Raw genomic sequence first — 58381 nt, 5'->3', positions numbered from 1 at the left:
GGATCACTTGAAGTTGTGTTGTCATTCGCTGAAAAAGATGCCGGTGAGTGTTTTATTGGAGAGAGTGTGCTAATTCTTTTAGGAGTGATGGTTTTTGGCGGCGTTCACGAGTGCTTTTTAGATAAACCTGGTGATGAACTATGATGCATTTTGGCTGGTGGGACTTCGGGCATATCTTATATTGAGGACTATTTTGTGATTTTCCACCATGTTTTGGTTTATTGAGCCATAGCCTTGCCTTTTTTTTACCATGATAGTGACTGAAAAGGAAAAAATCGTTTACCAGCTTGGAAACTAAATATTTTGAGCCATTTTTTACTATGAATGAGATCAAAAGCACATGTTTTATAAGACCAAAAACAGGCAAAATGAAAAACCCTTATTTTGTCATGGTAAAGTAGATGTGAATGAAATCAAAAGCATATCTTTTATAAGACCAAAAACAGGCAAAATGAAAAATCCTTGTTTTGTCATGGTAAAGTAGATGTGTTTGAAATAAAATGTATCATATGAAGGCTAATTTACATGCAAATATGTATTTTTTTATGACAAGCTTCTAACCCTTGCGACGCAAAATCTGACACCCCGAGCGACACTTTATATTTTGATGAATAACAGTTTTATAACCAATTGATTTTAACTAAGAAACTGGTATTTGGTATAAGTCAATGAGAGGAATACAATTCTATATAAATGATACGGAGGGTAGCTGTGTAAAGTAGTTTTTTATACCGAAATTGGCATATAAAGCCTCAAAATCTGCAACACGGAAAACTAGGGCGAGGTGTTTGAGAAAACTGAGCACTGAAAACGACTTCTTCTGCTTTCAGGAAATAGATTATGTTGCAGTTCCTTCCGTGCAATACATTATATGGTACTGAGAGTTCTAAAAATAAGAAATTTTGATGCTTGAACTTACCTTGTTACTTTTTCGTCGCTTCAAAATTGCCACCCCATGTCAAACATAGCCGACACCCCGCATGTGGCGTTCTACACGGTGTAAGTGATAAGCAAAGAGGTCGTTAACTTTGACTGTGCATGTTTTAACAAACGTTTGAATGGAACAATTCATATTGGCGTATCACCAAGTGGAATTATTCATGGAAATCGCCTTTCGCGACAAAACAAAAGATTGAATAATGAAATCTTTCGAATTGATCGCTTAAAGTTTCCACTTCTAGCATTAGGCAGTATTCTAGACGATTCCTTCCAGGATGCCGATTGAATTTCGAATGTACACTGGAATGCAATATTTGATTTTATATTTAATGCACGAGACGAAATCAACAGTATTCAGGTGTTTCTTGGATTTAACACAAACGATGTTTATGATTTTGGTGACTGTAAAACTGAGACTACATTATTGAGATAAACATCTGATAATTTAACAGATTCTGCGATCCCAAACTGGATTTATTGTAACGGGTTAAAAAAAGCAGACTCAAGTGTTTGGAGATTTGACCATGGCGACAAAACTCGAAAAGATAAGAGCAGAGTTATTATTACACTCTTTAATAGCCAAAACGAAGTTCTGACAGAGGGTGCAGCAGAAATATTTTTTAATATGTTAAATTTTGAAATCAATGTTTAGTCATTTGTCCCGGGATGGGCAGGATTACTGACAATTGTAATCGATTAATAATCGATTACATGAAGGTATTTTGTGCAATTGATTTATAATCGATTACTCAGATTTTATCAAAAGTAATTACATTACTTTACGATTGCCAATTACATGCTTCAAAATTTAAAACCAGATGCTCCGCAGGGTGCAGCTTTATACGACCGCAGAGGTTGAACCCTGAACGGTTGGGGCAAGTATGGACACAACATTCAAGCTGGATTCAGCTCTAGATTTGGATTGTGATTAAATAGTTGACACAGCATAGGTTTCTGACACAGAATGAATGTGGTCTAATGAACTTAAAATATTTTTTTTGCCTTTGAGCAATTCACTATGCTGTTGAATATTAATCCTCTCAAAAAAATGTTTGAAGAAAATTTCTATCTATTTATGAAATCTGAAATGAGAAAAAGTTAACCCCCACCCCCATTTTTTTTCACATCCCCCTTTCCCTTTTTCCAAAACTGATCTCAATTCAAATTTCTAATGGAGTTTGCAACAATAACTACTCATTTAAATACATCATAAAATATTAAAATGTAAAATAAAGTGCTTGTTATTACTGAATGGTATTGATTGTTTTAATTTATCAGTTGGTAGTAAAAGTGAATATACATTGTATATTGTATAAAACAATGATTCAACTACTATTCTAGACAAAGAAAGATAACTCCAATTGAAAATTTCTTGCTATTGTACAATATTGTGCAATTAGATATTTCTTGCTTTTACGCAATACTGTGCAATTGAAAATATTTGCTATTGCACAATACTGTGCAATTGAAAATATTTGCTATTGCACATGAAGATTTCTTGCTATTGCGCAATACTGTGCAATTGAAAATTTCTTGCTATTGCACAATACTGTGCTATTGAAGATTTCTTGCTATTGCTGAATACTGTACAATTGAAAATTTCTTGCTATTGCACAATACTTAAAATAATAATTTTGGATCCTGATTTGAACCAACTTGAAAACTGGGCCCATAATCAAAAAATCTAAGTACATATTTAGATTCAGCATATCAAAAAAGCCTAAGAATTCAATTTTTGTTAAAATCAAACTTAGTTTAATTTTGGACCCTTTGGACTTTAATGTAGACCAATTTCAAAACGGGACCATAAATAAAGAATCTACATACACAGTTAGATTTGGCATATCAAAGAACCCCAATTATTCAATTTTTGATGAAATCAAACAAAGTTTAATTTTGGACCAACTTGAAAACTGGGCCAATAATCAAAAATCTAAGTACATTTTTAGATTCAGCATATCAAAGAACCCCAAGGATTCAATTTTTGTTAAAATCAAACTAAGTTTAATTTTGGACCCTTTGGACCTTAATGAAGACTAATTTGAAAACGGGACCAACAATTAAGAATCTACATACACAGTTAGATTCGGCATATCAATAAACCCCAATTATTCAATTTTTGATGAAATCCAACAAAGTTTAATTTTGGACCCTTTGGGCCCCTTATTCCTAAACTGTTTGGGACCAAAACTCCCAAAATCAATCCCAACCTTCCTTTTATGGTCATAAACCTTGTGTTTAAATTTCATAGATTTCTATTTACTTATACTAAAGTTATGGTGCGAAAACCAAGAATAATGCTTATTTGGGCCCCTTTTTGGCCCCTAATTCCTTAATTGTTGGGACCTCAACTCCCAAAATCAATCCCAACCTTCCTTTTGTGGTCATAACCCTTGTGTCAAAATTTCATAGATTTCTATTTACTGAAACTAAAGTTATAGTGCGAAAACCATGAAAATGCTTATTTGGGCCCTTTTTGGCCCCTAATTCCTAAAATGTTGGAACAAAAACTCCCAAAATCAATCCCAAGCTTCCTTTTTGTGGTCATAAACCTTGTGTTAGAATTTCAAAAATTTCTATTTACTTTTACTAAAGTTAGAGTGCGAAAACTAAAAGTATTCGGACAACGACGACGACGACGACGCAGACAACGACGCCAACGTGATACCAATATACGACCAAAACATTTTCAATTTTTGCGGTCGTATTAAAAAATATGTTGATCATGATCAACGTTTGTATAGTGCAAATTTAAAACTTTTCCAAAATACAGTATTTAAAGCATTGCTTTCAAATTATAAGTTGACAGTTGTTATCTAGATGGAATTTCTTACTGTGGATCAGAATTATTTTAACAAATCTTGAAATTTTGACTTTCAACATGAATGAGAGATGACATTGCATTTTATCAATCACTTATATATATATGTTTGAGTTTGTTTTCAAAATTTGGCTTTGGTACTAACTTCAGTTAGCTTTTTTGTTTTTATTCATTAAATGCAGATATATTTTAGCATAGTTATTTACAATATTGGAAGATTTCTATTCACTTTTACTAAAGTTAGAGTGCGAAAACTAAAAGTATTCGGACAACGACGACGACGACGACGCAGACAACGACGCCAACGTGATACCAATATACGACCAAAACATTTTCAATTTTTGCGGTCGTATTAAAAAATATGTTGATCATGATCAACGTTTGTATAGTGCAAATTTAAAACTTTTCCAAAATACAGCATTTAAAGCATTGCTTTCAAATTATAAGTTGACAGTTGTTATCTAGATGGAATTTCTTACTGTGGATCAGAACTATTTTAACAAATCTTGAAATTTTGACTTTCAACATGAATGAGAGATGACATCGCATTTTATCAATCACTTATATATATATTTTTGAGTTTTTTTTCAAAATTTGGCTTTGGTACTAACTTAAGTTAGCTTTTTTGTTTTTTTTCATTAAATGCAGATATATTTTAGCATAGTTATTTACAATATTGGAAGTTTTCTCTGAAGAAAATATAAAAAAGTAGAACTATCTTTTATTTCAGCTAATTCTTAAGATCAAAATTTATAATAATAATGACAGGCATGATTTAATCCTTTTGTTTGGATAACCACCCTAATCATAGGTTATAAAACAGCCAATGGGGTACAATTTATTACCTGGTAATTGAATTAAAAACAAAGTCTGTGTCTTATATAGTGTTTAGAAGACTTTGATCATCTGATTAGTAAAGACAGGAAGTTTGTTAATTTTTTTCTAATAAAATTATAAACAGTATATATTTATAGTGTCAAAGAGGGATACATGAATCTTTTTCTGAAAAGGATTTCAATGCATAGCCTTTGGTTCATTGTTAAAAGGATTTTGTGTACTTTCTTATTTTGCATATACATGAATATCATAACAGTATAAGAAACCAACTGTTTATCTGTTCTAATCTTAAATATTATTGAAAATTCTGCTTTTATGACTTTTTAAAATACAAATAATCTCACTACTTTAAGGAAGTACAGAACTTGAATTTAAAAGAAACATTTTTTATTTCCTTGTTTCAAATCTATTTTCTTATCTTAATATAAAAGGTGTTGAATTATTGACAAGCACATAAATCCATTTGTTTTAAAAGCTAGATATAAAGTAAATTATGGTAGGGGATCTGATTGATCATAAGGCAGTTTGAGACAATAGATAAAAAATATAAGTTATATCAGTATTACAAAGTGATGAATACATACATGTTTTCATTTAAAAAAGGTTATATGTCATCAAAATATTTTACTAAAGTAATCGAAATGTAATCGAAAGTATTCGATGATTACCAGAGATGGGTCTGATTACTTTCAATGTAATTGATTAAATTACAATTACTTTGTCATTTGTCCGATTAAATTAAATTAACGATTACATCATTTCTGAAAGTATCTGATTAAATTAATGATTACATTCGCAAAGTAATCATGATTACATCTGATCACAATGAAAAAGAAAATAACATTTTGAATGATGTGCATGAATAAACGTTTAATATAGCTAGTATAACATTTTTGAAAAAGGATTTTTTTTTTAAATTATTATAAATTGATAACTTCAAACTTCATCCATTTAATAAACCACAAATGTTCAATGTATATATACATGGACATTGTGTCACTGGTTATGACCTATCACACTTTATCGTCATTGATCTCTGAATTGTTTTGACTTTAATGAATAAAGGTTTATGAAAAATCTGCTGTAACTTGTCTTCTGATCTCTTCCAGACTTCATATGTATTGCAATTTATTGAAGTTAAAATATGAATGAAATAAAGTTAACAGTTAAAAACTACTTGAAGTTTCAATAGAATTGTTAAATCAAATTGTGAACAAAATATAAGTAGTAAAATCATTTCATTTTACATGTCCAGTCCCAATCCATACCAAAATTTGTTTATTTTCAACAACATTTTTGTCCAACTTTTATTAAGTTTGTGCTAATTAGATATTTTTTTTTATCTTTTATCAAATGCATTGCCATACAGCTATGCTCAATTGGTAATTGCAATAAAAACAAACCTTTATTGGTCTCCTACCTGTCAATTCAAAGGTGACAAAAATCACAATGTTAACAAAAAAATATGATTCAGGGTTTATAAAGAAAAGTATTACTTGAATGTAACAGTTATTATCAAATATACATATATATACATGATATATGTACATCTGTTAATTGTGAATATATGTACAATATCTTTTTTCAAAGGCCATAGACATATAATTGTAGTAAAGTTCTCTACATTGGCTAATGATGAATTTTCAGTACTGTAACAGTTTATTGTTTTGCTGAAGTATGCAAATCAATTAGCATGCTTAAAGTAAACAAAAATAATTTAACATGTAAAATATTTATTAAATATGAATAACAAAAAGGTTCATTAATTCACATAAACACAGTTTTAGATTTTTTTCATTGTAATCAGAATGTAATCAAAAAGTAATCAGGATTACAGGCTATTTTAAAAAGTAATTGATTAAATTAAATTACATATAATCAGATTTGAGGCTGATTAATGATTACACTGATTACTTGAAAAATTGTAATAAATTACAGCTGATTAACGATTACAATTACAATTACCCCAACTCTGATGATTACATCATGATTTTTGCTGTAATAGATTAAATTACGATTACATGTAATCGAAAATGTCTTCGATTACAGATTACTGTCAATTACTAGAAAAAATGTAATTAATTACAAGCAATTACGATTGAAAATAAGAAACACATTTCCACCAAATTGCAGTATTGATAATATGTTTTTAGTTGGTTTACCGTGATCTCAAATCAACGAATGCATAAAAAGGATTACAGACAATAATAAAAAAGTTCAAGGAGGTGAACTGCCACGATCAAATGGTGTACCATGCACACGTCATCAAAAATTAAAAAAATAATTGTCTGGCTAGAAATTTTACATTGTTATAGGATGTAATGAGTGTTCCGAATATCAATATTTGGCGGAGAAAAAATGGAAAGAAAACGAAAGACAAGTTGCTGAAGATTGCTATTGTGGAGAAATGGTTTCATGGTTGAACTTCCATTTTTCAAACAAGCGCTTGAAAGAGACATCATCCGGAATTAAGACCTCTAGTTATGGCAGCATTGGATGGTATCATAGGTGACAATGTGGATCCCATTAAACGTGTCACAATTTACCACCAATCAGGGTCCGGTGGAAGTTCTACAGCACGTCAAATCCTCTGGAACAACAGAATGATGTATAGAAGAGGGACAAAAGATACCAGAGGGACAGTCAAACTCATAAATCGAAAATAAACTGACAACGCCATGACTAAAAAGGAAAAAGACAAACAGACAAACAATAGAACACATGACACAACATAGAAAACTAAAGAAAAACCAACACGAACCCCATGTGGTGTGATATAAAAAATATAACCAAACAAACCAGTGAGCAGATATGCTGCTTGCGTTATTATGAAGAAAATCATGAAGAAGCAAAACCAGTGCTTACGCCTTTAATATAATGAAAGTTAATTTTGACTAAAAGGCTATCGAGAACTCGGTCTTAGAGTTTGTACGGGATGAGTCTACTAATTTTGCTCAGAAAGCAATGCTTAAATGGTTAGCATTCGTAAATGCCTATGACCTAAGTTTTGAACCAGTTCAAATTGTATGTTTTGATCCTACTATGAAACCAAAAGGGTAAATAGATTATCACATGAAATGAAAATACTTATAAGTAGTGAACAAAGACACGGAATCGGTGGTACCTTTCCAGCTGTCCGAATTTCAAATTATCTTTAAGCGAAACCAGTTTTTGCGGCTGTTCTTGAATACGAAAGAGGTGCAAGTTCTGGGCATGAATATATCATAGGCGAAGTAGCAGCATCATTCCTGAAGTCTAAATGCTTTTCTAAGACTCACAGTGAATCTGTTCCATACAAAATGAAAACAACACGTTTAATAATTTCAATGCGTCCGAAGCGCTTTTCTGGATTTACCATCATCAGGAACGCTCAAAGCCAAAACAATTGAAATCCGAGGATATATAAGTACCGAAACCGTTAGAGAACTATATGACAAAAATACCTAAAATTCATAGCCAGATTCATCTAAAGTAAACTTTGCCTGAGGTAATTGAAACCTTAAGGTTCTTAAAATTTCAAAATTTATAAACGGACAATTTTAGAAAAGTTTGTTAAAACATGTCAGTACCGAAGTACTGACTACTTAGCTGATGATACCCTCGGGAACTGATAGTCCACCAGCAGAGGTCTCGACCCAGTGATGTAAAAAATAAAAAACCACACGTTTAATAAGTTCAATGCGCCCGAAGCGCTTCTCTGGATTTACCTTCATCAGGAACGCTCAAAGCCAAAACATTTGAAATCCGAGGATGTATAAGTAAAAAGAGGGATTCCTATGCAGGAAAACAAAAAAACATTTTCTCCTCTTATCATGGAGTTATATGAACAAAAAGATTTAGATTTCTTCATTGAATTGTTTCATCGCGCAAATGACATTACAAATGATATTGGAGTTACACAGCCATTAGCTAGATTTTATGGCGAACATGGTCACTGGAAAGAAGCCCATTCGGCCATTGATGAAGCTATAATTATCAACGAAAAAGCTCTGATAATTCATACTTCCTTCACACAAAAGGTATTATATCAATAACAGACTTTGGAAACAAGGGAGAGGGCTTAAACTATTTCCAAGTACCTATGAATTTTGATACCTTTTCTGAAATTTTCCAGACATGAAATTTTATCTATCTCAAACAGAATTTGTTGTATCTCTGATCTCTAGGGATCTTAAGATGTCTATCCTTTGCTATGAAAAGAGTGTGTTCGCTAATTCTGAATTTGTTAATAGTTTTCTGGTTATAATTTATGTAAAATTCTCGTTTGAAGGTAATCTTAATATTTTTGTATAGGAAAATTTTATTACTTTCATTTAAGTCCTTTATCTTTTTTTCCAATAGATTAATGAAAAAGATATTGCAATTAGATTTAATTTGCTTTTTTTATGTTATTTAATGCTGTACCTGTATTTTGTACAATTGTAATTCTGGATTAATATCTAATTCTGTTAAAAATATCAGTAAGGTAAGTATACCATAAAATTGAGAATGAAAATGGGGAATGTGCCAAAGAGACAACAACCCGACCATAGAAAAAAATAACAGCAGAAGGTCACCAACAGGTGTTCAATGTAGCGAGAAATTCCCGCACCCGGAGGCGTCCTTCAACTGTCCCCTAAACAAATATATACTAGTTCAGTGATAATGAACGCCATACTAATTTCCAAATTGTACACAAGAAACTAAAATTAAAATAATACAAGACTAACAAAGGCCAGAGGCTCCTGACTTGGGACAGGCGCAAAAATGCGGCGGGGTTAAACATGTTTGTGAGATCTCAACCCTCCCCCTATACCTCTAGCCAATGTAGAAAAGTAAACGCATAACAATACGCACATTAAAATTCAGTTCAAGAGAAGTCCGAGTCTGATGTCAGAAGATGTAACCAAAGAAAATAAACAAATGACAATAATACATAAATAACAACAGACTACTAGCAGTTATAACTGTATATTCCTTCTGAGGGAAAAGCATAGATTTTGATTATAAAAATTATATATATATATTATAATAATGCATAGAAACTCAAACTTTGTGCGATTAAAAGATAACGGGCCAATAGAATTTAAAGATAAAGTACGCTCTAGTAATTTGCCGATTTCATTTTAAAAAGATCTAGACTAATTGCTTCCTGCTATTTTCGTCCAAGATGGCGGAAGCCACACGATTTGACTTATTTTGTTGATGCAAAAATATAGCATTGACTTTTCAGTGTTGGTATATATTTATGATGAATTGATTTTTACAATGAAGATCCACATCCGCGTGTCTCTCAAATACCTATATTTATACAAGGTATGAAAGTTACCACTCACCCTTTCCACAGACTAACTAGATGTTAAACAGGCTTTGATCTAGCGCTGGAGCTTTTCCACAGTCAGTTTCTGTAACTGTAGCTAAAATATAGTATTTAAAACCATCTTCATCTATCCTGTCTTTGCCACAATTAGGACAACGGCGTCATTTCGGCAAATTTTATTCCAGAATGATCTAGAAAATCTTTTGTTATTCCCGGTTTCTGAAAATGAAATATTTTTATATTTTCGAAAAACCACTGCTAAATTTAGATATTATGTTTCCATATCTAAAAATAGGACAGTAATGAAATTAAACATGTTAGGATATATATATGTTAGGAATGTAGTTTAAAAATATAGGTGAAATAAATAAAAAGCTAGAATTTTGAGGAACAAAATAAGCTATATATAAAATTATTGAAAGGGTTATTTTCAACCCCTCAAATTCGTCCAACTTGTTCAGAGACGAGAAGTTATTGTTTACATTAACCGTGCATGCGTAAGACTCATGACGTCACGTTCCTGCTTAGTTGCATTCTATATATAGTTAAGAACAACATGGAAAAGCGAAACCAAAACATGAGGTTGAAACTCGACTGAAACAATATTGCATGTGGTTGTTAAATTCACGGTGTAGAATGATAACGGACTTATCGGATTTTTGTCGGCGTTTCCTCACTAATCGGGTTCGGCAACGGACTTTTCGCGTTTTGTTTTCAGACAGTGTGACACAAAATGAGCCAAAATAGACGAAAAGAAGTCGTTAGTATTTATGTTTATATGATCACGGAAGGCACCGATGATCTAACTTTGCAAAATTTTTCATTTTGCTTCGGTACCACTCTTGGCTTTTTCAAAAAGCTCCACACTAAACAGGACAACCGGCCAAACACAGCTACTAATGGTGTGGTTTTCGTTCAAATACACAGTATATTAGAATGTGGACTTTTTGTGCTCCTTTATCATGTTTATTTCATACAAAATACATAGTAGAACCACTTGTGTGCATTCAAAAACTTCAAATATCGTATATAAAAGCTTTATCAACATTGCTTGGCAACGGACTAATCGGGTTTCCCTAAAATGACGTGTTTTTTTGGCACCGAACTGTTGAGGTTTATTCAGCACAGGACTTATTGTGTTTTAATTGTTTTACCAGGGTAAAAAATTATGTTTTCGTATTTTTTGTTTGTTTGGGAAATGAAAAATAAAAGATTTTAATAACCCCATGTATTTGACATCGTGTGCTAGAATATACAAGTCCGGAACTTCTCACGGGCAAGCGTTTTTCTGCAATCTTGATTTTTTTTCTTTGAGTAAAAGCACATCGGTATGGGGCAATATCACTTGCAATGCCAAACAAAACACAAATGGTCTATTTCTGCTCTATCCCAGATTAACATATGTGAAGGTCTTTTGACGGATGTTTCGAAAAGACACGTTCATTCCGGCGTAACAGAAATATTCATAATGATGCATGTATGAGTGAAGCTTTATGTGTCAGTCCTGAAAAACGATTGTTAATGGAGCCAGTGAATAACTATATGACAATATGCGGTATGGGCCTTGCTCATTGTTGAAGGCCGTACGGTGACCTATAATTGATAATTACTGTGTCATTTTGGTCTCTTGTGGAGAGGTGTCTTATTGGCAATCATACCACATCTTCTTTTTTATACCCACTAGTTCAAATAACTATCACGTGTTGAAAGGCTTTCTTTGACGCCTTACATCGTCGCAGAAGGGCATCAAAGCAAGCATTTAGAATAGCCTTCCCAGACGTCATAATTATTTGGACTAGAACCCTCCCTGATATGAGGCCGAGATACTGATAGAATCCCACACATTTGCTTGTGGATTAATAAAGTATATCATTGTGTGATGTGTGATTAATGTTTAAAGTAAGAAGTGTTGAACAACCATGCAGGCGGTGTAAACACATACAATACAATACAATACAATATTTTTATTTTCCAAATTAAAGGGCCCATTAAGAGCATAACATTAATTACAACATGACATAAACATTACAGAGTGATTAAAGAAACATAAAATAATAATTCAAATGCATGAGGAAAAATCAGTGGTCAAGGGGAGATAATTTTGATATCTTTTAGAGTATTTAAGTTAACTAATTTTCTGATTTTCTAAGTTGCAGGCCTTTATCGAGGTATGCACATAAAATAGATAAAAATCTGCTATCTTCATTAATCATGATCTATGAAAAAAGATCTTTTCTGTTTGAAATATCTAAACTGGGGTATTTTTTGATATAATCAGTCACATCTCTTCTGAGGTTATTGTAAAGAGGGCATTCCAGAAGAAAGTGGATTTCATTTTCAATACAATTTAAATTACAATATAAACATATCCTCTCATGTCGAGGTTATATTTCATATTTACCACATGCACTGGTAATTCGTTCATGTCTGCCAGTTTCTATTCTTAAACAGTGATTGCTGAGTCTGTATTTTGTTAACAAATGTTTTTGTGGGTGCTTTATATCTAAATAATTTTCGTAGTCAAATGACCTTTTGAATGAAAAATAAGTGTCCAATTTGCCTTGATTCTGTAAATAATTACATTAGATGTATGTTTCATAATAATACTTTATTCTGATTGGCTAATTGCGCATCACATGTTATTCCTTCAGCAATTGCATCACTCAATAAAACTTATCATCCATAATAACACTGGTCACACAATCAAGTGCACAGGTGAATTAAGTTAAAAAAATATATACAATTCGTGTTTCCGTGATCATGCTAAAAAATGTAATTATAAGTATTGAATGCTTCTTTTTGTAACTTCATAGGGTTGTAAAAGCGTTGACCGGGCGCACATTTTTAGAATGAAGCGCTTCCGCGCTTCATACAAAATGTACTTCGGTCAACGCTTTTACACCCCAATGAAGTTACAAAAAGAAGCATTCAATTCTTAAATAAAAATCTCGCATTTTCTCCCAATCATTTTGAAAATTTAATTGCGCTGTTTTTTTCAGTAAATTTTTTAATTTATTTTTGCCTAAATTTTTATATATATTTAAGTCAATACTCAATTTTTCACTGTAGAAAATGATATTAGAGAGCCATGAATTATTGGAGCTAGTTTGAGCTTTACTCTCAATCATTTTTAACTCAGCATAAGCACTTTTCAATAAATCAGATGGAGAATTCTCTAGTCTATGCCAATACATAAACATATGTGTTAGCAAATTTATATAAAGAGGATATCTACCCAATTCAGACAGGACTGCTACATTTGTGCACATCTTTGTAACACCAATAATATACTTACAAAAATTTTTAATTTAGCTTCTAAAACTCCCAATCTTTAAATATGTCACAAAGGGATAAATTTTTCCTTTTAGGAATAATGTTAATAACACCCCAATTTTCACAACCATAAGTTACAATTGGCTGTATACAGTGATCAAATAAATGCAAAAGAGTTTTAATAGGAGGATTTGATGATTTCAAATCTTTATAAAGTTTAAAACTGGCCTTTTGACCTTTTTGGAATAACTGTTTCCTGGCTTCATTAAAGTTTCCAGTATTTTGGATGACTATGCCAAGATATTTGTATTGTTTAACACATTCAATAGAATTAAACACATAGACTGACTGAGAAGATATGAGTTTCCATATTCATTTGCGCATAAAAAGTCCGGTGCCAAAAACACAAAGAGTCCGGTGCCACAAATTTTCCTAATTAACCATCATTCAAGACCTTAAGAGTGCATGAAACAGTTCCGAAAATGAATAATAACCAAATATTTACTTGGAGAAGAAAACAACAAGCTTAAAACACGCTTCAATTGGACATCTTTCAATGAAAAATGATTGTTTTCAAGTTGGGGTACCACATTGGTGGAAACAATTTAAAATAAATCGTAGTTCCCCATGAATATATGACTAGATATCCAGCAAAATAAATAATTTCCCCATTCCGTGACATCAAGCTTATTTGGAAATATCAATTCTGCTTTAATACAAATTGAAAGAAGTAACCACTTACGCCAAGTTGTGTCACCTGAAAACACGATAAGTCTGTTGCTAAACCCGATTAGTGCGGGAACGCCGAAAAAAACCGATAAGTCCGTTACCATTGTGACAGTGTGACACGGTGATGATGGCTGTATCTCTATTTTGACAATTTAACTAATTGTGTCTGTTTTGTTCGCGTTATAAATATAATGGAATTTGATGCGACTCACTGTCATACAAGTGAGAGGTTTAGCGCTATAAAACCAGGTTCAATCCACTTTTCTACACTTGAGAGTTCCTGTTCCAATTCAGGAACAGGGACAGTTGTTGTCCATTCGTTTGATGTGTTTTATCATTTGATTTTGCCATTTGATTAGGGACTTTCCGTTTTGAATTTTCCTTAGAGTTCAGAATATTTTTTATTTTACTTTTTTTTTTAAAGTAGAAAAATCTTTGTCAAAATTGCAGTTTTTACTAAGTCTTTTCTACCTATCTTTAAATCGACTTTATAATGGTAAAACACGGGGAAACTCCCTTCCAATCCCAGTTGCCGGTTTAATTACACTCCAGTGATTACGACCCGTGACCTATAAACGTATGTCAGGCCAGGCAAACATCACAACAGCACAAAATAATAGCCGCTTTGTTAATTACTGACCTGTCTTTTCACCTGAAGAGGAGGCATGGGTTGTGGAACATGTAAAGTCAACGGCTTCATGATATGGACATGGGTATACACTGGACAAGAAGTTACAGATCTGGCTATGATTTTGGCAACACAATCAACATTTATTTAAACCAAGAAATGAAGACCTTACCTTGTGATGGTTTAAAGATTTCATAAAATGATGTTTAGAACTTAAAGAGGTTAAATCTAGTAGAAGTTTGGAGATTCAACGTGCAAAATGTGATTATGTTGCTAATGTTAACAAGTACTTTGCAAGCAAAGAGGACGTTGAACACTAATGTTATCATGATTAATACTATTTCTTAATTGCAGAAGGGTCGGTGGATATTGAAAGAGTCATAAGTGATAAGCAAAGAGGTCATTAACTTTGACTGTGCATGTTTTAACAAACGTATGAATGGAACAATTCATATTGGCGTATCACCAAGTGGAATTATTCATGGAATTCGCCTTTCGCGACAAAACAAAAGATTGAATAATGAAATCCTTCGAATTGATCGCTCAAAATTTCCACTTCTAGCATTAGGCAGTATTCTAGACAATTCCTTCCAGGATGCCGATTGAATTTCGGATGTTCACTGGAATGCAATATTTGATTTTATATTTAATGCACGAGACGAAATCAACAGTGTTCAGGTGTTTCTTGGATTTAACACAAACGATGTTTATGATTTTGGTGACTGTAAAACTGAGAGTACATTATTGAGATAAACATCTGAAAATTAAAGAGATTCTGCGATTCCAAACTGGATTTATTGTAACGGGTTGAAAATAGCAGACTCAAGTGTTTGGAGATTTGGCCAAGGCGACAAAACTCAAAAAGATAAGAGCAGAGTTATTATTACACTCTTTAATGGCCAAAACTAAGATCTGACAGAGGGTGCAGCAGAAATATTTTTTAAATTTCGAAATCAATGTTTAGTCATTTGTGATTTGTCCAAATGAATCTATTGCAGATTTGTTCAGATCTCTTCAAATAAAAAACACATTTCCATCAAATTGCAATATTGATAATATGTTTTTAGTTGGTTTACCGTGATCTCAAATCAACGAATGCATAAAAAAGATTACAGACAATAATAAAAAAGTTCAAGGAGGTGAAGTGCCACGATCAAATGGTGTACCATGCACACTTCATCAAAAATAAAAAAATTAATTGTCTGAGCTAGGAAGTATACATTGTTATAGGATGTAATGAGTGTTCCGAAATTCAATATTTGGCGGAGAATAAACGGAAAGAAAACGAAAGACAAGTTGCTGAAGATTGCTATTGTGGAGAAATGGTTTCATGGTTGAGCTTCCATTTTTCAAAACAAGTGCTTGAAAGAGACATCATCCGGAATTAAGTCCTCTAGTTATGGCAGCATTGGATGGTCTCATAGGTGACAATGTGGATCCCATTAAACGTGTCACAATTTACCACCAATCAGGGTCCGGTGAAAGTACTACAGCACGTCAAATCCTCTGGAACAACAGAATGATGTATAGAAGAGGGACGAAAAATACCAGAGGGACAGTCAAACTCATAAATCGAAAATAAACTGACAACGCCATGGCTAAAAAAGAAAAAGACAAACAGACAAACAATAGAACACATGACACAACATAGAAAACTAAGGTGGTGTGTTATAAAAAATAAAACCAAACAAACCAGTTAGCAGATATGCCTCTTGCGTTATTATGAAGAAAATCATTAAGAAGCAAAACCAGTGCTTACGCCTTCAATATAATGAAAGTTAATTTTGACAAAAAGGCTATCGAGAACTCGGTCTTAGAGTTTGTACAGGATGAGTCTACTAATTTTGCTCAGAGAACAAAGCTTAAATTTTTAGCATCCGTAATGACTTTAACCTAAGTTTTGAACCAGTTCCAATTGTATGTTTTGATCCTATTATGAAACCATAAGGGCAATGGGTAAATAGATTATCACATGAAATGAAAATACTTATAAGTAGTGAACAAAGACACGGAATCGGGGGTACCTTTCCAGCTGTCCGAATTTCAAATTATCTTTAGCGAAACCAGTTTTGACGGCTGTTCTTGAATACGAAAGGGATGCAAGTTGTGGGCATGAATATATCAAAGGCGAAGTAGCAGCATCATTCCTGAAGTCTAATTAGTTATCAAAAGTACCAGGATTATGATTTTATACGCCAGACGCGCGTTTCGTCTACATAAGACTTATCAGTGACGCTCAGATCAAAATAGTGAAAAAGCCAAACAAATACAAAGTTGAAGAGCATTGAGGACCCAAAATTCTAAAAAGTTGTGCCAAATACGGCTAAGGCAATCTACTCCTGGGGTAAGAAAATCCTTAGTTTTTCGAAAAATTCAATGCTTTTCTAAGACTCACAGTGAATCTGTTCCATACACAAATGAAAACAACACGTTTGATAATTTCGATGCGTCCGAAGCGCTTTTCTGGATTTACCTTCATCAGGAACGCTCAAAACCAAAACAATTGAAATCCGATGATGTATAAGTACCGAAACCGTTGAAGAGCTATATGACAAAAATACCTAAAATTGATAGCCATATTCATCTAAAGTCAACTTAGCCTGAGGGAGTTGAAACCTTAAGGTTCTTAAAATTTCTAAATTTATAAACGGACAATTTTAGAAAAGTTTGTTAAATCATATCAGTACCGAAGTACTGACTACTTAGCTGATGATATCCTCGGGGACTGATAGTCCACCAGCAAAGGTATCGACCCAGTGATGTAAACAATTGAAAACAACACGTTTAATAATTTCAATGCGTCCGAGCGCTTTTCTGGATTTACCTTCATCAGGAACGCATAACATTTGAAATCAGAGGATGTATATTAAGTAAAATGAGGGATTGCTATGCAGGAAAGCAAAAAAACATTTTCTCCTCTTATCATGGAGTTATATGAACAAAAAGATTTAGATTTCTTCATTGAATTGTTTCATCGCGCATATGACATTACAAATGATATTGGAGTTACACAGCCATTAGCTAGATTTTATGGCGAACATGGTCACTGGAAAGAAGCCCATTCGGCTATTGATGAAGCTATAATTATCAACGAAAAAGCTCTGATAATTCATACTTCCTTCACACAAAAGAGTATTATATAAATAGGAATTTAAGGCTCTTATTGCAAGCAAAAGATATCCGGATTTATCGTTTGAGGCGATAAATGATGCTGTCAACCTAGTGCAAAAGGCACTTAGTTTCTTCCATAATGTACAAACAATATCTAGAACAGAAACTGTTGTACCATTGTCATCAGCAGGATATGATAGCGAAATTCGAATAATAATGGACCTTTTTAAAGTGTTAAAAGAAGTTTTAGGCATCGGATCAATATTTAACTTACTTTTTGAACCACCGTCTGAGCTGCATGTCCCAATAAAACTTGAAAGCCTAGAATATTTACAAGAACTACCTGATTGTTTTAATGCTGCTGTTCAATTAATGGAAAAAGAAGTACTATATGCAATGAATAAGCACCCTTTAAATTATTCAAAAGGTTACCTTATGCGGAAAGAACAACTAGAAAAATGTAAACGACAATTCAAATCGTTCTTGTCTGATTCCAGTTTGCAATCGACACCTATAAGACGATCTCTTAATATTTTTTCATTACCTGGAGCACTATCATCAAATAGCAAAATAAGTAATGAGGAAATTAAACAACTAGAACTAAAAAGAACTGACTTTAACCAACGACATCGAAGGCAATTCTTAATTGCATGTTTGAAGCTACTTACATCATCTAAACAATGCTTAATAAGACCGGAAGTTTTACTAGATGAAAGTAGACATTTGTTTGAAAAACAATCACGTGATGTGCCAGCAATTATTTCCACTCTCGATGAACATTTAATGTTTGTGGCTGTTTACTGGCCTCTTAAATTAAAGGAATCTTTAAAAGATGCCCTTCCTCGGTTCTTTATAAAAGTCTACAGTCATGGGAAGAGGTTGTTAAGGAACTCCCAGATACTGCTCGTTGGGTGGACAAAATTTTGCTCTATGTTAGCAAAGCAGGTATATAACTTTCCTGTTTAATTAATACATAACGGAAAATATAGACAAAAATAATTGCCATTTGTTTAAAGGAAAGATCTTATCAAATGGTTTAAAGTAGAGGCCAGTCTACAAGGTTTCAATATAGACGTTGGTGCAAAGGGTGAGAAGATCATTGTATTTTGTTCTCTTGAACACACACGCATGAACATTGTAAGCACGTACCATTGTATCAACTATGAGAGAGTTAGGGGTGCCCTGACCACTCTTGGGATTTTCTGTTAAGTTATCTGTAACAAAAGAATGCTGATACATTTAAAATTTGCTATGATTAATCCAATAATAATTAGTAATACATTGATTATCGACGTTCGAGATACCCAGTCGTTAAGATTAAAAAACTAAGAGAGCTTTCCGAAAGGATTAAAAGGTTAGGGTTACGAGTGCCACATGAGTTTTAAGGGCTGTCAATCATTCTAAGATTACTTCAAGATACCCTCTTAGCAGATAAGATGATCTTAAGCACCAAGATTGCTTCATGATTATGTATAAAATAAATGTATGAATAGTAGATTTTTTGCGGTGGTAAAATGTGTTCCCTTGACTTTGTTTCCTCGGTAAGCCAGTCCATGTTATCAATCAAAAAAGGAAAATAAGTTTCAGTATAACTTCCCAGTCTGCCGAACCACGAACCCTTCATATCATTTCAAATTTGCGCAATTGTTTTTTTTCTTCTTCCAAACACCGCCCACATTTAACATGATGGATATTCTGGCAATAATAGTTGATTCGGAATTATGGTATTCTGTTCTTTATATGTTCATATGATTAAAAAAAATATCTATCATACAAGAACAAGCAAATATAATTTTGTTTTAATAAACCATCTAACAGACGGCTATATTATCTCATGACATTCGAAGACTTATTATGTGTACTTTCTGTTTTGTCCAGTCGTCAGTCAATTACTTTTCTTAAATCAAGGGCAAAGAAAGGTCCAAAAAGAATAATCATTTCTAAATTTGGCAAACTCAATCAAGTTGCCTTTAGAATCTGGAGCTGGCATGTCAGTTAACTGCTAGTAGTCTGTTGTTATTTATGTATTATTGTCATTTTGTTTATTTTCTTTGGTTACATCTTCTGACATCAGACTCGGCTTTTCTTGAACTGAATTTTAATGTGCGTATTGTTATGCGTTTACTTTTCTACATTGGCTAGAGGTATAGGAGAAGGGTTGAGATCTCACAAACATGTTTAACCCCGCCTCATTTTTGCGCCTGTCCCAAGTCAGGAGCCTCTGGCCTTTGTTAGTCTTGTATTATTTTAATTTTAGTTTCTTGTGTACAATTTGGAAATTAGTATGGCGTTCATTATCACTGAACTAGTATGTGTTTGTTTAGGGGCCAGCTGAAGGACGCCTCCGGGTGCGGGAATTTCTAGCTACATTGAAGACCTGTTGGTGACCTTCTGCTGGTTTTTTTTCTATGGTCTGGTTGTTGTCTCCTTGGCACATTCCCCATTTCCATTCTCAATTTTACCTTGATTATAACATAAAAATTGCGATTTATGAATGAGTATATATTAGACAATGACATCCAAATTCTTTTTTCTGGAAAGAGAATGGTGAGGGGGGGGGGGGGGCAGTTTTTTTTAAAACACATTATTGGTTTCCTTTGAAAATAGGAATGAAAAGAAAATACGACATTTAGAGTTTAGAAAAGTTTTGTTTGAAAAAAAGTTTGTTGTTCAATAATGTAACAAAAAAGACAGAAAAGAATAACAAACATGGTAATGTGAGAATTTTGTTACGAAGACTGCATATCCCATACATTTATAATAACATTTTTGGCACTAACCATTTATTTGTAAATATTTGTTTAAAACACAGATTTTGGTAAGTAATTTCTTTCATGATCAGAATATTTAACCTGTTAATCGATCTTAAACTATGATATTGTATGATTAAAAACCAATAAAATGATCGTACTTTTTAATCAACCATGATGCGTGTACCAGTATGCTTGTTATAGCTTACATCAAATCTTTTAAAAAGAGACATTACGCACACACACGTCAGGTGTCAATATTTACACACCCACCGATAAGTTGTCATAAATCACACATGTTGAGGCTGGGGTTAATTAACGGCCAGTTAAGAAGTCAAATCAAGTTGTGATTAATTTCCGCTCTAGATAAGCAGATTCAGTAGAAATAAAATTATGTTAGAATAAGTATTCTTCTTGTCGCCTCTTGTCGCGAATTAGTGAGACCGTGTAATGGTGCTCCTTTTGTGGAGGAATTTGACAGACGAGAAAAGGCCCTTTGCTCTGCTCGTTCCGTCCCCTAACATAAAAATAACTGTGATCGTGGGCAGAATGTTTCAACGATCTTTTTTGGCAGTTTCATCATCAGGACTTAGTGGAGTCCGAAAACACATTCAGAGGAAATTTATCAAACCGAAGAAACAAATTAGATACAAATCTACATCTTTCTTTGTTAGATCGATCAAGTGCAAACCTGATTTGAAGAGATCACACTCGACAGTAAATAATTCAATCTCTAAAGGCGATATTAAAGGTCATTATTATAAAATTGTATTAATACTGAATATCATGTTTTCCTCAGTCTCAAATCTTAATGCCTGTACAACTTGTGTCATTTTCATACCACCCATGCCCCCTATAACTTTCTAAGTTTCTAAGTCTCCCATATCATGCATATCATTATCCCTATATAGGGGAAATTCGCCTAATTGCAGACAGTTTCTGTATTCCCCAGAACCGAGAGTTCCATTACGCTAATTGCGGACATGTAGATGGTACAAGTGCATCTATAGTCTAGAGGGGTTGCAAATGGATGATTTCCCGCTATTTAAAGCTTGTTTAATTTCATTGGTTGGTATATAATTGTGAGGAAACGCAAACATGTGGAGTAGTGTTGATGCGGACAGTAGGTGTATAAATGCGGACAGCATGTCTGTCAAATGCGGACATCTGTTATAAACACTGAAATATGACTAATTCTTTCGTTTAATGCAAATTGTGACTTGCAATAATTGTTACTTACTGTACCACATGTCACATTTCAGCAATTCATCATGATTCAATCATGGCGATTGCAGTTTAGATAAAATAATAAATTAAAGATCTCATTATTTTTGTATTTTTTGTATTTTTTGGGGACTGCCCTAACGCAATTTTGATATGAGAAAATGTATAAAAACGGTTTCCAAGGACAAAATTGTAATATCAACATATTCAAAAGTACTGATAAACACGTTCCTCGAACACGAGGTGCAGTGGAGGATCTAGTGAAGGAGTCGTTTGGTTGCAACCCCCTTATTATTTTTTTTTTACCGTTAATACTTTTGAATAGGGAAGTTTGATCTATTGTAGGAATACAAATGGCTAAAAAATCGTCCTTGTGGTATTGCGTTTTGGTTAGATACGACGGTCAATTAAGAATCATCTCATGTGTGATATCAATTACCTAATCACTTTATATAACTTATCCGAATGTATATATTCCCGTTTGAATGGTTTTACACTTGTATTTTATGGGTCCTTTATAGTTTATTGTTCGGTGTGAGAAAAGGCTCTCTGTTGAAGGCCGTACCTTGACCTATAATTGTTTACTTTTATAAAGGGTTACTTGGAAAGTACCACTCATACCACATCTTCATATACACATAGAACAGCACGACGGATGTCACCTGTGGAGCAGAATAAATGTTACATATCGAAGCCCATCGTTTCTGTTCAGTTTCTTGGGTTTTTTTAAGCTGTTCTGAAGAGTTCTAACTTGCTTGTCCTAGTTTGTTTTTCGGTATTTTTTTTTGTAATGGCATTGTTTTTTTTTCGACTTATAGTTTGGCCTTAATTCCCTTTACCGGTAGTATATTATTCCGTGTCTCTTTCGAATTATGATGTTGGACAGTTTTTACACCCAAAAAAATATTTTGACCTTGAAAAGAGTCATATCTTTAAGAATAGAATTTTAACTGAAAATTGTCAGTTTGTCTGGACAAATATCGGTATCCAATTTGTTTTTCTAATTTATTCCACTGTATTAGCGCACTAACTGTCGGTATTTCTGCATGAACTAAAAGGTTATCATGATATATTGATCCAAAAACGAAAACAGGAATAAAATATGTAATATTACAGATCATACTATAAAGCTCCTCCTATGATGACTTATTTTGGTATATGCAGGCTACTATCTTGTCTAACTAAATACACAAAAGCCGTTAATTTGAAATCATCAAAACCTTACTTGTACAAGTATAACTTTAAATCTTTACATGGATGAAATAATTCATCACTGTACCTGTAAAGGTACTAGCCAAATGAAATTTACACCTATGAAACCAGTAATTTTACAACAAAAACAAGACGATCAGAAACAGCCAAATTTTGAAGAAAATAAAACAACATTGACTTTGAATAACAATATTCATTTTCAGAATATTGTATAGGATTAAAATTCATTTATTAACTTTTTTGTCCAATGTTTGTTGATCAGGTAAGTTGCAAATATTAATTATTCCAACTTGGGTTTTTTGCATTTACTAATTTTACATTGATTGCTCTTTTTTAATACTTGTTCTACTTTCTTCATTTCTCTTTCAGCTTTTTTTAGTTTGTTTTCAAGTTTTTTGTTTTCTTTTTCTTCTTTTTTTTTGGCAAGCAACAGTTTTTCTTGTACAACCTCCTCACTTGTCAGCAAACGATGAGATTGGTGTGACGCAGTCTTTGTCTTTTTGACTTCAGTTGGTTTTTTATTCTCACTTACATTGCTGAACGGTAGAAATAAAGAGGTCACCTCTGCATTCCACATATCAGAGACTGCTGCAACTCCCTCCTCATTTGCAGTAGCCACTACCTCAATTTTGTTTTGTAATATTAACTCTAGTAGATGTTGCGGGTCATCTATTTCAGGCTGTTGTAGACTATCAGTAATATCGGCAATTAGTGGTAATATCTGGCTATGGTTGACATTTGAAACCGGTCCATCACCAGATGGAACCATTGTCTCTATAGCTTCAATTTCCGTTGACGTCCCCAAGGCAGAGGCAGAGGTGCTCGGCAATTCAGCTTCAGTCGATTTCATGACCGAGTTGCTTTGTTCAGTATATTGTGAAGGCTCACTTGGTAGGTAAGCACACTCTGGGATTGCTAGCGGATTGAAGGGGTAAATTCCGCAAGCTCGGAATCCGCTTTTGATGTTTTCATTTGTTAATGCAGAATTCCATGCTGTATGGAACAAAGTTGGGAAAGTCCACTTATCCACTTTGTGCAGTATATTTTGTTGTAGAAATTCCGAGCACGCTCTGTCATACTGTTTGCTAAAAGGACCAAATACAGTTCTGTCGAGTGGTTGTAAATAGTGTGTAGTGTGCGGCGGCAGTGACAAAACAACTACATCTTCTTTGATTCCCTCTTGTATTAGTGCCAATGATTCATGTGAGGAGTGCCCATCCAAAATTAGAATCTGTGGCCGATCATTACCACATTGTTTCAAAAATATTTCCTTAAACCACCTTTCTCCTATCCTATCATCCATCCACCCACTTTCCTGGTAATCCCACATGGTCCCAGATGGAGCCTCTTGTGTATTGAAACCAAATATTGATCTTTCTGTTTTACCTTTTACAACCAACAAAGGACTCATCTTGTCCCCCATAGCATTGACACAAGCAACTATCGTCACATGTGTGCTGATAGCGCTTGTGCGTCCTGGTACATTTTTTGCACCCTTTTCTGCCACTACTTTCACAGGGTTGTGTTCAAAAGATTTTCCGCATTCGTCCATATTCCATATCATTTTTGGTTTCTCTAACAGATTTTTCTGTGTTAGGATTAATCCTAAGTCTTGGAAGTAGGCCTCAACTTTTTGCCGGTTCATCATTCGGCACCGTAGGGCACCTGTTTTTTCTGGTTTCCTAATTGTTAAATCTGGGTGTCTTTCTTTAAGGCTTTGCCACCAGTCTTTACCGGGCGTTGAGTTCTTGAACGGTGTTTTTATTTTAAATTTTTTTACCAGTGCTCCAGTTCTTGTAAGAAGTTGTTTACGTGAAAGTCCAACGCCCAACTGGGAAGCTCTCTTAACTGACTGGACAATTGACTTCTCTAACTCTAGAGGCAGTGCTGGTTTCCGTCCCCTGCCGACTTCCAAATCCCTCTTCCCAGTTACTCGATCCCCGACTGTAGATTTAGGAACATTAAAATGCTGTGCCGCTTTTCTTACAGACATTTCCCCCGATTTTACACTCCTAATAGCATTTTCTAAAGCTGTTATATCATATTTCAATTCTTTTGACTTAGTTTTTTTCACCCTTAACATTCTGAAAAAAAAGAACAAAAACAAAAGATAATAGAAAGCCACTTTATTTTCTTGCATATAAATTAAGTGAAGCATTTAGTAAGTGTAATTCTAAAATAAATCTTTCAAAAGAGTCTCTACATAACATTGCAACTCGTCTGTTTCTGCTTGCGAGATTAAACATGTGCCTCTTCGTACCAGTGTTCTTGCCACAAATACAATACTTCCGATATCATTGGTTTTATCTTCTATTATATCAATTAAAAGCTTTGCGATGTATTTATTTCTCGATAAATCGAACAGTTTAAAGCATAGTAAGAATGTCTGGTCAGTGTCAAACAAACATTCATTTTTAACACATTCTTTCAATTTGTTACGGGCTATTAATGTTGACAAATTGGATTTTATCCCTATTTCTGTTTGAACAATTCTGAGCATGTAGACATTCTGGAAAGAAAAAAATCAACAATGTACATTTAAAAAAAATGTATTTCAATCTTATTCAACCACCACGGTTCGAATTGTGTATATGGATAGTGTGACATCATCACCATCATTCTTATTTGTACGGATTTGTATTACTTTTTTGATAGCCTGTTCCGTATTTGACTTGAAAATTTTATTTCATTTGTGCAGTGTTAGTATCAACAGTGCAAGGTTTGTATCTATTTTCACGATATATACATTTTTGAATGAGTAAAGAATGTGATAAAGTTGACATCTATACATATCATATGAAACTACTTCCATACTTTTCTAGTGTCCGCATTTAAACTACCCCCCAAAAAAGGGTGGTGCAAATGCGGACATCCAATAAATGACGTTTTTACAGAAAATATGTGAAGAAAAATATAAATCAGTAATTATTTTAAATCTAAATATACTTGAGTACACCATTATTCATTTCATCTTAAATAAGTAGCCATACTTACGTGGAAAAGTGTAATAACTGTGTAGACTGTCAACTATGTAGATTTCAAAAATTCCCGGGTTTATAACTTTAAACTTAGACTTCCGGGTATCTGTCAGTTTTAAATCACATGATACGCAATTAAATGTATTCATTTTGTTATTTTAAACAGCATAAGTCAACAACCATATAATTAAAAAAGAAAATACATTCACTACAATTTTATTTTATTTATTTATGAATTAATAAAATCAAATACAAGACGGGGACTTCCTATTCCGTCCGCAATTAGACACCGTCCGTATTTAGACGAATTTCCCCTATAGCTATTAGTTCAGATAATTATGACGTCTTGAAAGGCTATTCAAAATTTTTACTTTGACGCTTCTGCCAATGTAAGGCTTCAAAGAAGAAAACTATAATCATGATAAAATTATAGCCTTTCAAGACATCTGACATAACTATTCATTCTATTTGGACTATATCGCTATCAGCACAACTTCCACAAGGCAATGACTCTTACATGTAGTGTTCCTGTGGGTCACACCCAATAATTTCACTCCATACCAAGGATTTTTTTTTATAAATAACCAGTGAAATCAGTAAAATGGTAAAAGGCCATTTTTTAGATTCTTCAGGTTTTAGTATTCTGTACTCTCTAGGTGTCACTGTTGACACCGGATTGTCTCCCTTGTAAATATTAAGGTCTCACATGTACAATTTTCACTCTGTAAACCACTCACTTTAGTTGTACTTTAATTATACTTAGGCCAAAAAAAATATATGTCTGTTTACGGTTACCCGACCGACACTATTTTGAGCACAGACCCTAAGCAATTTTATTTCCGTTGTAAAGTGAAAAAATAAACTGAAATCGTGTCAAAAGTGAAGATAGTGTTGCCTGATACATCCCAATGTTCATAATCGTGAATATGATAGCTGTTTTAAGGAAATTCGCAACTCGTGTGATGAAATAAACATTTTGCCGCCATTTTTTTTTACCAATAACAAAGGGAAATAATCCAGTGTAATAGGTGGCAACTGTACTGAACATATTTAGACAAAAATTAAAAAAATAAACATTTATCATTTATAGTTCATGAAGTTAAATGAAATCCTTCACTGAGCGCAGCCTAATACAACCGCAGATGTTGAACGCTGAGCAGTTGGGGCAAATATGGAAACAATATTCAAGCTTGATACTGTCTGAATTTGGATTGTGATAAAATTTTTGACAAATATAGGTTTCAGACACTAAATAAAATTAAAAAAGATCTTCCAAAGTTATTGCGAAATACTGTCTGTGCAATTGAAGATTTCTTCTTGAAAAAAAATATGAATCCCTTAAAAAATTGTAAACAACCCCCCCCCCCCCCCAACTTAATGAAACCCCCTTATAGCAATAACCCCAAAACTCTATCCCAGCCTTTCCTTTGAAGTATGGAACCATGTAGTATAATTTCAGAGAGATCCATACTCTTAAGCACAAGTTATTGTCTGGAAACTAGAAAAATGCTTCTTTTTACATGTTTTAGCCCCTAATTCTCCCATGTTTGGGGAAAATTAACCCCAAACTCCATACACTTAGCTTACACACAAGTTATTTTCTGGAAACTAATAAAATGCTTGTTTCTGGTCCTCAATTCCTAAACTGTTTGCCCCATGATCATGATGATCCATAAAATAAATCCCAACCTTCTACTTGTGGTATTAAACATTGTGGTACAATTTCAGAGCAATATAAATACTTAAATACACAAGTGATTGTCACATGATTGTTCTGAAATTAGATAAATGCTTGTTTTGGGCGCCTAATTCCTAAACAGTTGGGACAATCATCCCCAAAATCAATTCCAACCTTCTTAAAAAATTTCATAGAGATCCATTCACTTAAACTGAAGTTATTTCGTATGACGACGCAGACAAAGACATCATATCATTATACGATCCCAAAAAATTTTTGCGGCCGTATACAAATAAATAAAAAAATTAAATCCTTTGCACAAATGTTAATAGACAAATTTTGTTTAACAGTGTTTAAGTGATTTTCCTCTGAAATACAGTGCAAATTCATAATTCTTCCTTGTAAGGAAGCTGAAACATGTAGCTGTGTTAACATCAAATTAAGTGGCCCAATATTACCTGTTTGTAATGAACTTGTTCAATCTGATTCTAATTTATTTTGTTAACTTTTGAATTATGGTATTATCAAGGATTTGTATATTGAGTTAAAAAGTTCCAATATTTATGTTGTATTACATTTGTAGCTATAGCATGTATGGATACCAGTGAAATTTTTATCGCGAACAGTAGAATCTTATTACATAATCTGAAAGATGAAACCTTGAACTTCACAGGAAAAATACTCCCACTGCTGGGAAAAATCTGTTAAAAAAGTATCAGTTCATTATGTAAAGCCATTATTATAGCATTTTTATGCCCCGTCTACGATAGTAGTAGGGGCATTATGTTTTCTGGTCTGTGCGTCCGTTCGTTCGTTCGTCCGTCCGTCTGTTCGTTCGTTCGTTCGTCTGTTCGTTCGTCCGTCTGTCCCATATCAGGTTAAAGTTTTTGGTCGAGGTAGTTTATGATGAAGTTGAAGTCCAATCAACTTGAAACTTAGTATACATGTGCCCTATGATATGATCTTTCTAATTTAAATGCCAAATTAGAGTTTTGACCCCAATTTTACGGTTCACTGAACATAGAAAATGATAGTGCAAATTTCAGGTTAAAGTTTTTGGCTTCAGGTTAAAGTTTTTGGTCAAGGTAGTTTTTGATGAAGTTGAAGTCCAATCAACTTGAAACTTAGTATACATGTGCCCCATGATATGATCTTTCTAATTTAAATGCCAAATTAGAGTTTTGACCCCAATTTTACGGTTCACTGAACATAGAAAATGATAGTGCAAATTTCAGGTTAAAGTTTTTGGCTTCAGGTTAAAGTTTTTGGTCAAGGTAGTTTTTGATGAAGTTGAAGTCCAATCAACTTGAAACTTAGTATACATGTGCCCTATGATATGATCTTTCTAATTTAAATGCCAAATTAGAGTTTTGACCCCAATTTTACGGTTCACTGAACATAGAAAATGATAGTGCAAATTTCAGGTTAAAGTTTTTGGCTTCAGGTTAAAGTTTTTGGTCAAGGTAGTTTTTGATGAAGTTGAAGTCCAATCAACTTGAAACTTAGTATACATGTGCCCCATGATATGATCTTTCTAATTTAAATGCCAAATTAGAGTTTTGACCCCAATTTTACGGTTCACTGAACATAGAAAATGATAGTGCAAATTTCAGGTTAAAGTTTTTGGTCAAGGTAGTTTTTGATGAAGTTGAAGTCCAATCAACTTGAAACTTAGTATACATGTGCCCTATGATATGATCTTTCTAATTTAAATGCCAAATTAGAGTTTTGACCCCAATTTTACGGTTCACTGAACATAGAAAATGATAGTGCAAATTTCAGGTTAAAGTTTTTGGTCAAGGTAGTTTTTGATAAAGTAGAAATCCAATCAACTTGAAACTTAGTATACATGTTCCCTTTCATAAGATCATTCTAATTTTAATGCCAAATTAGAGAATTTATTCCAATTTCACAGTCCTTTAAACATAGAAAATGATAGTGCGAGTGGGGCATCCGTGTACTGTGGACACATTCTTGTTTCAACTAAAATATAATTTGCAGCTAAATGAAAGCATTAAAGGCATAAACCTTGCTTAGTACTTAAAAGAAGCAAAAAGGTTATTTTTTTCAATTTTACTAATGAAAAGATATTATTTAAACCTATATATGTGTTTAAAATTTTGGTAAAACTACAAAATCACAATTTGTGACAAAACTTTGAATTTGGTACTTTAATATAAGTTATTTAAAAATCACTTATTTAAGTAAGTCCCCTGACTGATTATAACGTACATGTACATATTTTGCCTTACATTATATCTTCTCTGTATCCATGGTATCTGAAGTAAGATAAAATCTAAAAAATATCAGATTCCAGCTCGGTAGCCGAGTGGTCTTATTATTTACCACTGTAATCACTAGCCAGTCTACACTGAGGTTGTGAGTTTGACTCCCGCTCCTGGGGGTGCACTTAACTCCAACTTTAATTGACTAGACTAGGATTGTCAGTTTTCCTATCAAAGGTTGGAGGATTTCTCCAGGCACTCCTGCTCCTCCACCAATAAAAACTGGCCGCTAAAAATAGCCTAAAAGCAGTGTTTAAAAGTAGCCTTAAAAACACAAAAAATCAAATCAAATAAAAAGATATCAGGAATATATTGGATCTTTGAGGAAGATAAGAAAAGGAAACAAGATTAAACTGTGCAACAGGTTTGGTCTTAGAACTTATGAAATTAAGATCAGTGAAAAAATTAACCAGTTTACAGGATTTGTTACTCATTCTTTCGCATGATGAGTATGATCACTGATGATCAATAAAACCAATGATTATGAACAAAGATTAATTGATGAATAAATTGATTGATTTTTGGTATTTAACATCATTTACAATGCACTTGGCTAAATTGAGGTGGCCTGATTTTCTTAGGTGGAAGCCTCAATATCCTTAATGAACCACCAACCACTGGCAGGAAAAATAGCGATCCTACTTATTGAAGATTGAAGTCAAGTATCTTTTGCCTAAGTGGGGTTCAAACTCACAATCTGTGGGTTCACAAACTAGTGCATGATCACAGTAGATGAACTACTCAGACCACTCTGCTGTCACTGGGGTTGATTATCACTAATATATAGATAAATAATCATACATAAATCTGGTAACTTAAACTCATCTTTTTATGCCCCACCTACGAAAGTAGAGGGGCATTATGCTTTCTGGTCTGTGCCTCCATTCGTTTGTTCGTTCGTTCTTCTGTGTGTCCGTTCGTCCCTCTTCAGGTTAAAGTTTTTGGTCAAGGTAGTTTTTGATGAATTTGAAGTCGAATCAACTTTAAACTTAGTACACTTGTTCCCCATGATATGATCTTTTTAATTTTAATGCCAAATTAAAGTTTTGACCCCAATTTCACGGTCCACTGAACAAAAAAAATATAGTGCGAAACTCAGGTTAAAGTTTTGGTTAAAGGTTTTGGTCCAGGTAGTTTTTGATGAAGTTGAAGTCCAATCAACTTGAAACTTAGTACACATGTTCCCTATGATATGATCTTTCTAATTTTAATGCCAAATTAAAGTATTGGCCCCAATTTTACAGTCCACTGAACAAAGAAAATGATGGTGCGAAGCTCAGGTTAAAGTTTTGGTTAAAGTTTTGGTCAAGGTAGTTTTTGATGAAGTTGAAGTCCAATCAACTTGAAACTTAGTACACATGTTCCCTATGATATGATCTAATTTTAATGCTAAATTAAAGTATTGACCCCAATTTTACGGTCCACTGAACATGTAAAATGATAGTGCGAGTGGGGCATCTATGTACTATGGACACATTCTTGTTTTAGTTTTACTTTAACACCAACTTGATTAGATTTCTTTCCAATTTACAATTAGTTTGAATTTCTGTTAACAATTGTAATTGTTCTAGATTCTATCCTTTGAATTGAAAAATGGGGTGATTTAAGACAGCTGACTTGTCAGTTTTGAAATAACAAAAAGTGACCAGTAATCATTGACATCAAGATACATGATGTAAATGCTTTCATACCTTCATCATGCATTCATTTTATTTGCTCAAAATTTGTTACAGAGGTTAATCCAGTTAGTATAGCAGTAAGTTACACCAGAAGAAGCCATCTCTGTGGAGAGTTGACTAAAGAGAATATAGGCCAGGAAGTCACATTATGTGGTTGGATTCAGTATCATCGATTCCATGGACTGTTCTTGATTTTAAGAGATTGGTCTGGAATTGTACAGGTTGTCTTGTCTGAAAAGGTAATTTTGTGTTGAAAAAAGAGCCTTAGAATAGAAACAAAGATATATATATACATTTGTAGGTTAGAAAATTTTTTTAAAAAATAACCAATCTTTATGTATGATTGGTATCCATTATGTAAATGGACAGAAGATGTGTTGAGTGTCCTTCAACTGTTTTTTAAATTTATAGATTTATGATTAATTGATATTTTTGAAAGCAGATACTGTGTTGGTTATTATAAAATTAACACTACAACCTAATTGCTTTGAAATGAAACATGGCTTGGCTATATATTAATTTCAGTACCAAAAAGTGTTCAGATAAGCCTGATTAGCCCTGATGAATTTTGATTTGTAATAAATACTTCAGAGAGGATATATCGATTCCATGTGAGTATTATATTAACAATGATTAATTTGTAAATTAATATTTCATTTTTGACTTTTTCTCTAATTTCAGACAGCATCAGAGCTTGATAAAGATAATCTTTCCCTAGAAAGTGTAATGGAAGTGAAAGGCATTGTCATACCTAGACCAGAAGGACAGGAAAATATGGTACATATTTAAGTCTCATGGTTTTTGAGTTTTCTTTGTTATATCATTTATTTTAGGTTTATATTATCTTTAATACTCTGGTGTTGTGATACAAGCAATGTTTTTTGTATTTAACAAAATATTTTTAAAAGATAACAGGATGAAAAAAAACATTAATTTGCATTTTATTACTTTGATTGAACACACCATGAATAATTCATATTTTTAGCTCACCTGGCCAAAAGGGCCAAGTGAGCTTTTCTCATCACTTGGCGTCCATCGTCAGTCGTCCGTCATCGTCGTCCGTCATCGTTAACTTATACAAAAATCTTCTCCTCTAAAACTACTGGGCCAAATTTTACCAAAATTAGCCTTAATCATCTTTGGGTTATCTAGTTTAAAAAATGTGTCTGTGACCCAGCCAACCAACCAAGATGGCCACCATGACCAAAAATAGAACATAGGGGTAAAATGTAGATTTTGGCTTATATCTCTGAAACCAAAGCATTTTCGAGCAGGTCAAGTTCTATCTGCCTCTGAAATTTTCAGACCAATCAGGCAACCTGTTGTTGGGTTGCTGCCCCTGAATTGGTTATTTTAAAGAAATTTTGCTGTTTTTGGTTATTATCTTGAATATTATTATAGATAGAGATAAACTGTAAAGAGCAATAATGTTCAGCAAAGTAAGATCTACAAATAAGTCAACATGACCAAAATGGTCAATTGAACCCTTAGGAGTTATTGCCCTTTATAGTCAATTTTTAACAATTTTTTTGTAAGTTTTTGTAATCTTTTATAAAAACCCTTCTGAAACTGCTGAGACAAATTTAACCAAACTTGTTCACAACCACAATTAGGGTAAAAAATGTTTCCGATGACCCCATCCACAAACCAAGATGGCTGACATGACTAAAAATAGTACATAGGATAAAATGCAGTTTTTGGCTCATATCTCTGAAACCAAAGTATTAAGAGCAAATCTGACAGGATAAAATTGTTCAGTAGGTCAATATTTATCTGTCTTGAAAATTTCAGACCAGTCCGGCAACCTGTTGTTGGGTTGCTGCCCCTGAATTGTTAGTTTTAAGAAAATTTAGCAGCTTTTGGTTATTATCTTGAATATTATTATAGATAGAGATAAATGTGTTTTGGAGACTCAATCCACTCAGGATATATTTTTTATGCCCCACCTACAATAGTAGTGGGGCATTATGTTTTCTGGTCTGTGCCTCCCTTCGTCTGTGCGTCTGTTCGCTTCAGGTTAAAGTTTTTGGTTAAGGTAGTATTTGAAGAAGTTGAAGTCCAATCAACTTGAAACTTAGTACACATGTTCCCAATGATATGATCTTTCTAATTGTAATGCCAAATTATAGTTTTGACCCCAATTTCATGGTCCACTGAACATAGAAAATGATAGTGCGAAGTTCAGGTTTAAGTTTTTGGTCAAGGTAGTTTTTGATGAAGTTAAAGTTACATCAACTTGAAACTTAGTACACATGTTCCCTATGATATGATCTTTCTAATTATAATTCCAAATTAAAGTTTTGACCCCAATTTGACAGTCCAATGAACATAGAAAATGATAGTGCGAGTGGGGCATCCGTGTACTATGGACACATTCTTGTTTTGTAATATTTCACTTAAATAGCTAGAAATTTTAACACATTAGAATACTCACACAAGGTCATATTATGGGAAGCTGTACATGCACCTTTGACCTTGTAAGTACGATCATGTGTTAAAATTTCTAACTATTTAAGTGAAATATTACAAAAGAATAAATATCCTGAGTGGATTGAGTCTCTAAACACATTTTATGAGAAAATTTCCTTCAAATAGGAATATACCATGAATATTCAGTTGATAAAACAAGCCATACTTAGTGTTTTGGGGAGCTTTTTCTCCTTATTTCTTATATTCTGCTATGATAGAACATTTTCCTAGGAAAAACTTTAATAAATATATAGCTATAAGTAAATGAAATTAGTTTTAATGCTGTAACAACAAATTATTCACTAAAGAAGAAGCCTTTTATGTCCCTCTCTGGAACGCGGCGTAAATTAATTTTTTACGAAACGACTTATCGAAACCTCCTTGGAGACAGTAAACCTGTATATGGATTGTTCATTCTGCTTGAATACTTCAAATACTTATTTTTATAACATTTCTGTGATAAATGAGTTAAAGTTACCCCATTATTTTTATTTATTGGCCTGAAAAGTTGAAATTTTGAGGAAATGAGAGGTATAAATTGACCTAAAGAGACCTTCTAAAGAAGACATAGAAGTCAATTAGTGGTTATTATCTTCCTAAAATCATCTTGCGTATTATTTTCAGCTGTTTGTATGCAGATGAGATAAATATTTGATCATTTATTGGTCCATACTATAGTATCTTCATGCGACTTGATTTGGATTTGCTCGAATCGCTGTAGATGTCGTCTTTCATTATACTAGATTTTTCTCAAACTATTGAACTGATTATGACAAAACTTGACAGGAATGCTTGAAATAGCCAGTATTACAAAGGAAAATGTCATATTCAGTTTATTTAACAATAATGTTTTCTTTAGGTGTAATACCACTAAATCATGGTACGTCACATCCGGTTGTATACGAAAATAGGTTGAAAAAAAATATTCCCTTATTGCAGTAAAAAATTTCTGTTTCATAAACGTATGTCTTGGTTATTTCAAATCACTATTATTTTTTTATTTGGGGTTTCTATAGAATATTTTGTAAACTTGAGGTTACATTGTACATGGTTCCTAAACCTTGTACACAGATTAAATAAGGGGAGAAATTTGATTGGTTAACTTCCAGTGATGGTTATTTTATTGCATACAATGAAATGTTATGTGTAAAAAAAGAATCAAAGTGCTCGAAAGCACTGAACGGTAAGATTGATTCAATATCAGTGGGAAGTAAAATTAAATATTGCATTGGTTGTTGTTGATTTAACAGCTATTCTGGACAAAGAAAGATAACTCCAATTTTTAAAGAGGAGGTTAACAATGACAGAATTTATATTTTTAGAACAGATATTAGATTCCAGCACCTTGCAAAAGTTATGTAATTTTCTTGACATGAAGTTGCATTTCATTTTTAAATAAAGGATAATTTTAGAATAATTTGAGATTGCTGTTAGCCAATCAAAATAATGTATTTTAATGAAACATACATGTAATGTGATTATTACAGAATATGAAAACAGGAGAGATAGAAATTGAAGCAAGAGAGGTTGAGTTATTGAACCAATGTAAGGACAGAATACCTATAGGTCTAGGTGATCATCTACAACCAGTAAGTCTACAATAATTTACTATATATACCTGTTGATTCATTGTTATTTGTGCACATGGGGTTCTCATGTTAATACACATGGGGTACTCATGTTTGTGCAGATGGGGTTCTCATGTTTGAACACATGGGGTACTCATGTTTATACACATGGGGTACTCATGTTTGTACACATGTTTATGGGGTACTCATGTTTGTGCACATGGGGTACTCATGTTAGTACACATGGGGTACTCATGTTTGTGTAGATGGGGTTCTCATATTTGAACACATGGGGTACTCATGTTTGTGCAGATGGGTTCTCATATTTGAACATATGGGCTACTCATGTTTGTAAACATGGGGTACTCATGTTTGAGCACTCATGTTTATACACATGGGGTACTCATATTTGTACACATGTTTATGGGGTACTCATGTTTATGCACATGGGGTACTCATGTTAGTACACATGGGGTACTCATGTTTGTGTAGATGGGGTTCTCATATTTGAACACATGGGGTACTCATGTTTGTGCAGATGGGTTCTCATATTTGAACATATGGGCTACTCATGTTTGTACATATGGGGTACTCATGTTTGAGCACATGCGGTACTCTTGTCTGTACACATGAGGTATTCATGTTTGTGCACATGGGATACTCATGTTTGTTCAGATTGAGTTCTCATGTTTATGCAGATTGGGTTCTCATGTTTATTCAGATGGGGTACTTATGTTTGTGCACATAGGGTACTCATGTTTGTGCACATAGGGTACTCATGTTTGTGCACATAGTAAAAATAAAACCACACAAAGATTCACAACAAAAATGTCTTAATCATGCTAATTAGTTTGAGCATACATGCAGGGGGTATTGTGACAGTTTATTTATGTAAGATATACCTGTTGCAATTTTGAAGCAATATGACCACCATTGGTATAAGAAGGAGAAATGGTATGATTGACAATAAAGCAATAATCTACCAAAAATTAACAGAAAACAACTGAAACAGAAAGTACAGGTTAATAGAATCTTGTAGTTTGGTGAAATATTTTTGATCTGTGTTGAAGGCCTTACTTTGGCTGTGAGATGAAGAACAGCAATAAAAGCATTGTACATTTGCTTTTTGTATGTTGTTTTTGCTGTGCTTGTACTGTTTTGTGTCATGAATAGGTAGTATCCAATGTTCTCTGTTTTTCTATTTAATCAAGAAAAATAAATAAAAAAGATACAATAAAAACCAGTTGAGGAAAGACTTATATGAATATAGGAAACAGAATTAATACAGAAAAACAACTCTCTGCACCATCTTAAAAATTGAGCAAGATAGACCATACCATCATGCATGCGGCATGCCTGGAGGTAAAGTTGAGTGCTACAGAAGTGTAAGCAGTTTATACTCCATACCTGCCATTTGTCATGTAATGATTTCTTTTATTATTTCAGTCTAAAGAACCATCAAGAATGGAATACAGATATTTAGACTTAAGAAATACATTTATGCAGAATAATCTGAGAACCAGATCTACAATGGTGATGAAAATGAGAGAATTTCTTTGCAATAACCATGGTATATTTGTAATACTTATAAAGAAAGACCATTTACTGTAAATTCAGAAATTATTCAGTGCATTTATTATTGTTGATCCTTGATAACTGGCAAAATTGCAAAAGATAATTAATATGATTGTATAATTATTATAAAGGAAAATCACTCCTTATATCATGTATATTATGAATGAAAGTTTTTATGTTTGCCAACCTGATACTAATGCATGTTCTGGCATTAATTTCTGAATGTACATGTACATACAGTATCAAATATATTTAATTTGATATTAACTATAATTAGTTTTAATGTGCTCTATATAACTTATCATGCTAATAGAAACTATATATAAATTTGATCCACCTGCATGCATATAATGTTTAGAAATCACAAAATTATTATGAATAACAGACCATGAATATCCCAAAGGACATGATGAGTAAGTTTATCCTTATATAAATCATTCAAGTTGTAGGTCAAGTTCCAAGTTTAATACTTTTATGATGAGCAAAAAAAGGAAAAAGGGTGGTGGGTGGGGTTGTTATAATTTAAAATGAATACAATAGCTAGGTGCTTGCAGAGCGAGGCAACCATGCATATGAGAGTTAGAAATATGGGCTTCAATTGGAAAATAAAATGTTCATATATAGATATATGTGGTTTGAGTGCCAATGAGACAACTCATCATCGAAATAACAATTTTATAAAGTAAACCAGAATAAGGTCAATGTACGGCCTTCAACACGGAGCCTTGGCTCACACTGAACAACAAGCTATAAAGGGCTCCAAAATTACTAGTGTAAAACCATTCAAACAGGAATTTGCATTAAAGTGCCTGAAATTTTCTCTTGCAAGTTTCAAGAGAGATATTTTTAAGATAAATGTATGTTATCTCTATTACAGGTTTTGTTGATGTAGAGACACCTACCTTATTCAGAAGAACACCTGGTGTATGTGGACACTTATTTAAGAACATAATGTTAATTATTGAATCTTGTTCTAATATTACATGCTATTTTTCCTTTCTAAACAATACGGTCTTATCAATGTGAAAATGAGAACAAATCTTTTGCTTGCATGATTTATTGTTGAAGTAACATTAATGTTTTGTTTTTATGTTGAGCAGCTGATAGGAGAGCACACTAATAAAAACATGCAGGTTTCAAACAGAGTTAATTAAAAAATATGAAGGCATTGTTGTCTATTTTAGTAAACTGCATAATTATTAATTATAAGATTAAACATTTTTATTAACTTCAAAAGATGTATTTCCAGACTTTCTTTAGAAAGTGTGGATATGTTTATGATGGTAAAGATTGAATTTGATATTGTCAAATAAAAATAAAATTAAGAATGGAAATGGGGAATGTGTCAAAGAGACAACAATTCGACCAGAGAGCAGACAACAAAGTTTTGATTTTTCAGGGAGCTAAAGAGTTTGTTGTTCCAACCAGACAGAAAGGGAAATTTTATACATTGCCTCAAAGTCCTCAACAGGTATGTTTTCCAGGGCTATTTATAACTGTATGATGTGGTATGTTTAGGAAATAATTCATGGCAGCCGTAGATTTGTTTTCATTTAACAATGGGTTGGGCATTTATATTCAATTATTTTACCCTGAGCGTAAGCAAGTGGTAAAATACGAATATAAATGTCCAACCCATTGTTAAATGAAAACAAATCTACGGCTGCCATGAATTATTTCGATTCTAATAAGACAAATTGTGTAGTTTTGATAATCATGAAAGCCCTATACATATGATACTGTTTTGGCTGTTCCGTTTTATTACCCAATTTTGATAATATTAGTAATATTACATAATTCAATGATTATTTTTTTGTAATCACATTTTTCACTTATATATTTTCTTCCAATGTAATTTTATTCGTTCTTAGGCGTACAAGAAGCTTTAAAACACCTGGTAATTACATTTGATTTTTTGTTCACCTTGTTTCGTTGCCATGCCAAGACAATAACATCATTTCGCGGAATTTTGGTTTTGTGAAATTTTACCATGAAAAAACAAATTCTGGTAAATATAGGTCAACTTATAACCTTTAACAATTGGCAAAACCCATGCCGCATAGTCAGCTATTAAAGGCCCAGAAATGACAAACGTAAAATGATTCAAACTAGAAAACTAACAGACTGGTTAATGTACAGTGAATGAAAAACAAATATGATATACAGAAACAAGTGACCACCACTGAATTTCAAAATGTGAGGTGGTCACTGTAACACTAATTAAGAACTAGTTCAAAGCCTTTAACAACTCATTAAAAAATCATGCATCTAAGATTAAATATCAATCAGTACATATTCAATATCCGATAAAAGTGTTCAGTTCATTAAAAGTCTATTGGAATACATAGATAATTTGAAGATTTTCTGTGGTACCAGTGAGATGAGTTATATATCTTTTAGGCAATTAAATGTGAAACAAATATTTAATTTCTAATTTCTGTTTTAAATTGCACATATTGTGAAATAAATTGCACAAATGATTATGCTTAATATAGAAATAAGAAGATCTAATAAATGATGTATAATTTAATATTCTAGTTCAAGCAGTTGTTGATGGTTGGTGGTATAGACAGGTACTTCCAGATAGCTAAGTGTTATAGGGATGAGAGTAGTAAACCTGACAGGCAACCAGAATTTACTCAGGTAACTAGACTTCCATAATTTTCAAGAATTGACCCTTGACTTTAAAAAAAATATAACTCAATTGCTTGTAATTTAGGTATTCCTAGCTATAGGTCAATTTAAGGTCTGCAGATAGGTGTCAATACAGTATCTTAAACTCTCAATTATTATTATTATATGTGTTTTAAATGTTCGAAATCATTTAAAACACATATCCTGTAGTCATCTGTTCTCGATAGTAATCAGTTCTCGATAGCAAAATATGTGGTTAAAATGAAAGTAGTTCGCGAAATCGCACATGTTTTCTATTTGTCTGTATATCAACACTGGCGTCAACGTGATGATCGTAACTGCAGTTACGATCATCCCAATATGGTGGACACAAATATAGGGAAATTTTATAAGGCTGATTCCTCCACTTTAACAGCTTATTTTCAGATTTGTATTATTTCAAGAAACATCTTTATAAGCATTGCCATTGAAATATATTTTCGGTCGGGATGGAAAAGCAACAAGAATAAAATTGAGATTGGAAATGGGGAATGTGCCAAAGAGACAACAACCCGACCATAGAAAAAAACAACAGCAGAAGGTCACCAACAGGTCTTCAATGTAGCGAGAAATTCCCGCACCCAGAGGCGTCCTTCAACTGGCCCCTAAACAAATATATACTAGTTCAGTGATAATGAACACCATACTAATTTCCAAATTGTACACAAGAAACTAAAATTAAAATAATACAAGACTAACAAAGGCCAGAGGCTCCTGACTTGGGACAGGCGCAAAAATGCGGCGGGGTTAAACATGTTTGTGAGATCTCAACCCTCCCCCTATACCTCTAGCCAATGTAGAAAAGTAAACGCATAACAATACGCACATTAAAATTCAGTTCAAGAGAAGTCCGAGTCTGATGTCAGAAGATGTAACCAAAGAAAACAAACAAAATGGCAATAATACATAATAACAACAGACTACTAGCAGTTAACTGACATGCCAGCTCCAGACTTCAATTAAACTGACTGAAAGATTATGATTTCATCATATGAACATCAAGAAGAATGAAAATCGAGATTAAAAAAATCACGGTGATGATCGTAACTTTTATTTATTTTTATCAACGATGATCGTAACTTGCACTTAAGATGATCGTAACTGTCTGCTCCCATGAAGCATTTTCTGATAAATAAGGACAAATAAAGCTGTCTAGTATGTGAAAAAAAATGTACGTTATCAGCTGATATTGTGATAATAATGAGGAACGATCACTGAGGGGAGGGTAACGTCCTATTTGTAAGTGCACAAATGGTTATGACTTCGAGGGATTTGGTATTTCTAATTTATCTAGTTCAATATTTAAATGCATTGGTGTTAACAACTTTATATTGATTTCATATGTTTTATACATTAAATAAGGTATTGGACAGTTCATATTAATGACCAGTTTGTTAAAATTGAAGAGTTTTTTTATTTTTTTCCCTACACTTTATAGGGACAATAGTACCTTTCGAGGATCTGATATTTTTGGGGAATTCAGACTTTATAGTTTCTTTTATCAACAGATTTACGATTTTTAAGGGAGAGGTTGAAAAAATAAAGCATTAAGGTGGCTCATGGGTACAAAAATTTTAGCAAAAAATTAAACCTTTATTTTTTCATTACAAATTTTATTTATTACACTATTAGTTGTTACTTTATGATATGGTACAAAAAACAACCCAAAAAAATTATTTGGTTTGGCCCCAGATGACTTTAAAAATTGAAAAAGCTCCAAATTATCTCCCTTTGGTGCAAAAATGTCATTTATTGGTCTTAAATTTGAAATATCTTTTTTAACTCATCGGTGACCTATATTTTTTATTATTGTTTTCAAATAAGCTGTACATAACCTAAATAATTGTAAAATTTAAGCGATTTCTTATATTAGGTTATTTATTTATTTCGATATTTCCTCTTTTTCTCCTATTAGTTCAACAGAAAAAAAGGACATTAACAAAAATGTATGCTTCTTCTAGAGGCAGATTTTAGCTTAAATGAACGGTGACCCCATTTTTTTATTTCATTTTTCTTTTAAGTATATGATAAAGTTCATTTATGAAAAAATATAGCGAAATCCTATATTAGAAAAAAAAATTCATTTATACCCAGGAGCCCCCTTAAGAAGTGAAATCACATCTGTTGAATAAAAAACAACAACAATGAAACCGTCAATAAAGAGAGCTACTATTTGATTTTTATTTGGGGGAGGGGCTAGGATGAATAATTTTGTCCTGCATTTTTTATGTTGAACTCTCTATCCTGCGTTTTTATTTTTACTCTATTCGGTCCTGTTTTTTTCATCCTGATTTTTTTTACATAAATTGTCATCCTGCCTTTTTGTTTGGCCAAGATGTTCATCCGGCCTTTTTTTACTCAAATCTCCTGTCCTGCCTTTTTCCAAATTTCATCCCCCCTTCTAAAAATCAAATGGTAGATCCCTTATTGATATGTTTGGCTCAACACAACTTCTTCGACGGACCAACTTCAATAGTACATGTCATATACCGTATTAATGTAATAATTTGTAGCTTGAAAAATCTAATATGAACGTGTATACCATCTATTTCAACTTTTCTGTCTTTACATAAATAGCCAACCCATGGTAAATATAGGCAACAGTAGTTCAGTGGCGTAGCCAGAGATTTTCAAAAAGGGATTGGGGACTGGCTGCCTAAGAGTAGGCCCGCTACAGTCATGCTTCATTGATTCCCTATACAATCAACCAAATTTCCCCCACAAAAAGGTGATGCGAGCACATTGACCCTCCCTCGAAGTCCGCCTCTGTACTCTACCAATTTTTGATAGTCATAGTTTGAATAGAAAAGCCAAGACCAGGCAACAATTTACCACCGATAGAAAGTCAACTTCATGCCCTTCTTTACTTTATTCAGTGAAATTTTTGGCCTGTATTCTTAAACTGTATCATGAGAATGATATTTATATCAACTTCATATCCACGTAAATCCATTTTGAATAGTAACTAAATTACTCATAAGAAAATAATATTGAGGACATTTGCATATCAGTCTGCTAATCCCCCTTATATCATTTCTTTTTAGAATAGCGTTTTCATGTATTCTTTGTTTGATTTTAAAATAATATTTTTTTCATTGTGACTGTTAAATAGGGTGTTCATTTAGCGGAAAAAAACATTCGTAAATTTTTAGTTACGATCATCTTTTTATAAAAACAAGTCAAAGTTACGATCATCTGTAGATGAAGTTACGATCATCATCGTGATTTTTTCAAATCTCGATTTTCGTTCTTTTGGTTGTTTTTCTATAATTTATGAAAAACACATTCAATGACAATGCTTATAAAGATTATTCTTGAAATAATACAAATCTGAAAATAAGCTGTTAAAGCGGGGAAATCAGCCTTCTAAAATATCCCTATATTTGTGTCCGCCATATTGGGATGATCGTAATTGCAGTTACGATCATCACGTTCACGCCAGTAATATCAAGGACAGAATAAAAACTAGTTTCAAGCATGCATTAATTTCAACATTTCAAGTTTTCAGACATTTTACAATGGTAAAAATAATATTTTCCGATTTTAACCTACTTTTCCTTATTCCCAAAACAACTCCAACTTCATCCCCTCGGTTCATAAATAGCACTTTTTCAAATGTAAACAAAACTTAGCTCATAAGAAAGGTCAAGTCCACATACGTAATACACAATTGTAAGATGTGGTGTGATGTCGCTATGGAAAAAAATCTATGGAATGCAGTTTGGGCAATATCTTATGAACTTTGAAATTTAATTCAATTCAATTAACTGAAAAGTAATGCCCTTAAATATTGTTACTGTGACTGTAAAATATTAATAACAGCTGTGACAACTTCTTATAATTACATTAGATGTATGTTTCATTATAAAACGTTATTCTGATTTGCTAACTGCACATCATGTGTTATTCTGTAAGCAATTGCATCACTCAATAAAACTTTTCATTCATCATGTTCATGATAACACGAGGTCCCACAATAAAGTACACAGGTGAATTTTATAAAAAAAAATGTTTGTTTTCATGATCCTAGCTAAAAAATGTAATCTTCTTTTTGTAACTTCATAGGGTTGTAAAAGCATTGACCGTGCACACAATACATGTATAAGAATGAAGCGCGGAAGCGCTTCATACAAAATGTACTTCGGTCAACGCTTTTACACCCCAATAAAGTTACAAAAAGAAGCATTCAATACTTAAATAACGTATAAGAATTGGTTCAATAATTTGAAATTATCTAAAATGTATTAAAGATTAATATTCAATGCATATTTTTGTCCTTGAGTGATAATTCCTAGGATATCAGTTAAAGATGCCTGAAATGATCGATAAGGCTAGAATTCATAAAAAATAATATGGTTCTAGTTACAAATGATAGTTAATTGATACTTTTCTTCAATTTGCGTAATTTTAAATCTTCTAATAATATCAAACATGCTTACCATACTATACTTTTTACAACTATAGAGAACTGATGACGTATTGCACACAATATCAAAATTGAGCACAACAGATGTTTTGATTTTTCTTGATTTACGCAAAAAGAAAATCGTGAGGATGATAGGAAATGAATAAAAGTATCTACTAAATTAACACAATCAGGCCACACTTAAAAATATTTTGGTTTGCCCAAACCCTACCCAAAGGTTGAGACATTGTGTAGGTAGGTAGGCATTTTCTTTTTTTTTTCTTCAAAAAAAGATATTGGAGTATCAGATGTTTATTAGTCTTCATGCCTATTTGATTAAAAAAAAACTTCTTCAAATCAGGACAATAAAAGAATTTGAGTAGGCAGCTTTTTTCTGGGTAGGTATCGTTTGGGCAAACAAACGTATTATTTATTATGGCCTCAGCTTTGACCACATTTTTTTGAAGAACTGGCCATATGGAGCAAAAGATTGTTACACTATTGAGAACCGATAACACTAGGATACTTGTTAATTTCCTTTAAATAATATAAGTTTTTAAAGACAACAGTTAGATTTGGTGATCTCATGAGTACATAGTGCACATACATGTAAATGATAATCTTCTTTTGCATACCATTAATTTTTTTTCTGATGACATAGCAATGAGAAGTCAGTATAGATTATCAGATGTTTTTAATTTTTATACTGGTACTTTTATTTAAATGTATTCCATAACATTTAAAATCAAAAGTATATTTTGTTCAACATCAGACTACAAAATCTTCAGCAATAAAACTGTTATAAAGTTTCAGAAACAAAGTAGAAGGAAAAGAATTTTATAAAGTTTTATGATCAAACTCTGAAAACTTAATGATAACATGATTAACATTCTCCAAAAACATTAACTCAAGGGTTATAAAAGATACAAATGAATAATAGATTAATTAGTAAAAAGAAGCTCCCAAACTCCCCATTTAAAATGTAGTTTTTGACATTTGTTATGTACAAGATACCATTTATTCAGATCACTATTTGATGTCAATTTTTTTAACTTAAATATCTGCATAAAGGAACATGCTGATTATTGCAATATAAATATTTGTGATGCAACACTAAAAAATGGAAAGACTTAGTTTTTGTTTTCATAAACAAAAAAAGGAAAATTGCACTGATTTTGAAATTAATTGTTAAAGGTAGATATAGAGATGTCATTTACAACACAAAGACAAGTACAGGACTTAATAGAAGATTTACTACAGTATAGCTGGCCAGAAGGGGAGCTAACTCTTCCATTTCCACAGATGACTTATAATGAGGCTATGGAAAACTATGGAACAGACAAGCCTGATACAAGATATGACATGAAGGTAAGATTACTGTAAAACAAAATTTGTTTACAAGCTATTTGTTTTTGTGACTTATGTGAGATGGAAAAATAACCTACATAGGTCCTCTCTCATATAATGACATCAGGAAAATAAGTAAACCACAAGTTAAATCACTTTGAAGTGGTCTGAAAATTTCTAAACATGACATGAAGTATCTGTGAAAATAAGTTGGTTTACATTTATAGTGATCAGCCACATGCATTTTGATAAGTTTTGACAGTCTTCATGATAAAAATGAACATGTTTCTCGTTTTTATAGAGATTACACCGTTGGTTTTCCTGTTTGAATGGTTTTACACTAGTAATTTTTGGGGGCTTTTATAGCTTGCTGTTCGGTGTGAGCGAAGGCTTTAGGTTGAAGGCTGTACCTTGACCTATTATCGTTAACTTTTATAAATTGTGACTTGTATAGAGAGTTGTCTCATTGGCACTCATACCACATCTTCCTATATCTATGTATCATGAATATTATTTTATTATTCATGCTAATTCTAAATCAAAAAGAGTATAAAAACAAAACATTTAACCAGAACAGCAAAAACCATGGAGAGATGATTTTGATTAGTAAAATACATTAAAAAAGAGTGAAAATATACAGTATACATTTATATCAAAATAAATTGTGCTTACTTAAGTTTTTAATGTGACTTTATGTTAATCATTGCAGAATGTCCAGTGAGCTTTATCTATTCTGTTGTTAAATTGTTATGTGTCATTTGTCCCAATTTTTTATGCCTTATTTATGGGCATTATGTTTTTTTTGTTTGTGTGGTGTTTTTTTTGTTTGTTTGTTTGTTTGTTCCTCTGTTTGTTTGTCCGTCCATCCACTCATTCGTCTGTAGTGCCATTAAGGCATCCATGCACTGTGGACACATTCTTGTTTACTTTCAATGTACCTTAATTATTGTTCATTATTTGTATTGTTTTTCAGCTTGTAAATTTATCAGAAAGTTTTTCATCTTGTGGTATACATTCTTTTGAAAACACATTGAACCAGGATAAAGGGGAGATAATTGGAATTAGAATACCCAAAGGAACAGTAGGTATTTACAAATATTTGTTTTAGGTTTTAACTTTAAATAATCATCATCTATGATATAAGGGGATTAACATGGAAATTTGTGATTGTTATGTTTTCCTTCTTTTTGCTTTATAAACTTTCTTATACTATAGATGATTAAATTAAAGATAAAAAATACATATACACCCCAAAATAAAGTTGTAGTTATTTTAATAAATAAATGAAACATACAAGAAAAAGCACTCAAAGTCTTCCAGGTGAATGTTTTTCTCCGATGTAAAATGTAAAATGTAGTTCCAAGTATACCTATTGTTCTGTAGAACTACTTTATATAACATAATCTATCATCAAAGATGGCTGCTGTCACTAAAATATTTCTTGATAGATACAAATAGTCAGTTGACATTTTATTTTACCACAAGTGTTTTATTTACATAGAATAAGTTTTAGAGAGAGGAAGAGAGAGCAAAAAGAGGATATGAAAAATTAAAAAATGAAGAGAGATGTGTTTTAAATTTGACACTTTTTTTATGTGAATATTTTATTTTCAGAAGTACTTTTCAAATAGAGAATTAAATGATATCATCACTAGTCCAACAATACAAAACCAATGTGTAAGTACATTAATTATCATATATGTACATGTATTGAAATAGGTAATTTATGAGATTTTAGATTAATCACAGCAAGAACACCATATTCATGATATTGTCTTTTTTTTAAGGGTTAGATATAATGGGAATGGTTCATTTGATAAAGGTTTATGAATGTTGGAAAATATTAATATCAGGAGGTTTTAATATATCGCAGGCAAAAATGCAACACATTTGCACATGCGTTTCAGATGTTTCCTGTGTGTGGAAAACACATGTGATACATATTATTCACGCATGTTATCTTGCATTTCATGTGCGGTTTCATGCATATTCAAACACATGCATGGCACATCTGTATTTTGAAACACATGCCGTTCACATGTCTACCATGTTTGCAATGTGCGTTTTGCATGCATTTCAGGAATCATGCATGTTGCACATGTCATTGTGATACACCTGTAACACATGCGTTTCAAGGTACATGATCGAGTTACACATATGTGGCATTTTTGTCCTAGTATATATATTGTATAGTGTTTGCCATATGAAGTGTAGAAATGTATCTGGTTTTTGAATTTTAAGTTTTCAAAAAAGTCATTTTTATAAGGTAGCATCATAATGATGCTACTGTTATAAATATTTACTTACATACACATAGAAAAAAGGTAGCACACTTGTTTAAGCTTATGAAGTGATGCTTGTTTATTTTAAGGGGGAGGGAGTAGGGGCCAGATTTCATTCATGTGAAGACACATTTAATTGATGAAAGCGACATTCATACTTGAGCAACAAGCAACATTTATATTCTGGCAAATGTATAAGCTGGTGGAGGTTAATTGTGTTTATAAACTGTAGTTGTGATTCGGTATCCTTAAACTTATCATCATTTATAGGCTTTCAGAGCCTTTAAAATATGTCCATGCTAAGAATTCCCCAACTGTTTTTGTTTCTTTACTAATTTTGTTTTATGTAATCATTACTGAGTTTTGAATAGAAATATGTGGCAAAGCTTGACATTCTACATGTTTCTAAGCCTTGAGCTGAACAAGTTTAAATTAAGTTTCAAGACAATGCATACTGTGAATTAATAATTATTAATAGAGGGATACCAATTTTTGTTGAATTTGTGGGTAAGGTTTAACAAAGAATCAAATTGTTCTACAACGTACAAATTCTCTACATGCTTGTATTGAGACTTCCTCAAATCAATGAAATCAAATATCTATGAAACACAATTGTTCCTGAATCCACAAACATTGGTATCCACGAAAATAAAGGAACTCACAGTAGTTTATCTATATTTACATAGCAAATCAATATTTCTTAAATCATTAACAAATTTTACTTTATCATTTCAGGAAGCTACTAGTATAAAAGTAAATGATGGGAACTCATGGAAATGTCCTTTCCAAAAATACCTGAAAGAGGAAACCAAAGATAAAGTTACATCTCGGCTGAATATAGAAGACAATGATATAGTTGTTTTAGCACATGGCACTGGTCAATATCCAGTAAGTTAACTGTTATTTTTATTAACGAAAAACTAATATGTTTATTCAAGCAATTACTGATATATGAATACCTAAATAAGCAAGGTTTCATACTAAGAATTCCCTGTATAAAGGTCTCAATTGAGCAGGGAAATAAACAAATGAGTTTAAACTAGCTCTCATTATTTAACATATTAGCTGAATCGGTTAGAAATCGACCTTAGGCAATTGAAGGTATACATACATATATATATCTGCATGTACATATATATCAGGGATGGGGTAATTGAAAATGTAATGATAATTAAGTGTAATGCATTACAATTTTCCATGTAATTGAATGTATTGTGTAATTAAGCATTTTTTTAATTACATGTAATGGTAATTTAATTAATTACATTGAAAAAAAGCATGTAATGCTCAATTACTTTTGAATTACATTTCAATTACATGTACTTTTATGGTGTTAAAGATATGGATTTGTGTTTAATAATATAAATTGTAAAGTTATATTTATTTTTCAAATATTGATATCACATACTTTTTTAATATTTGAAGTCTGTAATTTATTCTGAAGTTTTTATATATATTTTCTTAGACCTACAGAATTTTTTTCTGAAAAGTCTTATAATTTAAAAAAAAAGGTGAGAATCATATATATGTGTTGTTCAGTTTTTAAGAAAGATCTTTAACTAAATAGATTGATAAGTAATTAATCACAAACAAGAAAATGTGTCACTGAAAAACCTTTCTTAGACAGTTCATTTAGAATATAAAATCACTGCACACAATCATTTTGTCAAATTAGTATACTCAAAAGAATTATAGAAATAAAAATTAACAGCTGTAAAAACATACAGCAATTAATCAGATTAAAATGTCTAGGGGTAATGCCACTATTACATATATTTTATCTAATTAGCAAAATATTGCTAATATTTAGACATTATACATTGTTTGCACAAAAAATTATTTTCAAGATTTTGACATGCACATTTTTAAATATTTTTAAAGTAAAATTATTTTTTTAAATTTATTTACAATTTCTTTATTTATATTATGTTTAATTTAAATGACTTCATTTCTGAGATGTCAAAATACCCCTTTGTGTATTGGCAAGTTAAAAGCAACAAATTCCCTCTCCTATCTCCTATCAACACATCTTCAGACCATGGAACTTTCATGTTTTAATCAAGCAATATCTACCACATTAGCTCCTGTCGAAAGACGATTTAGAATTGCTGTCAAACCAGAGAGATGCAGACTAAATGACATAACATTAAAATTACTAATACTTATTAAATGCAATGCTTAAACTATGCATACATGAATATTTTACAAATGCGTAATAAATACATGTATAATATTGTTAAAAAATATGATGAAATGTAATGTGTAATTTAATTAATTACTTTAACAAAGTAATTGTAATTTAATTAATTACATTTCAAAAACTGTGTAATGTGTAATTAGTGTAATTGATCATTTTTGCAATGTAATGTGTAATTTAATTAATTACATTCCAATGTAATTGGCCCCAAGTCTGATATATATCATACTTTGATTTTGGAACAATCAAATATGAAATGACAGATGAATTAGGTCTGTTTTGTAGGGTTCTTATATCAACTAAATTCTCAAATAGTAATGTACTTTGCATAAGTATATTTTTGTTTGAAATAGGTTAAGAAATGAATTGGTATTCATTTGCATAATGACGATTTCTGAATTGGTATTCATTTGCATAAGGACGAATTCTGAATATGTATTCATTTGCATAAGGACAATTTCTGAAATGGTATTCATTTGCATAAGGACTATTTCTGAAGTGATATTCATTTGCATAAGGAAGATTTCTGAATTGATATTCATTTGCATAAGGACGATTTCTGAATTGGTATTCATTTGCATAAGGACGATTTCTGAATTGGTATTCATTAGCATAAGGACGATTTCTGAAGTGATATTCATTTGCATAAGGACGATATCTGAATTGGTATTCATTTGCATAATGATGATTTCTGAATTGGTATTCATTTGCATAAGGACGATTTCTGAGTATGTATTCATTTGCATAAGGACGATTTCTGAATTGAAATTCATTTGCATAAGGATGATTTCTGAATTAGTATTCATTTGCATAAGGACGATTTCTGAATTGGTATTAATTAGCATAAGGAGGATTTCTGAAGTGATATTCATTTGCATAATGACGATTTTTGAACTGGTATTCATTTGCATAAGGACGATTTCTGAATTGGTATTCATTTGCATAAGGACAATTTCTGAATTGGTATTCATTTGCATAAGGACGATTTCTGAATTGGTATTCATTTGCATAAGGACGATTTCTGAATTGGTATTCATTTGCATAAGGACGATTTCTGAATAGGTATTCATTTGCATAAGGACGATTTCTGAATTGATATTCATTTGCATAAGGACGATTTCTGAATTGATATTCATTTGCATAAGGACGATTTCTATCAGACGCAGCTCATATTTAAAAAAAAAACTTGTGGAATTGTTTTTACCTGATAAGCTTTGTAAAATATAATCATTATTTATAGGAAGAATACTATTCATTTAGCTTTTCAGCTACCTTAGTCATGTCTAGTGCAAGAAGTAGAATTATGAATTTTTTTGTCATAACTGATCAGTACCAAGGATAATTTTATACCACATTTAAGCAGGTGTCTACTATTGTACATTTCAGCTTTATTTTAATCATGTTAACTTGAGGAGTTATTAGCTTCCTTTTAACCAATATTTGCCTTGATTTTTTATTTGCAAGGAAGAAAGAACATGTAGTAGTTAGGACAGAGGAATTATGGAGCCGTTATTTATCTGGGTTTAAATAAGTGCGACTCTGGGGACTGGGATTCTTTTTTTCTAGGAGGGGACTTTTTCATTTTTTTTAATTAAAAAGGTCAAGGACCTCCCACTCATTCAACTGATGCTATTTATAGGTCATTGGTTTTTTTATTGAGTGCCTTTCTCCTGAAATTTCAATGGTCCTTGACCTTTCATAATCTAGTGCCAATTTGTACCCTGGCTTTGGTTTTAGCTTAGAGGTTCAAATTTTATATTTTAGCATACAGCACTTGGAAAAATAAGAACAACTGTAGCCAATGCATTAAAATCAAAAGGTGAGTTGTGGAAAACAATACTGCTGATTCATTTATTTAATGGGATTGAGAATTTTCATGGATTCTGGAAAAATGTGTTTTTATTTATATTTGATTACTTAGTTTAGCCAAAATCTCCATCATGTCCATACAAACCTATAGCAAATTTGTACCTCATTTAAAATTTCAATTTGTGGTTTCCTTCACCCAGGAAATCTAAGAATGTTTGAATCCCACAAATAAAAATGAATCCACAGTACATTAACAGTTTTTCTTGCTGTTGTTGTATGTAAAATAGAGATATGCTCAATTGAATACTATAATATGGCCATTTGGACATTGTTGATTAACTAAATTTTGGATTCTTTGCTTTAGATGAAAGCTGCCAATAAATGTAGCAAACTTCTTAATTTCTTGTTGTTTATTAGACTGGTTGTTAAACTGTGGTCTGTCTTAAGTACTCATTTAAGCTTATTCCATAGAAAAGTATGTTATTTTCAAAAAGTGCTTTAAAAATACAGGTGATAAATTTCTAAAATATTCACAGATATATGAACATAATTATATGAATTAATGAGATTTGAGAGTACAGGTTAACATGACTAACATATATATAAACCCCACAAACAATCAAAAGACTTGCTGCCCCTAATTTAAAAGAAAAATTAACAGAATATTACTTGTCAGTTGTCATAATGATGTATATATTTTATTCCATTTCAGGGGTACAAATAATAGATGAAGATAAATTTGATTTTCTGTGGGTTACAGATTTCCCATTATTTCTTCCAAAAGAAGAAGGAGGTAATGTGTTGTTAATTAAAGTTAATTTTATTATTTACGAGAACTCTATGCAATTGTTTTTCATTTCATCTCCTCCAAACACACTACATTTTAGAAGAAAAAGAACAAAAATTATTTATTCAGAGTAAGTGTACAGTTATTTATAAAATTCTGCTGGCAATTATTATTTTAATTGATAAACAATGGATAAACATGTGTGATTTGATATAACGCCTTATTGAAATGCTGCAAATGAATAATGCTCCTAAAATTAAAGAAATGAGTATTTATTTTTTCAAAATCTCTAATTTCAATTGACCCAATGATAAAAGCACTGCACATATTTTTGAATAATTTTTGTTTTGAATTTTTGTTTTGAATTTTTGTTTCTTTGTTGTGTACGTCTTCCTTTAAAAATGTGACTTATTATGAGATACAGTTAAAGCAATTCGATCAGTTATAATAAGTAATCATGAAAATTTAACATTAAAATATAGTTGTGCTTGAATTTGCACAGATAACCATAATGTTTATAAAAGTCATTGAATTTTTAAAAGGTGTTAACTTAATTAACATGATTAATAACAAATACAACAGATTTCAGTACAGTACACAAAAGATTTAATTGAAGTTAAGTGTAAATTGACTTAAAGTGCTTGTAAGATATGCCACTGTACGTTTAGCATAATTAACCAAACAACAGTTAGTATATCATTTTTATAAGTTAGACAGATACCACTGATATTCTATATTTACAATCAAGTATCACTGATATTGTAGTACCACAGAAGATTTGAATATTTATTTATTTAATGAAAATCTATAAGGACATGTTTTAAAATATTATGAATAATTTAGTATACAAAAAAATGCATTATCAAATTAAAAAGATATATCTGTTATTCATCCCTGATTTATAACTTTCCTGACCAATTGATTATTTTGTTTATCCTCAAAGCATGGTTCATTTGATCTCAGTTGGTCAAAATTAAAAAATGCCATCAAATTTTCTTGCTTTCCTCTGAATTATGACAGCACAAAAAGACAACCAATCATGATGACGTCAAATGTAAAAAACAAATCTTTTTGCAGTTCATTGAAACATAGTTATAGAGTCTTAAAATTGTTAGAGAAGTGGATTCCAACCTGAAACTAATGCAATACTGTTATAAAACATTTCTCAACTCTTGACCGTCACATTTTACAACTACTTAAAAAAAAAATAAGGCATATATTTAAAATATGAAAATTTGACTTTCTCAAATGGAGAAATATTGTATCACAGTCAATGCAGTGGTAGAATGTATATTATTAAAAATATGCATAACTGCTAGAAAAAAAAAGAACATTTATTTACTTGTGTTTTCTATTTATAGAAGGATTAGAATCTGCCCATCATCCTTTCACAGCTCCACATCCAGATGATGTTGAACTTGTAAAAACACATCCAGAATTGGTATGTTTTTCCGCAGTCAAATTATAATAGCCCAATTCTATTTAAACACAATAATGGAAGTCCTTTTGACCTGTCAGTACAAGGCACTAGATACCTAACTAGTAATACCCACTTGCATCCACAGTCCATCAAGAGTTATGTCTATTCATTAGTAGAAATACAAAATTACAAGATAGCAAGCTTTAAAGGTTTCACAAATTATGCGTTTGTGTTGTTTAAACTTTGCTCAAATGCCTTCTTCAACCTGCTTTACAAACAATTGTATGAAGTTGATTCTTATCACAAAACATGTGTTTCATTAAGTGTTGTAAAAGGAGGATGAAAAGGGGGTAGGTTAGCCTATCGAAGGATAGTGTGAGCTTTTCTGTCACTTGGCGTTTTTTGTTATAAACTTTTACAAAGATCATCTCTGATGAAACAACCGAGCCAAATTTTACCAAACCTGGCCACAATCATCAATGTTGTATCCAGTTGTAAACAAAGCCTTTAAACAACAAATTTCACTAATGCTTTTTTTTTCATTTTTGCCTATGCCTATTTTGTCTCCAAAATTATAATATAGGGACAAGAACATTAAACATAACAAATGAACAGCAAGACAAGATCTTCAAATAAGTCAACATGATCAAGATCGTCTGTCAACACCTTATTAAAGTTATTGCCCTTTAATGACGATTTTTTTCAATTTCTTTGAATTTTTGCATATTATCTTGACTATGATATGGTAAACAAGACAACATCTGCAAGTAAGTCAGCATGACCAAAACTTTAATTTGATTCCTTATTGAGGTAATTTCATTTTAATGAGGATTTTCACCAATTTTTGCAGTTTTGAATATTATCATAAAAGCTATATAATAAATAAAATAGGAACTTTAACAAACTTTAACATGGTTAGCAGGTGGGAACTACAAATATGTCAACATGACTGAAAATGTCAATGAGCTCATAAAAGAGTTATTCCCCTTTAATGATGATGTTCACTAGTAAGTGACTATTTTTCAAGATGCAGGTGAGTAACACAGGCTCTTAAGAGCCTTTAGTTTTGATTGTTGACAAGTTTTAGGCATGAGATTCTGGCTGTGTTGGCACACATCAAACTAAGAAAACTTTCCCGCCATAATCAACATCTAAATATAACATTAGGCTAATACTTAATATTGAATACTTCTGATAACTTGTAGGTGCGAAGTCAGCATTATGATTTGGTGTTAAATGGATTTGAGATAGGAGGAGGATCTATACGTATACATCAAGAGCACTTACAGAGATATGTTCTGACAGAGGTTCTTAAGGTATACTTCAATTTTGTGTAATGGAGAATTTTTTTAAGCAAAAAGGATAAACTTTTTGGCAGCTCTGATTCTAATGCATCTTGGGTAATATTTTAAAAAGCTTACACCAACAATTTATATGATAAGCCAACCATGTCAGGGGCGGATCCAGCAATTTTAAAAAGGGAGTCCAACTATATGTCTCCTTTCAAGTGCATTGATCGGCCAAACAAAAAGTGGGGGGTCAACCTCTGGAACCCTCACTCTGAATCCACCACTGCATGTCCTTAACAAAACTGAGGTCAAGTTTGTAATTAAGGATTTACAACATAACAGTTGAGGAAAACTCTTTGCTACTGTTAATTCAGAAGTTATGGCATATATAAAAAAGAAGATGTGGTATGATTGCCAATGAGACAACATTTTTCAATAAAAGACCAAAATGACACAGACATTAACAACTATATGTCACTGTACGGCCTTCAACAATGAGCAAAGCCCATACCGCATAGTCAGCTATAAAAGGCCCCGATAAGACAATGTAAAGCAATTCAAACGAGAAAACTAACAGCCTTATTTATGTAAAAAAATGAACGAAAAACAAATATGTAACACATAAACAAACGACAACCACTGAATTTACAGGCTTCTGACTTGGGACAGGCACATACATAAATAATGTGGCGGGGTTAAACATGTTAGCGGGATCCCAACCCTCTATGCATTTATTATTGAGATTATATATTTGGCTTTTAGTGTTCCTGATGAAGGTAAATCCAGAAAGGTGCTTCAAATGCACTTAATTTATAGCGTTTGGTGTTCATTTTTTTACTGACCAGACAAAATTGCGACATTTATTAATTTGATTTTTTTTTAAATATCTGCATACAGATATATATGTGTATCAGATATCAGAATACAAGTTCTTTTGATTTTGGCTGTTTTAATTGTGACAGCCTCTTGTTTTACTTCTTTAATATCACATTTGACGTCACATAGTTACAGCTTTAAGAGATACCAGATACAGTTTTAGGTTTAAGGAATCAACAAAATGTAAGTCACAGGTCACATGGTCTCATAAGTACCTTATCATGTGATCATTTTTTACTCACCTGCAGTAAATGTCACATGATGTGCAACATAGGGCTAATCAGGTAGCAGAGGCAGAAGCCATCATATTTCTTTGTTCAAAGCATATTTTTTAAGGAGATTATAAAGCAGTTTCGACTGATTTTAAGGAAACATGTTATTGTCAGGGTTCACTTGACTTAGAACTTTAAAATCAGAATATTCAACATTAAGTTCTTGGGACTCTATGACATGCATATATGTGGTATTAGTTTGTCTAAGATGATTAATTGACTATTAACACAGTGGTTGTGAGTTTGAATCATGCTTGTTTCAAAATGTTTTTAACTTCAATCATATTTGACATGAAAGGCCAGTTTTCCTGATATAGGAAAAGTATTGCAAATAAAGTGGATCATACATGTAATCTAAAATCCTCAAATTGTTCAATTCTGATGATGCCATTGAATGTAATGTATTTCTTTTATTTTTACAACAGGAAAAAACTGATGATTTAGAACATCTGCTGGAAGCACTTAGCTATGGTTGCCCTCCTCATGGTGGCATTGCTTTAGGTGAGCGATACAGGGAAAATTACTTGCAGATAGTATAAAACATGATTTTTAACCTAGTTACCATGTTTACATGTAAACGCAAATAAGAACACCTCAAGTGTAAATAAATACCAGTTCACTTTGATACATGGATCCTTGAAAGATTATGATTTGAGAAAATATTATTATTTTTAATTTGAAATGATATATTGAGAAGTATAGAGGAGTTTGATAAATCCTTCCTCTGTTTTCATTGTCAATATTGTGATTGATTCTAACTAAAGATAATATACCCGGAAGGAATGTTTTGTTTAATATTCTACCGTTCTCTCCAATGTTTAGAATTCAGTTTCAAATCCAAACCTTTTTATCTCAGAATTTTGAGAGCTGAAAGTATGGGGGAACTCTCTTGTTTTTTTTCTTCAAAACTTGTATTGTCAGCTAAAGTGTCCAAACTCAAAAAGTTCAATTGAAACTAAATCAATTGAATTAAATCTGAAGAAAAATATTTAGGACTATGTGTGAAAATTTTATGTCAGTTATCTAAAAGAATTATTGACATTTACAATATAAGGATAGAGTGATACAGTAATTATGGTATGATTGGCAAATAGTCAACTATCCACAAAAAATCTTAACTAAATAAATTATTCTTTTTAAAATCCTGCTTGAGTAGTATTGACAAAAGTAAAAGACATTTTAACCAAGTCACATGTATATCCCTTCCATTCCGTGTTAATAGAGCTTCCAACAACTGCTTTGAGTAAAACATGTACAAAAAAATGACTAAGTGTACCAGTAATAATTTACATATATGACCGTTGAAGTCAGATTTGCTGCTTCACAGCGCAGACGATGCTTGATTTCTATTAAGTTATGATGATCAAAGACCCATCAGTATTGCTCGAATAACGAAAAATTAAAAGGCCAAATTACATTAAATTAATAATAGCACACACACATTGATTTTAAACTAAACGCCTACTCTTAATCTTTCACTTTTTGCAGGGTTAGACAGATTGTTAGCAGTGTTATGTAGAACACCATCAATAAGAGATGTGATAGCTTTCCCAAAGGCAGGAGAAGGACAAGACCTGATGAGCAAATCTCCAGCTAGTTTACCTAACAATGACTTAAATCTTTACCACATACAAATCAAATCTAGTTGATAAATAAAATCTTCTTAGTAAATAACAATTTCTGATATTTGTTTATTAGATTAATTTTACATGTGGGGACATTAATTTCGTGTGTACCAAGTTTTGTGGATGAGGAAAAATTGCAATTTCACAGATATATGGTTTCATAGTTCTGCAAGAGCCTATTGAAATATTGTTCTCCGTTTAACATTTCAATTTGTGGTTCACATATACCCATGAAATCCACAAAAATTGGAACCCCAGGAATAGAAATGAATACAACATGTGAAAAGTGAAGTTTTTTGGCATATTTGATAGATTTTTCATATTTAAGCTTGAATCGGAACGTT

At 32.2% G+C, this 58381-nt stretch overlaps 1 protein-coding gene across 1 annotated transcript; it reads left to right on the top strand.

Annotated features, from left to right (window-relative positions):
* Positions 1-20901: 20901 nt before the first annotated feature.
* Positions 20902-58091, top strand: LOC139528254 (aspartate--tRNA ligase, mitochondrial-like). The gene is made up of 18 exons (XM_071324142.1): positions 20902-21138; positions 31498-31682; positions 32125-32220; positions 35400-35501; positions 36927-37050; positions 37933-37979; positions 38455-38526; positions 39594-39698; positions 45328-45501; positions 46454-46561; positions 47095-47157; positions 48498-48650; positions 51724-51778; positions 52481-52561; positions 53917-53996; positions 55181-55291; positions 56838-56913; positions 57901-58091. The coding sequence occupies exons 1-18, from the start codon at positions 20937-20939 to the stop codon at positions 58059-58061; spliced, it is 1995 nt and encodes a 664-aa protein (XP_071180243.1). The 5' UTR covers positions 20902-20936; the 3' UTR covers positions 58062-58091.
* The last annotated feature ends 290 nt before the right edge of the window (positions 58092-58381 follow it).

This window comes from Mytilus edulis, chromosome 6, assembly GCF_963676685.1.
Source record: "Mytilus edulis chromosome 6, xbMytEdul2.2, whole genome shotgun sequence".
In the NCBI taxonomy this organism is placed as follows: domain Eukaryota; kingdom Metazoa; phylum Mollusca; class Bivalvia; order Mytilida; family Mytilidae; genus Mytilus; species Mytilus edulis.
The sequence above is the reverse complement of the archived record's forward strand: the minus strand, read 5'-3'. Positions and strand labels throughout refer to the sequence as shown.

Coding starts and splice junctions, on each gene's coding strand:
- LOC139528254 (XM_071324142.1), top strand. CDS start 20,937: ATGTTTCAACGATCTTTTTTGGCAGTTTCATCATCAGGACTTAGTGGA. Junction 32,221..35,399: donor CAGAAGGACAGGAAAATATG/GTACATATTTAA, acceptor TGATTATTACAG/AATATGAAAACAGGAGAGAT. Junction 55,292..56,837: donor TTCTGACAGAGGTTCTTAAG/GTATACTTCAAT, acceptor TTTTTACAACAG/GAAAAAACTGATGATTTAGA.